The sequence below is a fragment of the Corvus kubaryi genome, unplaced genomic scaffold, assembly GCF_017639235.1.
Source record: "Corvus kubaryi isolate FWS band 111438036 unplaced genomic scaffold, C.kubaryi_AGA036_p1.0 65344, whole genome shotgun sequence".
Taxonomy (NCBI): domain Eukaryota; kingdom Metazoa; phylum Chordata; class Aves; order Passeriformes; family Corvidae; genus Corvus; species Corvus kubaryi.
Genome location: NW_024581927.1, coordinates 1 through 72,089, shown reverse-complemented (window position 1 = coordinate 72,089; position 72,089 = coordinate 1). Strand labels below are relative to the sequence as shown.

The following is a 72,089-nucleotide window of genomic DNA, read 5'->3' as shown; positions in this document are numbered from 1 at the left end:
GACTTGAGAGCTGAGATAACATCTGGGTTCTTGCTAGAGGAAGGCTACTGTCATTCCTTTGGATCTCCTCATCAATGCAAAAGTACTAATATCTCCAAAAAAATTGTTTAAGAAGAGTTGGTAATTTTTCATTATCAGAGTTACAAGTTGCAATGACATGTTTTAAAGTTACTTCTCTTTGCATCTAGTTTATTACTAACACACAAAATTAAAAGACAAAACATTTGATGTGCAGGAAAAATAATGCAGTAACTGAAATGATCACAAGGTTTGAAGAACAACATCATGGCATAGAAGAAAATTACAGAGAGACAGGGATGGGGCAGTAGGAAGCAGAGTAACAGAATGCACACATGCACACGATCTTTGAAGGCACAGAGAGAAATCTTACCACAATAAATCACATCTTTCAACACTCAACTATTTCACATGGAAAAAAAAAATCAACTGTTTTGTTTCAAGAAATAAAAGAGACCCCTCTTCCTCTCCACAAACCTTCTGGATGCTGCAGAGACAACAGCCTGGATGGATGCTGGCAGAAAGTTGAGACTGAGAGCTTTCTGCTCTCAATTTATAGCCATGGGTGGTAGAAGAGCCACTCTTAAAATTTTGATTTACTGACTGCTGATTAGATAAAGTTAGCAAGAAAAACTATTCTGCTGCTGCTGCTAACTATGCAGTAGCTGCTGTGGTACTGTAACTTTAAATGCCAGTCAAGGGCACTCAGAGCTTCACACAGAAAATCTCTGAAATGAGTAACTGCTTTAACCAGAAAGCTGAGATAATAAGCACCTACCATCTGCAAAACAGTATTATCATAAATGTTTTACCATATAAGCTTGTACTCCAAATTCTCAAAGTACATAGTATTTCCTTACTTTATGTGTTAACTGACATGTGCTGTCCCAATGTTAACATTAATCAGTTTCCAAAGCACAATGCTTTCAAAGGAGAATCATATTTGAAGCAACTGACCTCTCTGACTTGTCTTTAAAAACAGTAAGACATTTCATGTCATAGAAAGTATTAAATACAGGTTTTATTTAGACTACACTCCTAATTGTATTTATTTGCATTAGCTGCTAAAGCATATCCTGTTTTAAGAACCAAAAAGAGAACATTCTCACCAGCTTTTCTGCTTCCGTATTCATCTCTCTCAATTGTTTGATGTGTTCCTTCTTGATCATAAGGATTTTCGATAACCTGGTCTAAAACAAAGGAACTATTTTTAGAAAGAATAGGTCCTTAAGCAGTTTTGAAATGCCATAGAACTTCAAGATAAAAAACCATACCTGTTTCTTTCATAATTTAAAAACTTATTTCTCAGCTGTTGATCAAGTTAAGATGCAGAAATAAAAATTAATTAAAATTAAATGATAGACTTTCCAGAGATTTTTAAAGCATTTTCAAGTGCCCTAAATTGATGAGCGCTAAAATCCATCAGCTGAAATTCCCTATAGGAAGACCAATATAATTTATGGCCAGCTAGAGGCTGAAGAACCTTTTTTTTTTTACAGGCTGAAGGAGAGCAAAGGCTGTTACGGTCATGATACTACAATTAGTATCACTCACCTTACTACATCTTTTTTTCCACACAGTTCTCACCTGTGCCCTCGACTGAGCACGAGCCCTTTGTGTAAACTCCTGCAGTAAAACCCGGTATAGAGATTGGATCTGTTATACAGAACAACTCCAGGCTTTCCATTTCCCTCTTTTGTAATGGGAATACCCTGTGTCTCCTGCCCTGGGGACCTAGCAGGCTGAAGTGGAAATCACTGGGAGCATTCTCAACACACACATCACTCCTAAAACTATTCATACTCTAGGGCCCTGAGAGAAATCCTAGCTTCACTTCAACCAGCAACACTTTTATTACTGGAATAAACAGAGCAAAATTTTCAGGTCTTATGAATTCCAGAGGGGTTAACTCCATCTTAGTAGTGAAATATGTGACTGGGAGAAATAGGAACTCCTAGTTCAACATACATCTGATTTATATATAATCCCTTTTGTGATTTTTAAGTTCAGTCTTAATTCAGCCAGGTTGCTTGCTCTCAGAAATTCTAATCAGAAAATTGTTCCAGGATCTCTTTCAGCTAATGAGGAATATTCTGGGAATTTCCATGCTAAATGCATTCTTTTTCACTTCATAGCAATTTGTTCCATATTGCCAAACAGCCAAACCTGTTTCTCAGCTAAATATAGTGTTCTCTCCTTGTATTTATCCCTGTTTATTCAGAGACAATAGAAGCATCTCGTCCCCACTGTTTTTCCACTGGACTAACTGCAACTTGACCCTTTCCAGACTATTTCCATAAAGGGATCTTCATCTCTTAAACTTTTGTGACCCTTTTTGTATCTTTTTTCCATTCACTGGCATCTTTCCTGTGTTTGAGCACAGGAAGCCTGTAACAGTATTCTGAATGACACATCTGTAAACTAAACCTGTAAAATGGCATCAATACTTCTCTCTTTCTACTCCAAATATTCTGCCAGATGCATCTTATGAGCTGATGGTGAGCCATGGTCAGAGGCATGTTGCAGAGGCAACACTGCATGGGTTATCAGCCTCCCAGTTCCAGCTGCTCATTTCTGTCCTTGTGCTGTCCCCCAGTGCCTGTGCTGAGTCAGCACTTGCATTTTTGCCCTTTGCATTTTGCATGAAGAACCCAATCACAGAAGAGATAATGATAAAGAAATAAATTTAGAAGGGACAAGAATGAAAAGGTTTAAAATTGTTACTTGTGAGCTGGATTCTCTCTCTGATCTAGTTTCTAACACACCACACAAGTGTTCATGTTGCCAATAAAACACCTGGGAGGAAGAAAAGCACTGTACACCATCTGCCACTGCTGCCAAAAAGTTACCTGTCAAGCTCTGCTGTCATCACTATCCAGCAGTGGCCTAACACATTCTTCTCCTTCATGAAGTTGATGAGTCCCCAAATCAATGCAGAATATATAATTCGTTCCCTGAATTTTCAAGGCATTTGATTCTTAACTTCTACTTTGACATGCAGACATATATGACGATGCACAGTGCTAGCTCTCCATTTGATGAGCTTGGATTTTCTATTATATTCTTCCTATTCCAAGATACATTCCAGGGATCAGGATAATCTGATTCTAACAAAACTGTGACTTTCATGGAATCTGTCATGCCCACCAACTTTCTCTCAAGGGTACACTTTTTTACATAGACCTCCATTTTCATTTGCCAGTATCATCAGTGAATGCTATAATTCAGTCTAGCCCTATTTGTCATGAGAAATTCTTGCCTAACAGCTCTATTTTCAGCATAACTCATCCTGTTTACTGTTGTAATTTATATTTCTCAATAAACTGGAAACAAGTTTTTAGTACAATGCTTTTTCACACTAAAAGAAATGAAGGAAAAACTCAATGAGAATGTCTAGATTTTCACTTCTGATTTCATTTGTTAGACATAAAATGAGCCTTTCAAAATGAAATGTAGGATAACTTACTATGGAATATTTTCAAAATTTTCATAAGGAGAAAACAGTCAAAAATCGAGTACCCATTTTCAGATTGTTCCTCCTGCATTTAAGTCGGGAAGATGCCTGCTTTCCTCACATGCAGACACCAGGTCAGTGCTGTGCCCGTGCTGCATCACCACACTCCCTCTACCGGGCATGCAGCGACCCTGCCAACATCTGCTTTGTCCTACAGTGCTGCCTTCTAATCGAATTTTTTACCCCAAAACACAGAAGGAAGCAGGGAGGAAGGAAAATAAAAAAGCTGTAGCTCAGTGCTTGAAAAAACACCCTCTACATTTTAATACCGACTAGAATGTAAGAATGCAATCTATCGATTTTGACCTGCCACACAGCATGTGAAATATTTAAGGCTGCATTACATAATGAATTAAGCATGAAAGGGTTTTTTAAATTTATGACTCATTTATTGCTGGCTTTATTCTTAATATCATGTTAATTTTTGAGCCAGTCTTTTTCTAATACCTGTTAGTCCACAGTCTCAGATGTCAAAATGTAACAAGTAGTAATTAATAAAAAGATTTAAAAAAACTAAGTGTAGAACAATGATTAAAATACTTATTACAAGTCCTGATGTTTGCAACTGAAAGTTATAGGTAAAGAGAATAACCCCTAACATTTCCTTGTCATTCTCTGCATGTGGTTTTGGATACACTTCCTCTTCTTCCAAATTAATTTCAGAAAAGGGAAATAAGGGTCTGGGTTGAAACCTTATTCAAGGTGTGTTCTGTATTTTCTGTTTTGTCCAAAATTCTTCCCATAAAATTTTTTCTTTGTGGTCTTATAAATAACTGCCTGGCAATAGTTTTCCAGAAAGTTTTCTTGGAATCAATTGTTTTTTGACCATTTACTTCCTGAATAACCATTAAATCAAAAAAGGGCTTTGATTTTTTTAAGTACCAGTGTATCAGAAAAGCTAGAACATCCTGAGCAGTGACCTTTAACATAGAAATACATCTGTACTGGTGAATACAGCACAATCAATAATCAGCATTCACCACTCTCATGTATTTCACAGCACCAAATTCCAGTACCTCCTCAAACTTCTAATTAAAAAATTGATTCTTAAAAATAATGCTTCAACTCCTTCCATAAATGCTTAAGCCCTGTGATTCTTTGTTGTTGCTCAATAGACAAACGCCAAAAATCTGTGGATTGATTTTGTTCAAAGTATTTTGAAAATCTTCAAGCAAAAATACATATTTATGTGGTATCTTTGTAAAATGCCACCATTTGTAATACAAGCAAGAGGCCTATACTTGCAAAACTTAGATTTCCTTATACTGAGCAGTAATATACAACCAAACATGACTGACAAATCACATGTTTTCATATTTAAAATACAGAAACAGTATCATAAACAGGTCACTAAGTAGTTGTAAAGCTCAACACACCTTAGTTATCTAGTTTCACTGATCATACTCTGTGACTCATATAGGAGAACAGCAGCAGATACTGTTTAGCTGCATGAAGACTGTATCTTTTGTGTATTCAATTTTACCATAATTCATGTTATAGCAACTATGTCTATTTTAAATTTTCTTAGTAAGCTAGATGCCAAGCCACCATTTTCAAAATGAGCTTCATACAAGTTTCCTCTAAAAAAAGCTGAATAGATGATTCTGTCAAATAAAATGCATTATGTTGAATGGCCCAAATGTGAGTGTCATGTGAGCTACAGACACAAATTTATTCTTTTGACCAATTACACAGACTTTAAAATCTGAGCATTCAGTAATATTATTTCTCAGTTCTTAATATTTTAAACATGAATCATTCCAATCTCCTTTGGCATGTTCAAAACTGCTTTCCTTGTTAAAGGCTTCAATCACTGATCTTAAGCTAAGCCAACATGGGCAATTACACTCTTCCATCATTCTGGAAAATGCTTCAGTGTGTTTTAATATTCAGTGAAGCTCAGCTTCCTAACATTACTTGTCTGTGCTCTTCTGAACTGGTGTACAAAAAACACTGAGGAATTATTTCATAAAGGTGAAGACAAAAAAGTGTTTTCTATGTAGTTATGCTATCTATAACATGAAGGTTTGCTTGCATGGAAATGAGAGCTGCTTTTCTTCTCCAAGAGGGTAGGACATTATATAACATAGAATATGTATAATAATGCATATAGGCAAATGTTCTTTGGACAATGAAAGTATATTTTAAATAAATAAAAAAGTCTTAAGGTTTGCATGTAGAAATAATACTTTTTTAAGACAAAATGGTAGAGCTGGGAAAATAAGACACTTTCGAAGACCTCTGTGGTCTGAAAAGCACAATATTTCAAAGGTTATAAACAAGTGTGAAAATTAAGAAGGGAAGAATAAAAAACAAATATTAACATCTCTTCAAAAGTTAATTTGGATATTACCATATCTGTCATAAACTAACAGAAGGCCATTCAACTGCAGAAGAATTGGCAGAATAAACACAAAAGGACAATAAAGAACAAAACTAAGAGCTGCAGTCAACACTTACCACTTGAATGAGGAATTCTACTGGAAAGCCTCCTAGTGTTTCACTATCTGTGCCTGAAATTTTGTTTTTCCATGAAGATTGTCCTAATAAAGGATCACTGTCCTATAAAGGATAAAACATTTCAATTAATAGCTTCTTTTTAGAGGGCTTTGCTAAAATCTTGATCTTGCTAAGTAACCTCGGAAAATTAATCTCAAAAACTGTTTAAGGTAACAGCTTCAACATGTATTAAAAATACTTCAGTGATTAATACCACATGAAAAAACGTAACTTACTGTGATTGGAGACTGGAGCGAAGGTGTGTATGGCAATCGGGGAGGAGTCATGAAGAAGCGCGAAGGCCGCTGTTTCTGTCCAAAGGCAGCAATTGGCATGGTTTCATGAGGCTCATTACTCTGCCAGACAGGGAAAGGAAGGCTATACTTCAGTGTCTGATTAATTTTTACCCTTTTGGAACACATAATTTATTTCTGGAATCTGGACTAGCCGTGCCCATCCACGCCCCAACCCAACAGCATGAAAAGATTAACATTTTGCTTTTGGTTTAGGCAGGAGCTTCAAAATCCTAATGTATTGCTGGAGTTTTCAAAGTGTTCTGGCATCCCAGCAAATAAAACCTGCATGAAGATTTCCAAAAATACTTTTGGCAGACAAACTACTGTACAGGAGTTCAGCAGAGGCTCCAAACTCAGACAATGGCAGAGACTAGAGGAATTACGTAGATCCAACACCACATAAGATACAAAAGAAAGTGAGGTCCTCCAGAAATCTTGCAGTCTAGGCTGGACTGTCTGGCAGGAACAAAGCCTAGGAGCTGGGAAATAATCTTCAGTTGTTTGACCAAAAAAAAAAATCCTCCCAGGTAGGTTCATTAGCACAAGAAATTTCAAAATCAAGTTCAATCAACTCATAATACTTGTTTGCAACTTCCATAGGCCTTTCCTGGCTTTACCACATTACAAAGGGCCAAGGTCTCTTAAACAATTTCTGCAAATCCTGGCAGAATCTCATTGCAGATTTTTCTTTGGGATCTTATACTACTCATTGTATTTCTTCATATTGAACTCAGGCTATTATAACAGCCTATAATAGTTGGTCTATTATAGGTTGGTCTAAATTATTCCACCCTGAACCATTATGCTTTAATCATAGAGGGTTATCCTGTTCTGTAAAACCATAAGCAGTAAAAGTTCATTATCCTGGAACTTCCCATGCATCAGTTACGCTTGTTTCCACTTTATGACAATACCACCTGGGTGTAGTATGTTCTATTTTCTTATTTTTAATTAAAGCATATCATTGTGGAATTTTTTATTTAATTTTCTTATTACAGCTACTTTTAGAATGTGTCATTAATACTTACAAGAACTTCATAATCTGGGACTGTGTGTGTTCCAAGACCTGCCCTGTCAAAAGTCACTCTGTAGGTAGCATTAAGAGTGTCTACAGCATCTATCTGTCCAGTGAACAGACCATCATGGACACCTCGCAAACGTGCTTAAAAAAACAACACAAGAACCAAGAAACCAAATATTGCAATGCTATGATACAAATAACAAAACCAGATTTATTACATCTTTTGCAAGCAATTCTTTATATGTATACTTAAAGCCCACAGATTAAATGGAAAAAAAAAAAAGCAAACTCAGAAAAAAAAAGTATGTAATAGAAATATTACCGAATTTTTACAAAATTTAAGTTTGCAGGTCAAATATTTCCCAAATCTAATCCTTAGCACTACACTTTTGTCCATGTAACTCCCTTTATTTCATACCCAATACCTTCTGACAGACAGATTTTGCAGGCAAAAATCAATTTCCAGATGATTTTGCACAGCATTTCTCTCTGAACACCTCCTCTGATGACTGTGTATTTAGCAAAAGACAGTGCGAAAGGCAGCTCAAGGATACAGGTTTAGAAGAGTGAGGAGAGGCAGTGTGCTGCACACCTGCTCCTCAGCAAGAACTAAGGGCAGTGCTGTTGAACACAAAAAATGCAACAAACAGTAGTGGCCTGAATAGGACATGCTGAAGTGAAAAGCACCTGGACCAAAATCAGACAGTAGGGAGGAATTAAAAATTTCAAAAAACTAGACAAAACCTGTGGAATGTTTTCAACAACATTCCCTCCTCAGTTATGGTTAAGCTTTTTTAGTAAGGCAATGTCATGTTTAGCATACATGTCTAACTACAATGCAATATCAATTGTATATCTGTTTCAAAACAGTTTTATATTTATGGATGAAGCTCAAGTTTTATATTAGGTCAGATTTTAAACTCAGACAACACTCAATATTTTGAAAATAAGCATCTCTCTCTCTCTCCAAAATTTGTTAGATATACTAGACATGTAAAAAACCCTACAATTTGAACAGCAGAAATAATAAGCCATACTAAGTTTGCACCTCAAAACCTTATCACTGTTTTAAAAATACTACCTAATCTTCACAAGCACCTTCTCAATGAACTAACAAAAAACCATATAATTTTTGATGTTTTACATTTATAATAATTATGTGCTTTAAGTGTATTATGACTTACTAAAATCTTTGCAAAACACACTTGGCTGCTTTTTTGTTTATTTTTAAGAAATCACCTGTGACTTTTGTTCCTATTACAAGCGGTAATGGAATATCTTCTGGAAGATCTTTGAACTGTGAAAGATCCGCAACTTTCCGCTGCTGCAAGAGTCTGATTTTCTGCCGTTTCTGTTTTAATGCTGACCTCTCTTCCTCAAAGAATGCAGAGGAACACCTACAATATAATTAGATAAAATTATACTGAAATTCATCACTGAAAACATATATACGTGAAGGCACATCAAATAAATTGGCACAGTTTGAAAAATCAGGGAGAGAAAATGAAAAGGTTTGGGGTGATGTGCTCAAGAGAAAAAAAATTCCGTTTAACGCATTTAGACAATCTTACTCCTCAAAATTCCCACTCTTAAGATAAGAGTCTATTTTAAAATAATACTCAGGAACACTAGCTGTTGCACTAGCATATCCAAAGAGTACAACTTTTGAGGACTTTTCTTATGAGGATCCACCTGGTGCCAGAACAAAGCTAAAGCTGGCCCCAGCCTACTCAGGATGCCAGTTCAATGCACGTGAGAGAGAGTCCTGTGAGAGCCCTGGCTGCCAGCACTTACTGATACACAGGAGATCCCTTTCACGTGTGCTTATGAGCTCAATTAAACTAACTTAGTGTGAAAGGGCACCAGACTCAGCACATAAAAGGGCACTTCTCTCTCTAATCTCCTTGCACCTGTGCAGAGCACAGCTCAGCCCCAAAATCTTCATTATGCAGATGAACTGTTCCGAGAAGTACAGATTTGTTTGATCTTGGGCTACTGTGTAAAATTGGATCATCTGTAGTAGTCCCCCTCCCCATTTTGGGGGGTAGGTCACTCTTAAAATGCAATCTAAAAGATAGAAGGCTCATTCCCAAAGTGCTTACTTTTTACTAATTTTCACTTCTAACCTACTGAATAGGCAAGATTCATGAGGGAGATACTGAAAGCAAAAAGACTGTAAGGACTCAATCCTCTCTCTCATTCCTTACTAAAAAAAGTTTCTTCATTCTTGTATCAATGAAAGAAGTAATTAAAAAAGGTGCACAAATGCTATTTTAAGTCTGTCTGATTGCAGAAAGTTATTTATCAAATAATTTGCCACCTTTGTTAATTGCTTTACTGCAGTCAAATGCAAATTAAACATTTTCTGTGGAACTCATTCTGTTATATATTGATTACTGATCAATAAGAAGTTCTATTTTATGAAGTTATTTTAGAAGACACTGTCAACTCTGCTGCTGGTTCCCTCTTCTACGCTACAAATTATTTTCTGATTTAAATTCCTTCAAGATGTTCCTCAGTCATCTCTCACTCAGTACTAAGCAGTCAGCTCCTTTTTCCAAGTCTGCGTCTACTACTCTCTTATTATATGCAGAAACAAACATTCTTATGCTTTCTTCTGTATACCCCTCACTGGGAGAGTTCCACCAAGCCCTTTCACTTTTCTCCACAATTTCTCTTCATGGCATTATGTACAAGAAGGCTGTAAGCACTAAGCTGCCAGGATGCCGAGACCATTTTCTTTCACACTGACCAGCAGTTTCACACTCTATATGCACAGATCATTTGCCTTTTATCTGTGTTTTCTAAGTTTTATGGGGCATACGCCACCTGTTTTGTCCCGGTGTTAACATAATGAGATCCTCGTCCTAAGCAAGACATGGGAAAAAAACAGAAGCAAGAATGAACTGAAGCTGTGAGGTACTTTTGTCACGTAATGCAGTAATGCACTGCACCGAAGGTTCCCATATGAGGCTTCCAATCACTATCACCACAAAAATCACCACTAGTCTTTGTATAGCCTAGCAATTCTGTTGTAGATTGAGGCTGCAGGTGTGTGTCCCACTCACCAGTTCACCACCGAAGAGCAGAATGTGTTTACCCACAATTATGTATTATTCCAGTGGTCCTCATTAGGAATTTAAAGCATCTGGAAAGGGATATGGCAGAGATAGAAAGGGATGGTGGTTGGGACACTTACGCAGAGCTTCCTTGGATATTGTCATTTATTGATGCTATTGACTTCATATGTACTACTGGGAGGAACAGGTGTGAAATAATGTTTGCAGTGGGCTGTGAATATCAAGTTGCAAAATGCAGGTCAGACCTTTTCAACTCCATTGAGGAGAAGGGTGGCTAACCACAGCAAGACAACAAAATAGGGAAAAAAGAAAAAAGAAACAAAGCAATATAGACTTCATATTAGTCCTTCTAATCCTGTCCAGGGTCTTGCATCAGGAATGGCAAATATCACCTGATGTTTTTTGACTCATGCTCTTAGAAATGCCAATTCAAATGCTGACATACTAATCACTGACCTTCGAAGGTCCCTACAACAGCAACTACTGCTTTACTGACAGCTCGGATGGTCTTAAAGTCTCTGTCCCAAATGCTGTAACTATGGATGCAGAAGGTATTTGAAATGTATTTCTGGCTTCTGTTAAAGGAAACCTCCAACCCAACGTTCCCCAAATGCATTTAAAAAGATTATCCCATCTTCATGCCTCCTATGAAAAAATGAAGATTAAAACTATGGTACAGATCAAAATTGCAATCTCATTAGTTTTCTGTAGAGACTTCTTAAGATGCTGAACATTCTTCTCAGTTTCTACGTTGCTCATGAGAATTTGAATCACAGAGGAATCACCACCATCGTGTAGTGGTAGGACAAGCATATCTAAGCTTAATTCATATCCACTGCTATTCCACAAGCCCAATTAAGTTCACACAGAGTACACAAACTATTACCTCTTCCTTTTCTTGGAGCATATCTTTCCCCACAGTCTACTGGAATCTTACAAGCTTTGCAGGCTCTCATGAAGAATACTGCTGTGCCAATCAAACACACTGTTGATGTGTGATAGGACATTTAAGGTAGCAGCAGACATAAGAGAATACTACAATATATTTAAACAAAAAAAAAGATGACAACCACGTGCAGAACTATCACTCAGAGACATTATTATCCTCTGTCATCAACACTGCGGGTGCAAAATGTCTTAATTATTTTTTTTAATCTCTCATGGGGAGATATCAGTGTTGACATGGTATTATAGCTTATCTCCATACGACGAGGACAGACAGGAGAAATTTCCAACACAATGGCAAAATAAAAATAATCTTTGCTCTAGAAGTAGATTAAAATTGTCTTGAAAAAGCATTTAAATTATTTAGAATACTTCAAAGTCTTTTAAAACTAAGGCCAAAGACTACTTCTGACATCTTGAAGACTACCAGTGATTTTAAAAAAAAATTAATTAAGAAATAAAAAGCAAACAGGAATGCTTATTTTATTTTGCTATAAAGCAGTAACTCAAAGTTTTTGTTAACAAACAATCAGACTCTTTATGAAGTCAAACGTTTCTACTTCAAAATTCAGATAAAACAATTTCCTGCCCATTTAGACCTTTGGTTCCTTTGGCATGAATGTCTTTTTTAAAAAAAGAACTCTATGATAGCTGAACAAAAACCCCCAAATGAAATCCCAAACCACTCTCCCCATGGCAAAAAAAAAAAAAAAAGGGCAAAAAACCAACCCAAAGAACCCCTGAAAACTGAAAGGAAGTTTGCAACCCACCAGGTTGGATGGGGTTTTGCAATCTGATCTAGACAAGGTTCCCTGCCCAGTGCATCCCCTGACCCCAACTCCCATTGGAACCAGACAATCCTTAAGGTCTCTTCCAACCCAAACCATTCTAAGACTCTGAAGTTTTATCAATGGTCCACCAGACTGCTGAATGAGGCAAGCTGATCTTTTAGAGAGGTAACCACTTTTGGCAAAAGTCAAACGAGAAACTGATGACTTAACCTCCAAATACACCATTTCTCTCTCAGTGGGAAGCATGACAACAAAGGAATGAAAAGCTATCTAAGTTAAGCTCAAATTACATGAACATCTTCCTAAGAGGAGCTGTTTTCAAGCTGGCTCTGCTGCCTTCCCTTGACTGACGGTTTTTACTTATGTTGTTTGCAGGTACAGAAGGTGAAATGGTCTCCATCATGCAAAATATAATCTGACTCAGCAATCTATGAAGAAATGGATTCAGTGCTTTAGTATTTGCATTTACAGAAATAAAAGGCTGATTTATTTATGAAACACTACTTACACAATGACAGGGTGGTTGAGTTTGGAAGGACCTCTGAAGGTTATCTCCTCCAACCCCTCCAGCAGAATCACCTCCAGGAGGCTTCCCAGGACCATGTCCAGAGAACCTTTGAATACATCTAAGGATGGAGATTCTACCACCTCACTTGTGCCCACTCCCTCTTTTCCTGTCTCCAGATAATGCTGGAAAAAAACCTGGCCCTATCTTCTCTCTGTCTTCCCTTCAAATAGTTATGCACAAAAATGAGATCCTCCCTTAGCCTTCTCTAGGTTAAATTGTGTAGGTTTTGTGAAAAGGCTGAGCTGAATCAGAGGGTTTAAGAATTAAAAATTCTAAATTAGAAAAAAACCCTATGTCCTTCATTAAATTCTGGCTACTTCTCTAAGATGGACAATATTTTATGGGTGACTCTATCTCTTCTCTGTTTTGATAGCTAATCTAGGAAAAACTGAAGATCTAGAAAATGATTTAAAAACAATAATAAACTAAATGAGGTGAAAATGTGCACTTGTTTTCCTCATGAAGAGCTAGTTATAGACTTAAAAAAAACCCCCATAGTGAAAAATTGGCCAGTTCTCCCAGGCCAGGAAGCACTGCAGTATAGAAGATACAATAACAACTTCAACACATCCTAGCTTGGACACCCAGTTATCAGGAGTGGGAAGAGAACATTTCAAGCATGGACTCATGAGAACTACATGGACACATGCATTTAAGGAATAGGGAGTGTGGGGGAAGAGAGGTGCTCAGAGAACACCTAATAAAATGAGTTTTACTACTCTTAAGATATTGTTTTGTTCTACTATTTGAATGCAAAATTATTTTAAAATAAACAATTCCAGTAACATCAAAATTACATGTAGGTATTAGCTGAAAGAAAAGAAAGATAAAATTACCTCCGTGGTTTTCCCATTAATCGCCTGATTTTCCCCCATTCTACTCTTGTCAACTTTCTGGTTTTCAAAGTTGGAAAAGATTCTTTCAGGCATATACAGAAGTCATTATCTCCTTCAAATAGTGGCCTGTTGAAACATAATTAGTCCTATGTTAACCACACTTGGTAAACTTTTGTCACGAGATTTCAAAAAACATCCGTCATAAGAAGTACACTGAAAAAATAGTATAAATTAGTCACATAAATGAGACACTCCTATTCAAAGAACAATTTTAACCTGAAATAAATTCAGGCAAAAACAAAATCAGGAAGTTTCCAGGACTATTGTTCTTTGAACCTTACTATCACTGACATTTAAAAATGTTCCTCTCTCTAGTCACTACAGAGAAACACACATAATTCATCCTGCTCTGTAATGTATATAAAGGCACCAAATGGAACTTCAGCAGAGCCAGCTCAGTGTCAGGGGGATACTGCAACACACTGAAGGAAACCAGAGAGTGAAATACTGAGAATAAAGGGAAGGACAATGTGGTACTGAGAAACAGACAGACAGTACCTTTTTTCATCAATTCATTCAATCGTAACTCAGATTCTCAACAGAGGGTTCCAAAATACAGGAAATTGAACCAACTCATCATTCTCTACAGCTGTACAGGTGAGACTTCTATTGTATGACCCCATGGTGAAGCAGAGGATCAGTATGAGAGAAGTGACAGTTCAGAGAACAGACCTACACAACTCAGGAATTTCTCTCTGATGCTGTGACCCATCTCTATCTCTGTTCTATGACTGCCTTTTTCTTTGTAGTACCACATCCTTCTTAGGCTCAGGAGACAAGGGAGCAGCAACAGATATGCCATCTAACAGAAGGTTAATCATTAAAGACTACGTGCAACTGAAAAGATCCCTCCTGGCGAGAACAAAAGGATAACTGCATCCTGGATAAAGCTGCTTCTTTCCACCCTCTGCAGGGCACTGGGGTTTGGAGAAGAATATACCCAAGCACAGAACAAAGAGGGTCTTGGAAGCAACACTGCTTTCAACTGAGTGTCTGGGGTGGCAGGAGAGGGGAAAGATGCACAGATATGAGGAGACTCGGGCAAGAATGGAAGAGAACAGTTTTGCAGCCAGAGGATCTGCAACTGTGGCATGAAGTGAAAGGAAAACACAAAGAATGATCAATGAGGCTCAGGAAACAGACAAGGAAGAGCATACGAGAGTTTCATTTTATCCGTATTTACTATTGCTAACATAAGATATCTGTATAAAGAACAACTATTTTGCTTGGGTTTTTTGGGGTTTTTTTTGAGAAAGATAACCTGTATTGGATTGTTCTTACTAACACTTGTCCTTAAGGAGGCAAACTCTAAACCCACAGCATCCACAAGCTTAGAAGCTCTGGAAAATGATGTAAGCAAGTTACAGCTGCACCTGCTCAGGGCCTGTGATCACTGTAGTAGTAAGTAGCACTTCAGAAGTCTCTGCATGTCCAAAATCAATGGGACTTCACAAAAAACAGTCCTCTGCAGCAGTGTACAGAGAATCCAAATGAAACAGCTTCAGTAATCTAATAACTGCAGATGACAGTTGTAGAAATAAAAATATTTCAAAAACTTACAGCAGACACAGCATTTTATTTGACTATTTCAATTTTGGATGCAATAACTTAACTAAAATATTCAGAGACTTGTACAGTGAGCCATATTTTGTTGACAACTCTACAATTTAAACTTTTTTAAGCTTCTCATTAAGTCTGAATTGTATCACTCCAAACAAGAGAGATCAAAGTTTTTCTTCCAAAGATATACCGTCTCTTAGTAAACCATATTATAATATCTTAACGTGATCGTATCTTATGAGCATTACAAGCTGTTTTTAATTTGCAAGGCAAGGTTTTGGCAGAGGAGGGCTGCAGGGGTGGCTTCTTCGAGAAGCTGCTGGAAGCAGCTGGAAGCTTCTCCTATATCCAGCAGAACCAGCTGTGGACCCACCCTTGGCCAAGGCTGAACCACTCGGCGATGGTGGTCGAGCCTCTGCAATAACATAGTTAGGAAGGGGAAAAAAACCCTGTGCAATTGCAGCAGGACAGAGAAGTAAGAGCAGCTGAGAGAAACAGCTCTGCAGACACCAAACCAAGGTCGGGGAAGGAGTGCTCCAGGCACCAGAGCAGACACTCCTCATGGAGCCATGGTGAAGCAGCTGTGCCCCTGCAGCCCATGGAGGGCCCCATGCTGGAGCAGGTGGGTGCCCAAAGGAGGCTGTGAACCCATGGGAAGCCCACACTGGGGCAGGCTCCTGGCAGGACCTGTGGACCCATGGAGAAGAGCCCATACTGGAGCAGGTTTTCTGGCAGGACTTGTAACTCCGTGGGGGACCCACACTGAAGCAGTCTATTCCTGAAGGAGTTCATCTCCTGGAAGGGCCCCACACTGGAGCAGTTTCTGAAGAACTGCAGCCCATGGGAAGGACTCACGTTGGAGAAATTTGTAAAGGACTGGCTCCCATGCGAGTGTGAGGATTCCTCCCCCCCAGAGGAGGAGGGAGCAGCAGAGACTGTGTGTGATGAGTTTACCAGAACTCCCATTCCCTGTCTCCCTGTGCTTATGGGGTGTAGGATGTAGAGAACAGAGAACTGGGAATAAAGCTTGAGAAGAAGGGAGGTGTGGAGGGAAGGTGTTTTTAAGATTTGGTTTTATTTCTCATTACCCTACTCTGATTTCATTGGTAATAAATTAAACTAATTTCCCAAAATCAAGTCTGTTTTGCCCATGAGAGTAACTGGTGTGGTCTCTCCCTGTGCTTATCTCAGCCTTTGACCCTCTTGTTACGTTTTCTGTCCCATGTCCAGATGAGAGTGGCTTTGATGAGCACCTGGTGTCTGGCCAAGGTCAACCCACCACAACTGCATACACTGATAACTATCAAAGAGGTTTTCAGAATTACCTGCTAAACTCAAATTCTAGTCTACTGACAGACCTAAAGTTTCACAGACAATTCTTTAAGAATAAACTAAAAATTCTTGGACTGTTGTAAAAATCATCATTAAAAATGTACCACAATAAAATTACTCCTAGAAATAAGTAGGGTTTGGGCTTTTTGTTTTGTTCATTTTTTCTTTCAAGTAAGGGGGGGGAAAGGCATGAAAAGACTACTTCTTTCAAAGGAATTAAATCCTAGAGATGATGAATTGAAAACTAACTAAAATGGACATCTAATTTTTCCACTTCTGATGAATATATGCCAAAATGTTTTTCTATTGCTATGACTGCCTTCCTAGTTAAGGAAAAAAGCTACAGCAATTGTGATTAAAATAGGAAGGAAAAACAGTAATTATTTTGTTTGTGCATTCTGCAAAATAATGCTTGTTAATTCTGAAGCCATTCTTTAGAATATTAAATAGTCGTGTTTCATCTGTTAGTCAACCAGAGTAGATTTTAAGACTCCATTCATCAATAATGTTCTTTACATTTAAGAAATTAAATTGGTTCTTTTAAACAATTCACACCACTGTGCTAGTGGCATTAAGAGAACAAGTGCCAAAAACTCCAAGGCACAAACTGCAGAAACAGTCTAGGAAATACATTAGGAGATCCAAGAAAGATGCTGATATCTGGACAACAGTGGAACAGACACAGCCTGAAGCCCTGTTAGTGATCACAATAAAAACAGGATGATGGGGAAAAAATATTTCATACCAACATTTACACCTTTTAGAAAAGCAGCACTTTATGAAGAAGCAGTGTCCTTCCTATCTCCTCTGTATAACACTGATCCAAGGGTTCAGAAAAGTCTAAGTGTTCTGATTACTTCCTGCTTCAGATGCTAAGAGCATTATGAATAAAATCTGGTATCTGGTAGAGGCAGAGGTGATAAAAAGAAAATTATATCCATGAAGGAAAGCTTTCCATAGAAGACTTTCTAAAGTTGCTAGTTGCAAACAACAAAGAGCACATATGTCGCTCAGTGGAAAGAAGAAAAAACCTACCACCAATAAACAAAATAGTTTTCAGTTACTAATAATTTAAGAATGAACTTTGGAGTACCTAACCAATGTATGGAACTACACAGCTCAATTTCAGAAAATTACTTGTTTCTATACTAATAAGAGGCAATTATACAAAGCAAACATACTTATCTATATTTGAATAGAACCATTCGTATATGCACCACTTGTGAGCTTTGGGCAGTTTGAGCAGGTTACGAAGCCGTAAACCAATCTTCTGTGATACTTTCTTTTCTGGTGTGGACATTGTTGTACTAAACTTCTATGTAGTAAAAAAAAGAAACAGTTAAACACAGTCTAGTATTTGTCAGTATTCAAATAAAATAGATTTTTCTGATTAAATTCTGCACATATTGTTTCATGACAATTTTTTTCTTACAGATCTATAACAGCCCTTACTGCATTATATCAGCAACGCAATCAAACAGAACAGACTGCAAATTTTAACAGGATCAATACAATTATCTCCATACAAAGCTCTTTTAACAGAAATATTTTCCAGCACTGAAAATCACATTATTGGTAACAACAGCATGGCACTAAAATACGTACACACTCCAAAACTCTGAGGCCCCACTGACTGTCTCAGGTGAGCATAATTTGTGCTGCAGCTCAGATGCCAGCAACAGCACCTGCCTCATTTGCACTAGAGCTTCTACTCTTGCTTACTCTTCTTAAGCTGAGGATGAAGCCAGCAGAGGAATGTAATAACCAAAGCTTTGAACAGTGTCTCTGCTTAGAAAACTGCAAGAGAAACTAGCATGGACAGAAGCAATTAAGTTTTAACTACATTTGACAGCTATTTGATAAATCAGAGAAAAGACACTGTCTTAAACTGCTTGCATAATACAGAGACCCATGTTTAAACAAGACTATAAATAAAAAAATAATTCTGTAATTTTGTTCCAAGGATGGCTGTCTTAATAGACAGAAAGAAAAACGTTTCTACAAAAAATAACAGCTTTTTCAGACTATTAAACTGGGTCCCCATACCATCATCAACGGTTATCCTTCCCCAACCATTCAAAGTATTTTGGACTTTAGTAGCAGCAATAACAGGATAAAGCATAAGGTAGGCACCTTGCTGGCTCCTGCTGCGCTAGATACAAGTCCCCTTTCTGCCACGGGAACTCCAGGAAACAAAGCCTAGCGGGACAGCAAGATCTGTGAACTACAACAGCTGCAGTCCCTCACAAATATTTATCTATCAATCATTGGACCTCCTGAATCAGACATTTAAGCACAAAACAACTGGGCTTAGAACATTACCAAGTGTTTGTACTCTTAAGAAATCATGGTAATGAAGAGAAATGTCATGGTTCTCAGCTCTGGCAAAACGGACCCAGCTAAATGGTGAGTGCCAAGCTTTTCACATCAGACACTGCACAGCACAGCTCAAGAAGGCAAATCAGACCAGTATTCAAATAGTACTTTTTCAATGAAGTAAATTCAGGCTCATATGGTGATGGCACAGAGAAGTGATGCGGATGACAAAGGTACTACAGAGACAATTCACTAAGAGATGTTGCCCTTTCTATCATAGCAAATAAAGGCTGACAAATTACAGCTGCTCTTTCGTGCTGTATCAAGGAGTTGACAATCAAGGGGAGGATACAAACAAACTCTTTGAACTGAGGACTTCAGCATTACAGAATCAAGAAGGTAAAGCTGACCATGAACACAGGCTACAAATCTAGAGCAAGTGCCTAACTTGTTGGGATACATTAAATTCTATAGCAGCCTTCTCCATTATGTCATCAGTGCAGGAAACTTAGGCAGTTTTAAACTGAAGCTGAATAAATTTATGCTGTCTACAGGAGATGATTGTTTGCAGGAGCATGATGGGAAATTAGTCTGGAATTCTTTCTAGCTCTGGGTGCTCATGACCAGGATCACAAAGGAAAGGTACTCCCACAAACAAACTGAAGAAACCAGCTGTAAGGATTGAATTGTGGTTTACTTCTAGCAACAGTTTTCCTCAGAAGATTCAAACCAAAAATGCAACTTGGAAAGCAAATATATTCCAATTTTCAACTAAAACAGATAGGCTTGTTCCCCTTTTTGGTAAAAATATCTCCATACACGTATGTAGGTACCTGTGGAACAATTGCAACCTTCTGATTTCTTTTGGGTGACCTTGTGTTTATTTGTCTGTCATCTTCTTCACTGAAGAGTCGACTTCGCTTTGAATTTCTGAAGGGCTGTAAGAAACAAAATTAGGAATGAATTACAAGAAAAAACCCCGATTTCTCTGATCATGCAGAGAATACACAGTGAGAGGAATGAAATGCCTCTTCTCTTGCCACCTGCTGGTTTTCAGGCACACAGTCCACAATCAGCAGTGCCTCCTAGCACTTAGAGATCTAAGGACAGAGAAGAAGGAGTTCAAGATTCCAGGCTTTTCCAATTCTAACTATAACCATTACTATAGTGCTGGCCCAGTTTTACAGAAGTATTTAGAGCCTAACTCCCACTTGTTTCCATTAGAGTTAGGTGTCTAAACATTCGTGTATCCTAGCTTGCCTTGTTATAAGTAGTACATCTGTTAAACAATTTGTTTTGAACTTTGGATCAAAAAAAGGTTTATTCAAACACTGTATTTGTTTTGTATGTTCTCAGCTGCACAGAATTTTAGCAAGAATTTTCTAATAAAGTGATGTGTGTTGGTTTTTTAACTCACTGGAAGTATCTGCATAGCAAAATGCTAAGCTTGAGTCTGAAGAAACTAAATCTTGAATAAGTTATGTGACAATCTCAAAAAAAAGAATTTAGAATTTATGCTAAGTGAAATTTACTTGTGTACTGCTATAGCTCAGAATTAGAAGGATGACTAAAACCAAGAAATGATATTGCAAATGTGTCATGAAAAAAATTCATTTAGTTATTCCTCAACATCTGACCTTATGACAAAAGACTCCTGCTTTCAGTGAGGACAAAAGAGCAACCTGTGACTGGCTGCCAGTGCTGAGGGGAAGCAGCTTTTCCTTTTCCTTCCATGAAGGTTCTGTGGCCCAGCACAGGAGCCAGCCATGACTGAAATGGGGCTCTTTTACAGAACCCCAAGACCACACCCCTCATACTTCTTACAAAGGTGATGAGCAAAGGCAGAATAAATGCAGATTTGACTTCTTTCAGTGCAATGATGAAAATGCTACGAATTGATACAGGTATGAGATCTGTAACACTCACAACATGAAGAATACCAATGACAAATATGAGCCCTTCATAGTAGTCAGAGACAAAACAAACCAACACTGTTAAATAAAATTAACAAGCATTTACACTTAAGAAAGATATTTAATACATTTGTGACTGGTTAACTGCTTGAAAAGAGATTTTCTATTAAATTAATCAGTGGTAGCTAAAGATCTGTCTGCCCCATGCCATCTGAACACGGGGCTTTCCCAGGAAATGTGCCTCTCTTACTCCAAAGTATATCTATTTTATAAAAAGAACTACACAAGTGTATTTAAGTAACAGAAGTGCTCTGTATGTGATAGACATCTAAGCATATGCAGCACACAGAAGAAATCACTCATTCCTGGTAGATGTTACAAACTGGGAAAGACACACACTGGACAGAGGAACTGTATATTGACAAGGTAACCAAATCATCATGATCCAGACCAAGCAAACTGTTTTACAACCCTCAACAGAAACTGCCAAATTCTGCTCCAAAGAACTATCCAAAATGAGGCTATGCCTCACACCAGAGCAAAATAACAAGTGTTGCAAAGAGGCATCATCCACGGTAGCTAAACAGGTCAGGCATTTTTGGAAAGATTTTTTCAACCACGTGTACAACATGTCATCAAAACTTTCAGCATTCAGTAAACTCAAACTACTCCATCACATCTCAGCAACATGGGTCACTGCCAAGATGTCAGACTATGCTCTGATCTTTCCCCCAGCTTTCTACAGAATACTGAGCTACATTCGGAGCTTGACAGTGTATTTTTACATCCTACAGCCACCATACCTAAAGATTGACTAAGCTTTTATAGAGATGTTACAGCCAGTCACTTTGGGTCTTTAGCACATGTGATCTTCTAAGTTAGCAGTAAAGCTTGCTTCTGTGAGATGATGGGCATTCCTGGGAAGCAGCTGAAAACTGTGACATGAACTGCAGGAACTAAGGTCTTCACAAAGTTCTGGTCTCTGTCTAGAACTGCATTTTGTAGACCTTGTGTTCTCCAGCATAAACACACAGCAACATGTGTGTATATGTGCATCTGTATGAATCCTACCATAATAAATACCAAGGAGAAGATCACAGAACAAGAAACAAACAGTTAAGCAAAACCAAACGACAAGAGTGAAATGGTCAACCCCAACACCAGACATCCCATTGGAAGCTGCAGGCTCATTTCATCTCCCCATCCCAAGGTTGTTCTTTAATGCAAGGCCTCCTATGAAAGTTCTCAGAATACACAAATTTCACTGCGAGTCCCTTACTTTTATTAAAATCTGCCCCCCAGAAGGCACAATGATGGAAGTGTATTATGGCATTTTCCCTTCCTTTCCTCTGTGCATCAGTTCTCAGCCCTAATTAGAAGTGAGATATTTCATGACATACAAAAATAGTTGACCAAAACTGGTGATTCCTAAGCTCAAGGTGGCAGATACAGTACAAATACTTCACACAGCACTTACTTTACAAAAAAACAAAGAGGAAATTATTCTGACCTATCTTGAACGAGGTCAGCAATTTAATTTGTTTGATTATTCATTTATAAAATGTGTTTTCATCTCATATGCAAACTGTGCAAAGTGCTTGTGAAGGACATAGTTTCACATTTGGACATTACAAAACTATAAATCTCAGCCTTTTTTTCTGATCCTTGCATTTGTTTCACTGTATGATACTTTACTAATCCTGAAGCTTTTTATTGCTTCTTACCATTTCCACTGCAGAACCAGCATTCTTGCTTTTCCAAATGTGTGTTTTCTGCAGAGAATTATATTTTTCATTCCACGAACTGGATAAACTTCCCTCTGTTGTGAAGAAAATACATCATTAATATACATATATGTATGCGTATGTTTTAACATAACTACTGTCCAAAAGCAAATATAACATCATTGACTACTGAAATATTTTTTTACTTGCAACATCTTTGAATTCAGTAACAAACAGATTTTAGATTTCAGTATTTTTATTAAATTGTTCTTAACACTAATTAAAAAAAAACTGAAGGAGGTTTTCAGTACAAGGAGAAACATAAACATATTTTTCACTTGTGACAATGTCTATGTTTCTTGAAACCTCCTTTGCTGGAATCAGTTACCTCCACTGTCAGACTGACACACATCAACAGTGGTACTACGGCTGTAACTGAAACCTGAACAAAACAAAGCCCTACAGGACACAGACACCTTCTAGTTCTAGACAATTATTAAGTGGGTGTACACTAAGTAAATAAAATTTTATGGCAACAAATCTGCATTAGTTACAACATATTCAACAGACCATGCCTTCTTCCTTGTGTAACAAAAGCCTTGTAATACATAAAGAAGCTTTAATTACTGGGCAAATTAGAAGTATTGAAAATTTGTATGAATGTTCATGAAGATAATTTCAAAGAAAAAACATTAGCAGCAGGTTTTTTATTTAGCCCACAACTTGCTGACAGAGAATACAATGAAATTGTGAAATGCCTTCCTAATGTAAATTTTGTCATGTACAGTTCTCACTAAGAATCTCTCCTGTATCTCATCCCCAAGAGATGAAAGATTACCCCTATCTTCTCATCAAACTTGATGCCTAGGCAGTACTTTTGAAGAAAAAACACATTTCAGGAATTTCACCCAGAAGAGCAATGTCTAAATACACCACAATATATGTAGTTTCAACTGCCAAGGATTATTATTCTACAGAATTACAAACACCTACAATAAACCCAATCATATTTCAACAAAAACCCCTGTGATTTTCTTGAACTTTCTGAAGCCAGAAACTAAGTACACCTGAAAGTCAGATGGGGTACAAGTAAATAACATATTAATTTCTTACCTTTTAAGCTCACAAGTGCTTTTGCTGAAGAACCTGCAATAGATCAAAAAGTCCACATAAATCACAAGCTATTTCAAACCATACAACCTATGCAGAGTCTACTCATTCTTAATTAATTCTCAGGCAGAAAGTGGAATTTACTATTAAAATCTTTCACAGCTGAATGAGTGAACCCAGCACACCCTTCATAGCACTAAGCATAGCATTATATGCTTATTACCAATAAATCTTGAAAGCATATTCACATTTTGTTTTTTTCCTTTAGGTTCACACCTACAAAACAACTTCAGATGTTAAATGTTTATGTTTAACACAGCAAATTCTGAACAAGCTTTATGTCCAAACTACATTCTCCCATGTGGCTGCTTGTTTGATGCAGTTGCAAATGTATTTTACAACTGACAAGAAAACTAATGAACACCCTTTTTTTTCTTTTTTTTAATGACTTCTACCAGTCAAAATCCTTCATTGCTCAGGATTTCCAGGAAAGGAGTAGCTTATGCTCAAAAGGAAGACGATGGATAGCTAGTTGCCCCCTGGTGGTACCTCTTTATTCAGAAAGGCAGCAGATTCAGATCTCATAAATGCAGACAGGATTGTTACTTGGCTCAAACTGTTCAAACAGTGTAATAAACACATCAAAACTTCACTGCTCCCCTGCCACTGCATCTGTAGAACCTCTGCAATGCTCCTGGGCCAGGAAAAACAAAACTGGGCCTGACTACACTGGGCCTTCATCTTCGGGAATTTTCAAATGTGTTTCTAAGAATGAGCTGTTTGAAGCAACTGTATTAGCATAGAGGAAGATATTTCTGCATGACAGTGCCTCCCCAGATTCATGACTTTCTCTCAAATCAACTTTATCTTTCCAGTTATGTTCCTGGGTGACAACCACTTTTCCCTCTCACTTTCTCTGCTCTCAGCTTCATCTTCTCTTTGAAACTGCTGCTCCAAGAACTTTCTGACTCCAAAGGTCCTGAAACTCATTGAGGCTGCCTTTTACCTAGCTCCTTATCCCACTAACTTCACATTGCCAGAAGTACTTGCCTCTAAGAGAATACATTCCAGAGAGTATCACAGAGTCAAAAGAATTACTGTCCCTTTCTGGGGTACTGAGCATTTTGGATTGGGCTGGGCCATTGAAGAGAATACAGGTGCAGCAACAGCAATAAAACCCCTAACCTCCTATGTTTTCACCATAGTATTTTGTTTGCTGCCATCTGTTAAAAAACCAAATTTCAATTAAAATAAAAAAGGAAAAGGCAACAAAGTTTCTTTTTCCCTAAAAGATTAAAAAAAGAGTTTAAGATACGAAACAGAACTAGCTTTGACTCACTGGGGTTTAGAGAGCCTCCACCCCAGTATCTCCCAAGATGTTCAAACCTACAACAGCTACTACATTTGGGATTACATGTCAAAACCACGGTGACACACCTGGGCTATACTGTCACCCCTCCTGAACGTTTCTTTTCTGATGTATCACCTTTGTTGGGTTGGAGACCTGTCAGTGACTGGTACAGGAACACGATTCTACGATGATCTGTTTCACAGGGAACTCAGCTCCTGAAACTAAGCTGTATATTAAAGGTACCACAATTTTTTTTAACATTTTATACTAAAAATCCAATACCATATATTGCTTGCATAAATACATGGGTAGCCTGCTATCAGCCAAGAATGAACAGCTCTGAATGATAACATTAAGAACAGTGAAGAACTACTGTGTCCCTCAAAGTTACATAAGGGATGGTGGGAAATGTGTGCAGGGGTAAGTACACGCAGTTTAAGAACACGTCACTGGGGATGGAGAGGCAGGAGCAGGGCCATCAGGACTGTCAAATGGAGGAGACGCTGCCTTTCCAGAAGGGATCACTATTCTGAAAGATCTCAGGAACTTCATCTGAACATATAATAATTTTCCTCTTTTTCCCACTATCTTTGATGAGAACCAAGTTCAATCAACCCAGTCCAGGGTGAGCATTAACACTGTTAACGACAACAGAAGAGAAACACTCAGGAAGGGGCAGCAAAGCTTTATCTGGGTGGTGTCAATCTCACAGCTGAAGGGCCTGAGATGCTTTGCTAATCTCTAAGGGTTTTGCTTCACCCCTGAGGGTGATGATGGGCCAGCAGAAGGTTACTGAGCTACTTCCTAGCTTTACAAGATTAGCACTCCAAAACAGAATTAGTTGCCAAGGAGTTTTCCACATGGGATAGTTAATCTTCCATAAATGCATGTTAGAATAGGGCTGCTCATTTGTTTTCACTTGACCTGTAATTAATATATCCAGGGCATCCTTATTTAGGAATGCAAGTGTCCAAATAAAATATTCCTGATCTATGGAAGTTCAAAAGTTAAACAAAGTGCAGAAAATTGACACCAACACTTCTGTAGCTTAAAGCCTTAGAATACATGTAGGATACCAAAATGACAATGGACATGTCCATAAGCTTCATTTTACCTCAGAGGTAAACAATATGACACAATATGGCTTTTCTTATCAAGTTCTTCTATATTGATTTTAGGGGCTACCTGCAACAACACCAAACTCCAAGGAATATGGTAAATTTCCCTACTTTTTTCCATTTAGTTGGGCAATACTACCAGGGCCACAAAACCAGAAACTAGGATGATGATCTAAGCAACAATGTGTTACAATAAAAAACAACCAACATTTAATACAGATAGAAGCATTTCAAAAACTACAAAAGCTGCAAAGTGATGCAGGCTAGGTTAAGTTTATTAAAACCATACAAAACTTTACTTAAAATAATGATTAGACTTATACCATCCTCACACTAAATGCCAGTAATCTTGTATACTCCCGTTCTGAGTAACAAATATATAATCACAGACAGTCTTTTTAACCTGTGTTTTAATTATAAACAGAGATTAAAGTAGAATACACACACACACTTGAATGTAAATACCTATTAAGACAATGACACAGATTCCATTTCCAGAAACACTTAAAAAACAAACAAGCAGAAAGGAAGAAATAAGGCCTATGAATCATACAGGTTATTACAACCAAAATCTACTTCCAGCTCCTCCAGGTTCAGAGGATTTTGGAGGTGACTTTCTTCATACTGAGAGTAAAAAAACCCTTAACCTAGGGAGGAAGTACAGGCAGCTCAGCACAGCAGTGGCTCAGGAATTAGGAGGCCTGCTTTCAGGAGGCTACACTGGCACACTGTTCCAGTGCAAACTGTAAACTACCTTAGCCATGTCCTAGTATCCTACTGAGTACTGATCTGCATATGTTGTTAGTAAATTAATTACCTGAACACAGTGTTCACACTTGACTAAGTCTGTGAAATTAGGAAAAGATTCAGCAGAGATCTAGGAGATAAATTTCAAGATCTAAAGATGTGCCTTATTGTGAGAAAGTTAAGACACTCCAAACTTGTTCTTCCCAAAGAAGGTCAAGATCTGCACTGATCAAAGTATCTACAAAGGAAGATAATTCAGATGGGTAAATAGCTCTGCAGCCCTTTTTTTTTTTTTTTTTTTTTCAGGAAAGGCATAACTAGACTTATTTTGTGAAAGATTACATTGGATAATTCAGGTCAGCAATGAATGCACAGTTTAACAGATTTTATGTAACTATACCAAGAAAAGGCATGTTGAGCTCCCTGTAACTCAAAATCTTAAACCAAGTTCAATATATTTTTAAAGAGAAAACTGTAGCTAAAAAGGAACCTTGAAACTGATGCACAGAAATTCCAAACACAAGTATACCAGCATGCTTAATGAAGAATCTAAGATGATTATAATGGCCTTTCCTGGCTCTGAAAAAAACCAAACCCCAATGAGTCCGTAAAATACGTGCACCACAGATGTGCAATAAAAATAAACGCGTTCTAGATTATGAGGTATTAAATAGTAACGTAACAGGAAGCTCATCAGTAACTAAGAGTCAGCAATAAGTGTATCTATGTGTTTTGTAACACTTGCAGGAAATGATTTTCAGGAAGGCCAGATAAAACCAAATTGATAAAAAGCCACCAAGGTTAAAATCACCCCAGGTCTGCCAAGCCTGGCATGACAAGGGCCCTGATGTTTTCACGCCTGGCTGGCTGCAGCAGCGGCCAGCATGGGTCCCTGTGCATGGACAGCTCTGCCAGTCCTGAACTGCTGCTCCCTCTGAGCACACAGTCACCCCGAATCCTTCCTGTAGCCCCAGCCTCCTGCTCCCACCTCATGGGAGGACATACAGAGCACTGCAATAAAGAGAACTTTAAAAACTTCCTCCATCTGCTCTAGAAACCATATGAACCCTCCAAAAAGTATTGAAGTATTTCTGATGTGGAGATAGGCTTTGAGGCGTGGGAGAAAAGCGCAAAAGCTTTTACCCTTTTCGAAAACAAAAGACAGGTTTAAGTTTAAAACCAAGCACCTGCTGCCTCTCCTCATTTGAAAACACTGTAACTGAACAAAAGAGGAGGAGTTTGACCACAATTCAATATGGGCAGCTGTGAATGACCTGAAGAACATTCTCAGTATTAAGATGAAGTAAAGCAGTTTAAATGCAGCTTCTCAACTGCTGATTTGAAAATCTAAACAGGAATGCACACAAGTATATTATGTTTGTGAAAGTGTCTTCAGTTTTTTTAACAATGAATTTATAACAGCTGATAATCTTGAAAATAAATGTTACAAGGAACCACAGGGATGTTCTATAGCTACTGATTTCACTATTGTGTGGGCATAAAGGGGCATATCTAAACCAAATAGAAAATTCTAGGATCCAGATCAGCAATTACATGATGTAAAGCCTTTCCTCTCCAGATCATTATGCTATTTTGTCTAAATTTGCACAGGTGAGCAGTTATTTTAACATTGGTTGCATGACTACCTCAAAAACCTATGTAATTAATCTACATTGCTGGCACTAAAAATGATGTCACAGAAGAAACTCATGGAGAAGAAGGGAGAAACATGAGCCTTTATTATAGACTGAGTCATTAATCCTCCAAGAGATCATTCATCTAAACAAGCACGACAAGTTGTTTCAGCAGAGGAAGCATCTCAAACAATTGGCCACTGAAAGGAAACCTTATTCAGGAAAATTCTGAAAGTAAAAAACACACATCAGAGGGAAAAGTGGCTTTGGGGAGTTTTTAAAGCTTCCCCCAAATTTTGGGCTCGTTGAAGAGGCAAGCAAACAAATAAATAAACACTAACTTTTCACTTCAAGCATGTCAGTATTTCCCTCATGTTAAGAGCCCACTAATAACCTGGCATACGTGTATTTCCAAATCCTAATTTAACTACTGAATGGAAGTAGGTTTTCCAGCCATGTGAACCCTTCTACAGGACTTTTGTAGACAATAACCACAATAACAAAGCCCTCTTTTTGAAACTGTGTTCTCATAATGGACAATACGCTGATATCATGGTAACATAAAATTTGAAAGGTAGGCAGTACAAATAATCCCAAAAATTATTAGTTGTCAGTACTGCATAGCAGCCACAAAACTAACCCTGAGCCTTCTCCCAAATACTGCAATCTCACACAGTTCTGCTGGGGTGTTTTGCCTCAAACATCCAGGCCACAGCAGTACTGGGCTCACGGCCCCTTGGGGCTGGAAAATGGAGGTGCCAGCGGTGTGCCACGTCCCCCTGCAGCTGTCTAGGAAAGCAGCAGAGGACCCACGAACCACAGCAAAAGGTTGTGCTGAGTGACACTTTCTGCTTGAAGTGCTGCCCTTATGCTGCAGCCTGCCCCCATGTGATAAAAACCCATGCAGAAAGATCCTTATCCACTTTCCCTTCTGCCTGCCCTAAAACAAAAGCCCCTATGAACAGTACCAACCATGTCTACCAATACATGGTATTTGGCAAAACACTGATTTCAGAATTTGTATTGTAAAAGTTGAACGCTGACACCCATCACCCCTACAGTCCGCCTTCCTTCTCGATTCACCTGCCACTTGTTGGAGTTTGCCTACACAGAGCAACACCGCACTCCAGCGCTTGGCTGCTGGCAGCGGCCCTGTGCCCATGGTCCCTGAGTTACCAAAGCACCCGCCTGTCAGAAATGGCATCTCCATGGCAGGTTCCAGCATCCTCCTCCCTCAGACCGGCTTGTGCCAAAGGATGCACCAAGATGTGGCTTTGCCGGTGCTGTTCTCTGCAGAGCTCTGCCTCCAGCAGGACCAGGACAATCTTTAGTCACACCTGCACGTGCTGCCTGTTTTAGCAGAGCCTCAGCAGAAAGTTCATTTCACATCAGAGCCTCCCCTCAGCTTCACTGCACAAGCTTTAGAACCACACAGCCCACAAATCACATTGCTATTACCAGTAGCAGGAGACAGGGCAGCATTATGTATGCTCCAATACAATCTACTGTTTCCCTCTTCTGAGACAGAGAGAAAAAGCCATCTGGTCTGCAGCAGTAAGGCTGCCCACCACTTACCTCCACTGCAAAGTTACCAGGAGATAAGAAGAGGGAAAAAAAGGCACTGACTAAAATTAGTCACTCATTGGGCACCAACCCAACAGTCTGCAGAAACAAATTTTTTGTCTTCAAAATACAAATCAAACTATTAGTATTTGAAGCACTTCTGCAATTGGGACCTTTAATATTCTGGACTTTTTCAGCAAAAGGATTTGCCATAGATTTGTTCTTTTTTTCACCTGCATCCCAAATTAATATATGCCTCTTCCCTGGCAGCACAGGAAAGGCCTCAAACTACAAGAAATGCACATAAACGTATGCACCATTTCAGGCTGTCAGTGTGAACCCTCTTACTGTTTTATATGGACGGAATTCCAGCTTTAGAGAGGAACAGCATAGTAACTTTATCAGATAAAACAAGCACATATCACAAGAGAGAACCATGTGCATTACATTCACCTCACTCCTGGGTTAAGGAACAGTCACTGCCCAGCTGCATTACAGAACCTGCCAGAGGGCAAGTAGGTGCTATTAGAATACCCTGGGACAAATTCCACTTCATCAGACATCCAATCTGAAAGTAAAACTGTGTAGTTCTTACCATACAGCAAAATGTCAGTTTTCTTGTCACCCAGCTATGGTGTGTTTACCTATAATTCTTTTTATGTGAAAACTCAGTTATGGTCTACTACTTTACTATAAACTAAGTTGGAGAAAATTCACAGGGGTGATACATAAATTGCAAAGTCTCTTAATCATGAACTATTGCAACTTTTTTAGGAACTTATTTTTATACCATAAGGAATATTCCAAAACCAATTTTGCAATGCTTACTGTTATTATCCTTTATATATTAAGCTGCAGACTGAGAGCTGCATGAAGTCAGTGTTAAATTAGTCAGGACTAAGTTTACATCTTCATTTTAAGTATAGGACTGGAAATGAAAGAACTATGTGTGGCAGTAATTAGCATAATTTGAAAACATCCAGATCACCAAAACTGGATAGGAGAGGAATGGAACCACAAGGCAAACACTCATTGAAACATTCACAGTTCTAGCAGCTCAGCAATGCTACAGAAAACATGAAGCTCCCTATCTGATGGAAAACACCCCCAACCTGCACCAAACTTAGGTAAATACAAACCTTAAGGTCAAGATCAGCACAGCAGAAGCTTACTACCTTCACAACCAACCACACTGTCTGCTTCACATGCCAAACAGAGACTGTAACACTGGCACTGCTGGCAAGGGTCTCCACCATAGCCCAACCCTAAGGGAAACTGAGTCACACACTCTACTATGGTATCTGCTACCATGAAGTGCCAGACCTGTCAAACCTTCCTGATGTCACCGCAGGCAATATAAAGGAGACAGAGAAGAAAAAGTTATTTTTCATACTTCACATTAACTTCTTGAAACACACAGTACTTTCTCTGGAAAATGGGCAAGGCGAATGGAGGAACAGTAACTTAAACATCATCCATTCTAGTGAACAGGGAAAGTTCATTTAATAAGCAATAAACCGCTGCTAATTATTAATTACAGTCATGTCAATTGGTCCATGACTTGTATTAATCAGTCTCTAAATGCAGCACAGCGTCCACTGTGCGACTGAGCTGCACCAAGTCGGGAGTGTCAGCTTTATCCATAATTTATGACGATCCTCCATAAATCTGTTCAGTTAACATAATGACACTGGCCATGTGGGCACATTAACCAATTTTTCTCCTGACAGTTGTTGGAGCTGTAACAAAGAGCCACACTGAGTAGCCAGAGAGTCTTTGGATACAGAAAGAGTTGGTATCTTGATGAACTTGCCCGGTGCTGGACAAAACAGTGTCACCAAAAGATGTCTACCCCATGCTGTGCACATCTATTGAAACTAGTAAATGCCCTAGTTTTAGCTTGGCAGGAGTTCACAGTTTGTAAGAGGACATATCAAGATGGAATCTAGACACATTTTACATTGAATAATGTAAATGTTACAATGAATGTAACATTCAAGTACTTTGTGCATGAATCCACATATACAGCAACACATGTCTGGTTTTTATCTACACTAAGTTTTTATCTAATCCTTGTGCTCATTGAAAACAACACCCACACAAGCCCTATGGAGATCCCAGAAATCACCGAGGTTAAAAAAGACCCGAGACCATCGAGTCCAACCTTTAACAAAACACCATCACATCAACTAGACCATGGCATTGAGTGCCACATCCAGTCTTTCCTTAAACACCTCCATGGACAGTGACTCCACCACCTCCCTGGGCAGTCCATTCCAATGCCCAATCACCCCTCCAGTGAAGAAATTCCTCCTAACATTCAATCTAAACTTCCCCTGATGAATCTTGAGATTATGCCCTCTCATTTGTTGCCTGGGAGAAGAGGCCAATCCCGACCTGGCTACACTCTCCTTTCAGGAAGCTGTAGAGTGTGATAAGGTCACTCCTGAGCCTCCCCTTCTCCAGGCTAACCACCTGCAGCCCCCTTAGCTGCTCTTCAAAAGACTCATGCTCCAGTCCCTTCCCCAGCTCTATTGCCTTTTTCTGGACATGCTCCAGCACCTCCATGTCCTCCTAGCAGTGAGGGGCCCAGAACTGGACACAGCACTCGAGGTGCAGATATACAGATCTGTATGCATGAGAACACATGTTTACATACTGTCTTCCTGTACAGCCAGGTTTCTGCTGCCGACACACAACACAGGGTCTCTGAGCTCTTCCCTGCGCATTTATCAGTGCCCCCCAGGCACCGTGTGTGCACGCCCTGACCCCCAGCCCTGCGGAGCTGCTCACACCGTGCACAGTACGGGATACGAATACACGAGCCCTCCTTGCCCCCACGGGCGACAGCCGGGTCCGGAGCGCCGGGCAGCTCACCCCTTCCCCAGGACAGGACGCTCCTTCCCCCGCACTGCCCCGACCCCCGCGGGCAGGGCGGGCTGTCACTGCGCCCCGCCCGGCCCCCGGTCCCCGCCCCGCCCGCCCGGCAGGTGCCGCCCGGGCGGGGCGGGGGGCCCAGCCCCGGCACCCCCGAGGGCAGCGGGGGTCGCACCCTCGGGCCGGAGCTCCCCGCCCGCCGCTCGGGCCGGGGCCTCGCCGGGGCGTGGCGGCGGCAGCGGCGGCAGCGGCGGCGGCGGGGGGGTGGGGGGGGGGCCGGGCCGGCCCGGTTGCCAGGGAAGAGGCGCGGGCTCCGGCCCCGCACAGCGCCCGCGGCGGGAGGGAGGGAGCGAATAAAGGAGGCGGGCGGACGGCGGGGCGCGGCGCGGGTGTCACGACGGGACGACGGGGCGGCGGGAGCGGGGGCACCGGTCCCTACTCACTCTCGTCAGGCAGCTGATCCAGCTCCGCCATCTTGAACGAGCCGCGCCGCTTTTTCAAAGGCTGCCTGGCGCGGGGCATTCTGGGGGAGGAGACGGGCGCGGGCGCGCGCGCGGGGCGGGGCCTCCTCCCGCGCGCCGTGAGGGGCCGGGCGGCGGGGCTGGCGCGGCGCTGCCGCGGGCAGGAGCGGGAACAGCGCCGTCACGGGAACCGAGCGGGACCGCACAGCCACGGTTAAAGAGCTGGAGTGGACATTATACTCGTTCCAGTCTCGTTCCAATCCCCTGCCACTGGCCGGGCACCTTCCACTAGCCCGGGTTGCACAGAGCCCCCCTCCAAACTGGCTTTGAACACCTCCAGGGCTGGGCTAGCCACAGCTGCTCTGGGCAACCCGTCCCAGTGTCTCACCACCCTCCCAGTAAAGACTTTGTTCCTAATATCTAATCTATTTCCCCCTCTTTCAGTTTGTACCCATTACTCCTTGTCCTATCACTACTACAGCTCCTGACAGAGTCCCTCTCCAGCTTCCTTAGAGCTCCCCTTCAGGTACTGGAAGGTTGCTATGAGGTCTCCAGGCCTGAAGAGCCCCAACCTTCTCAGCCTGTCATCGTAGGGTAGGTGCTCCAGTCCTCTTATCACTGCCATGGTCCTCCTCTGGACTTGCTCCAACAGCTCCCTGTCCTTATGATGTGGGATGAGGGGGAATGGGTGACTGGCAATTCAGGGTGGGGGGGAAGGGGTGGAAGTGTTGGCTGTCACAAAGGGTCACCCCAAAGTAGCTGTGCTAGCTTTAAGTCTTTAAACAATCCCATTATATTATATCCATCCTCCTTCATTAAATAACAGCCTTTTGCTAAACTGTGCCTATTTTCCCTGTCGTCGCTTTTGACAAACAACTGCAAAGGTGAGGCTTCAGGAGGAGTAAGGGATCACAACAATCCCACCACAGCCAGCCCTGGCCCCGCTGTTACAGTCCATGGCACTCCTCCCAGGAGGCAGCTGAAATGCTCACCGAGCCCAAGGCCTGAAGGTCAAGGTCTCGCTTGTTCTCACCCAGTGCCAGGGAAAGCCAACAAACCCCTGACAGTGGGTGGTTGTTGCCTAACAAACTCCTTGTCTTGTCCTACCCTCCACCATCTGACCCCTGAAAGTTTTCTTCAAGCAGCAGCAGTGGGTTTTTTGGTGTAGTTTTCTTAGATCTCTGGACCACAGTGAATTTTAAAGCTTCTGCATCAAGAAATGTAAGCATGGAGATACTATCATGAACCACAAGCACATTAATTGCTCATGGACCAGACTCTTTACATAGGTTTGGCTTTGATAACGGTATCTACTACTACTTATACCAAACAAAATTCCCTTTTTATATATATAAATAAATATGAAATTGCACATTGAGCTTCAAAATAAATAGTGTATCTTAGTCAAGGCTAAGTTTGTGTCACATCTTAAACATATTGCCAAGAGCACAGTGCACAGTAATGCAAAATGCTATGCCTGGTTGTATGCAACTCTTTGAAAGCACCTAGGTGAAACCAAAGATTCTGCAAAATACAGAATATGCATATCTTGGGACATGGAATAGAGTTTAATTTGTGTTTTTAATTTGCTAATGAACTCAGATGACTAGGCACTCTAGCAGGTTGAGAGGGGCAGGATATAGGTCATGTTATTAAACAATTTTAAATACACAAATAAATAAAATCAATGCTGCCCTTGTGCTCAAGGGGAAAAAAGCCAGTTTCTAAGTGAAGAAACAAACTGAGTGAAATGCTTTAGAAATTCTCCTCAGGGCTTTCTATGTACATTGTAGCAGAGCTAAAAAAAGAGAAAAAAATAAAAAAAAAAAAAAAAGAAAAAAGAAAATACAAAGCCTAGCTTGCACTTCCAGCCCCCTTTTCAGGTCATTTTGAAAGGCTGTTTAAACAGCCTTCCCTCCCCATAGCCCCCAAAGGGCCTAAGACACTTCAGTCAGAGCTTTCCATACTGCACAGCTCCAAAGAAAGCTGCTATGGTAGACAGATATAAAGCACTGTAGGCACAACTAAAGAAACTAATAACAAAACACAACTAAGCAGTAATCTGTGCTATTTCAAACACCAACTTCTCCCCCCCCAAAACATTAAACCCTGCACAGTTTTCCCCTTTTATTAAAACATCTCCACCACCCAAAAGGCCTGACATGGACCAGGCCTTCCAGGCCCAGTTAAACAACGTGTTAATGACACTAATATTTCTCTGTATTTCAGCTACAGTCCCCTTGTTCCAAGGGCTGTATGTTAATGCTCAGCTAAGACTGGCGACACTGAGACTTCCACAGTTGACAGAAGACACTGATCACCAGCGAGGTTTTTGCTGCTGTGCTTTGTAAACCTTGTCATCAGCTCTGGCTGCACTGAAAGCAGTGCTGCCCAGAGCCACTCTGATGCTACAGCTTTCCCTGAGCAAGGGCTTTGCAGGGGAGGGATGAGAAGTTTTCTACAACACGATCACATTTTGCAACAGTCCTCAAGAGTGAATTTCTACAAGGGAAAGAGGAAAAAGGAATCAAAGAAACTCAATGCCTTTCAGGGAGTCTTTGTAAACTGTGATAAAACTGGATAAAACTAGATGAAAAAGGTAAGAGAGATTTGCCCCCTCCCAAATGTCTGTTGCCAATCATCTCACAAATTAACAGGTGTAAAGGAAGAATTCAGCTCCCAACAGCATGATGATGATTATTCCTTCATTTCATTCCAACAGCTGCATTTGAAAAATATTTAACAGAAGCCAGTAGCACTCACCGTGTTGAAAGGGTAACAATCAACACTTATTACGATTCCTGGATAAAGGACCTTTTACATCTTGGCCTTCAATGAATGCTGCAGTATCTCTGTGTTCTGGTTTTTCGTTTGTCCTGTGCTCGCTGTTTCCAAGTCACACAAACATGACCCCATTGGACAAACCCCAGCCAGGGCCATTTGTCAGTGTGCACACAAATACACAACATTTTCAGTGCATCCCTTTACCATTCTGGCAAATTTGCAGTTTGCACTTGGGCAACACGGAAATGACACAACTCTTCTGACAGACAGGCAGGGTGACTGAAAACATGCGTGCTCGCTGCCAACAACGTGCCCTAGATGCTGCTGACTCACCTGCCTGACACGGCTGGAGGGAGGTCTCTAAACTGGCTGCACTGCTGCCATTTGCTCTCACCAGGGTCACGTTAGGCAACTGCTCCTAATGGTGTGTGCCAAAATACTGCAGAGAGCACTCCACACTCCCATTGCTGCTCAGTTGCTGCAGATGATATTAAGAAATGGGCTACACCACCTACTGACCAATGCATTCAGAGTCCTGTCAGCATGGAGCAGGTAGTGCTGCGTCCAGGGGGCGGGAGACAGCTACGCTGTCATTTTCTCATCTCCCCTAACCAGGCCCTGGCAGTAGGAAGAAAAGCACAGACAGCTGGCAGAAGAGTGTGCTCTTTAGCCACTGAAGCACCCTCTTGTGAAGTCTGAGTCCTGCTGCATTAATCACATTATGAAATTAGACTTTGTAACGAGGGGGCAAGGGAAGCAGTAGTTTCCCCTTTGAGCTGTTGGGAAGTCATTCTTTCTTCTCACCCTGCCTGTCCCTGTGTATCTCACTTCTGTGGAAGTGACCTGCAAGGCCCACAGGCCCACATGCTACCTTCACACCAGAGCAAATGAAAATCATCACAGCAACGTGGCTGGGACCTACATCTGCATTTCTTCTCACAGGTGCCACTTCATCTCCAAAATGACAATTTCTGGAGAAGGAGCCTGGCATTAACTTGAAAGTCAAAGCACACACAAGCACACATCTTGTTCAGATACATGTACTCCACAACAGCAGAAACTATTTTTATGGGCATAACAGGAGCCTAAGTATAATGGACTAAGTTAGGGGGCTCAACACATACATAAAAGCAATTCAGGCAAAACACTAAGTGGGATATAAATTGGCTACAATAACATTTCAGCAGACAATTATGTCATTATATTCCCAAAATTCACAGTGAGGTCTGTAACAGTCTTCCAGAAAGCAAGCTGAAGCAGAGACCTCAGTAGTTACAAACACTACAGGCCTCATTTAAGAACAGGAGTACAATTATTTATGGTATTGAGAAACTTTGTGTGTCCAGAGGTCTTTTTTGTATAGAAATTATTTGTTTGGGGGTTCCCCCCTCCCCGCCTTTCCTCTGATTAGAAACTGAAGGGGGACAGGGGCAGAATGTCATCATTTTATGGCCTAAATACTAGGTTGGTTGTGCTCTAATTTTTTTTCTCAGCCACTTCTTTCCTGCATGAATTCAGGCAAGTCACTAAGAATTTACACTGACTGCCAACCAGTAAGCCTACGCTGGCTTCCTTCAGTTAACTGCATGGACTGTCTTAATGTTTGTGAGCTGCTGTACAACAGGGCCTGCAGCCATGCTAAATAAAGATAAAATGGTTAAATATTTATAAAATGCTGCTTTTGGTAGTTTAACATTTAGATCAGAAGCCATTCCTCAACATGCCCCCCCTGAAAAAAGCAGAGGATGTCATGGGACCTAATGTCTTGACAACTCACTCCTTTCAAGTGCTTTTGACAGAAATGGGGCTACCTATTCATCCAGCTCTGCTGTGTGCTCGTATTCCCAAAGCAGTGCCTTCAGTGGTTGTCACCGTGCTGCTCTTCCCAGCCTGGCCCCAGGGAGAGGCTGTCCATCCGCTGGGTCCGGCGGCACCAGTGCCCGCTTCCAGGAGAGTGGATCTGCTCCACGGTCAGACAAGCTGGCAGCAGAAGCAGTGCCTGAATTCACATCAGATTTCACAGCAGGACGGTCATGGGGCTCTCCTACAGCCCCCAAAGGGCACCTGCTGCCTCTTCAGAAAGGCCTGTATCTTTTCCTGCCATATTTGCGAGGTTAGGGACAGCTTGGGATGTACGTGCTTGTGCTGCAATTATAACTGAGCACTACATACACAGCACAAAGCACTCCTGCTGCTGCTTGGGTTGGAGCAACAGGGAACTTTCAGCCACCTCTAGTACAGGCGACAGAGGGAGCATCAAAATCAGCTGCCTTCTACTCCTGGTCCCAAACGGAACTGTTAACTGCTTCTTTTGAGGGGGAAAAATAATTATCTATCTCATAACTAAATGGAACATGTTCTCACGTTCTCTTTCAGAGACTGACAAGATCATACTTAAGAGCCTGACCAAAAGGGTTTTTTGGAAGCAAAACAATGATTAGCCACCGGTTAAGCTACTTAAGAGGCAGAAGACAGGCCACTTTCCTTACCTCCTCTTAAAATCCATTATCACCAACCTCAATCAGTTTTTTCTGTTGAGCTGTCCTCAAGCCATACAACTTACCCAGTGCTTCCACATTTCCTTCTCTCCCTGACAGCAGCTTTGTTTTCCATCTATCACTCTTCATCCTCCTCTCCTTCAAGGGCCCTGGAAAGACCTGCACCATTAGCAACCACTTTGGCTTCAAACTCCTTCTACAACAGGCCCTGGGACACAACAACATTTTAGGAAATGGGTCTGCTGTTTCCACACAGGCTGCTAGAGAGTGAAGTCAGAACCATCAGAATGGACTTGAGCTGTCCCTTTCTTGGGAATTAGCCATCACTTTCCCTAAAGCCTCAGGGAAATCAGTAATTTTTGAAGAGAACGATCCGATGTTGTTCTATGGTTAAGTGCTCCCATACTGCTCAATGACTGATGGAAAGTGAGAAGTAACAAGCATCATGAAACATTGAAATTATCAGTTTGTATTGCTGTTTTGAGACAGGGATTTCAAGACCACCGACAGTGTAGCAACAGACCTCACCCCAGGTCTTGATGAACGAAGCTTGAGCCCAAACTCAACTTAGAGCTTTGTTAGGATGTGAGTCTACAACAACCAACTTACATCATGTTGAAGATAGGTATTTAAAGGAGGTTTATTTGGGCTAATACTAAATTCAAACAGCCACAAGCTCATTTTCCATGTTTACCACAGCAACTGTTGACAGATGAAGTCTCAGTGGAAAGTCCAAATTTTAATTTCACCATAACTTCCTGAAACATGACTACAGATTTCAATATTTGGCATTCGATCTTCAAGAGAGATACCATGTCTAAGAATACTCTACCAAATACATTTAAATTATGACTCAAAACCAAAACAATTTGGAAGTTTTGAAACATAAAGCTGTTAGTATGAAATTAGCTTTTATTCTTTTTTACCTCAAAATAAATGCACATTTATTGTTTATTCAAGTGAAAACTGAAAAAGAGTTTCTTAAACAAGGGGGGACCTTAACAGAGCAAGTATCACAAACATGCTCAAGTTTCTTCTCCTGCTCTTGCCCAGCTCTGTTTGGCTAAGAACACCAGATTAATTTCTTTTTTTCTTTCTTGTCAGTTTGGTCAATTAAAAGAAACACTTAAAGCACCAGAATTAGAAGCGGTATAAAACAAAACCAGGTACTCGTTCTCATCAGAATTCAGGTCCATGTATTGCCACACTTTTATATAAAAACTTTCACTAAGTGTTGTACTAAATAGGATTTAGTAATCTCTTCTGCAGTTTAGCTCTTGATATCTTGGTAAGAGAAGTCAACGCATAAGCATGTCAGAAGTCAAAGCTATAGTGTAACTACAGTATAACTCTAACAGGGCTTCTAAATACTGTTCACCAGAGTGATGTCTTATAGTTGAATTTCAGTTTCAACAGGTACTTCAGATTTACCTGAGCAACATCATACACAATATATCTGGGAAGAATGTCAAGGAATAATTAACGTAGTTGATATTAATAACACAGAAAAACCTCAAAACACAGCAAAACTTTACCTTTGAACTTATGTTACCATACAGATGCCTGTGTGATTAACCAGTTCTCAAACAACAAAATTTTAAATCTGACTTTTCCTTGAATCCGAAAATGTTTTATACAATAGTTAGGAACAAGCAATTAAGTCATTTAGAGAATGTGCAGCAGGAATCCTGAGTGACAGGCAGGTGAACCAACTTAAGTAAGGGGCGGTGCCTCCTGAAAATTATTTTTTGTCAGAGCAACATACATCTCTCTTTCTATCTAAGCAGAGAAGCCATGTAGCCTAGATGAGAGCTGCAGTTTCAGACCCAGCACTTACAATTATAATTGCAGTTCTGTTGCTACTTTCCAGCACAAAGTCATTAATGCCCTCTTAATTTCCCCCTAGAAAACCCAAACTGGAATCACAGAGAAGAGCTCTGTAACGGTTGGCAGTGTTTGCACATTCTTATTTTTCCAGAGACAGTCCCAGCTCACCTATTTGTTTTGGAATGTGTTAGGCCACAAAACTTACCTCTAACCCTGAAGTGTAAAACAAAATAAATACACATCATGTTACCTCAACCAGCTAATATCAACTATACTGTAGTTCATCATCTGACAGATGCTGTATTTAAGAAAACTCAAGATAAAACCAGTATTGCCATGAGTTGTGTTGCCAATACTGCTTGTAGGAGGAAAACAGCTCACCAAGGCCAAAGGCAGTTTCTACAAACCCACAGATTTAATTACTGGGTTACCTGCTTCACTGGCAGTGAAGAGAGTGAGCTGGGACTTTAGACATCACTTATTTGTATTCTTATGACCTCTTGTGGATTTAAAGCACTAATTGATTTGGAAGCACTTCTGCCTAGAAAGAGACTTACTGGCTGTATCTCTGATGGGCATTTGGGGCTTACCTCAACACTTGCAGAGGTTTGGGAAATACAAAAGATGTGTTGAGAGAGCGCAAGACCACAGAGCTGGCTGCCCCATCTCCTGCTGGCCAAGCTGGCCTGCCACAGCGCCATGAAGAAGAAACCAGACTGGAGTGATGTGAAACCACAGGCTGCATTCCCCTCCCCTGTCCCTGGGCAAGACACTACAGGGCAGTGTTGCCTGGCCACTCCAATAGCTTTGGTATGGAGTCCTGTTGGGGAACAGCTATTGGTACGTGCATTGTTTCCTTTTTTTGCAGAATGACAATTTAAGTGCAACAACTGTAAAATCATCCCCCTTGCAGAAGAGATTGTCTGCAAATACTCCCCAAAGCAGATCTAAAACAAACAAAACACAGTGAGGCAAAACTCCCAACTGGCCTTAGTGAGGTCCTGCAAACGTAGCAACATTCAAACACCGTGTGCAGCCAACGTAACAGCAAAGGATACTCATTATACAGAAGACAGGTATCATTAATTCCTGTGGAGATCCCATTCCCTAAGGGAACCTCTACACCACCAAGGGTGGTAGTGGCTGTGGGATCAGGCGCCGTTTTGCCCAAGCCTAGAAAGGGAAAACAACATTAGTTGCAAATCTAGAAGGCAAACACAGACTTTGCACAAATAGAAAATGACCCAGCCAGCCAAATACTACATCACATATACTGAAGTATCTTCAAAATAACACAAAGAATACAGTCTGTTTATTCAATTCAGCATCACCATCTTTATGGCAGTTGTACTCTGCTACCTTAAAAATGAGAATTTTACTTTCAGCTGTTAATTGTCTAATCTGTATGATCAAAGGTAAACCAGAAGAGATTTGTAGCTCTCATATCCTACCTCCATTAATGAAAACATGCACATCACAGGATTTTCAGACAAGTACAACAAACCAAGTCTTATTCTCGTTAACATTTTCAATATAAATCTGATTTGACATCCAGAAGCACGTAAGTAGTATGTATTGAAACAGGTGCTAAATCATATTTTATTCTATTTTAGGCAACTGATTTTTTAAGCCTCTCAAAATGAATAGTTTAAGAAAAGCCACTCATTACTGAAGATACTGTTCTTCACTCTCCCATCTTGGTAGAGAAGACAGTCACAATTACCATTTCTTTTGCTTGAATTAGACATCTAAGTCTTTTATCTTCTTTTTCAATATATGACACTTTTTGCAGATAGAAGTGTAACGAGAGCACTTGTTCCATCTGAACTTTTATTCTTAGCTTCTCCCTTCTGTCCAAGCTTCTAAGCCACTTTGAAAGCTAAACAATTATTCTTCTGGTATATTCATCTTTCTTCTAAAATACACAGTATTGTTACAATGAAAGCAAGTAAGAAGTCGGAGAATGCACTTTGTATTTTCTCCAGTGTAACATCAAATGAAAGTTTCCTCCTGAACTTCAGGCACCATCAGTCTTAACACTCAGAGTGTATTAACTTCAATCTTAGAACACCACATACACATCCTGATGCAACTAAAGGGCAACATTATGCAACTTCATAAAGGAAGTACAGCTAAGAAGTGACTATAGTTTTCTTCGCTAAGCAGAGAGCTACAGCCCCATCTGCCATCAATTACAGATTACCAACGAGAACTACTAATGCTTACCTTTGACACTGTGTTTTCCCTTGGGCAATTTTGTGATGTGGGAGGCATTCTTTAGCTCATACCTGGACAGCACAAAGAACACACAATAGCACTTTACATTCATCTTAAACTATTCTGTTGGAAAAAAAAAAATCTTTTTTTATATATAAAAATATATATATTATTATAAAAATTATAAAATTTTTCAGGCTTCAGTTTATGATGAGTTAAAGTAAAGTTAATCTAAATTCTAGTCTTCTGGAACTCAACAGCCCTTATTTGTCTCGGTTACTAACTTTAATGATGTTGGCATTTTGTACAAGATTCAGCTAGACCTGCAACAATGGCTCTTATTTTAAGAAAAAACAAATCTTGTTTCTGAAGAAAAAACACATGCTTTTTCTTCACACTGAAGAGAAGGCTTGCAATCTTAGCATCACCCTCTATGAGGATGTATTAAGCACATTTGGCAAATACTCTTCCTAAGTTACTTACATATTTCCAAGGGCAACTTCTCCCAGTAGTACTAAACCGATGGGATCAGCTTGAGATGTGTGACAGTAGTTAGCACTCTTGGATACCATGTCTGCAAAATAGATGCCCTTCCCGAACATGTAGCCGGTCTGCAAGCAGGAATTAAATAAATAAATAAATAAATAAATAAAATGGGGGCAATAACACAAAGGCAGCATTGAATCCACCTGGCTGGGCTCCCAGGAGAGCAAAGCTGCAACTCAAGCTCTCGTGGACACCAGTGTGCAACCCACTCGGGGGACACAATGTTGTCTGAATGCTGGCAGGTAACACAGGGCCCTCCCCACACAGAAATTCCCTTATTTAAGTTGTCCCTGCCTGTGGCCATCTCTGGGCACAGGGGTGTTGGCAGCCAGAGAATCTGTTTCACCTACCACAGGAGCTTCAGGCGGAGCTATCCGCAGACCCTGCGAGAGGATGCCGGCGAAGTTGGTGGTGCGGGAGCCGTGCCACAGCAGCTGGCGGTTGTGGAGCTGCTTGAAGGGCTTGTAACGCTGGCTCTCTCCCTCACGCTCAATCCTGAAGATCTTCAGTTCAGAAGCGGACAGGAGGAAAAGAATAACTAAGCAAATAAACCGTTACCTTCATGCAACTCATCAGAGGGGAGAAAAAAAAATATCATCCGATCCGCAATGTACATTGATCTGCTAGGGAAATTGATCAGGATGGGTTTTAGTACTTGCAATTTGCTGTGCCATGCTAGCAAAAAAGAGGTAGCGGCAATCACACAAGTACTTGGTATTGATTACTTCTCCACCTTTTCTTCTGCATTTTCATGAGGCTCTATTTTTCTGAAAAAATCATTCAATGAACTAAGGCTCAATTTCAGATGATTACTCCTCCACCTTCCTTTTGAAGCAAATTAAATTAAAATAAATATACACGAAAGCAAAAACACCTCATTAAGCTTAGATTCATCTCTGCTTAGACTTTTGCTATTCTAATTAAAAGGAAATGTTCTATCAAATCATCCCCCAACAGAGGAAACTGGGTAAGCTACTCAAAAAATATAAGGCAATTGCAAACAAGCAAGTCAACTTAGGATAGTCCATCCTCCCAAAGATAAAGCCCAGTACTGCCCAGCTTACATCCACAACTTTGAGGTCATATGCGTTGTGCGTAGCAGCATGAGTGTTCTTCACATATTGTTTGATAATCTTGGCTTCTTCTGAATCTTTGTCAACAACCTGCAAAGAGGCAAATGAGAAGTTTCCTCAGCACACAAAGTAGCAGCCATCTTACAACATGACAACATCCACCCTATGCTTTCAACTGCCCCCTTTAAACCTCCTCCACCATTTAGGTGGAAATACATTCCTAGCTAGAATGTCTGAGAAAATGCTGGAAACTGAGATGATTTTCGATTCCACTACTCAAAGAAGGGTCAGCCAAGGACTGAGTCCAGTCAAGCTTTCAACACCTCCAAGAATAGAGCCTCTGTGGCCTCTCTGGGCAACCTCTTCCAGTGTTTGACCACTGCTAGAGTAAAGAAATTAAAAAACCCAAACCAAACAACATCAACAACAAAAGCTTTCTCTTTTGTTTAAACACAAATGCCTATATTTCAATTTGTGCCCATTGCCTCTTGTCACTGAAGCCACTGAGGAAAGTTTGCCTCTGTCTTCTTTCCTTCCTTCTCCCATCAGGTATTCCTAGATATTGATACAATATCCCTTGAGCTTTCTTTTCTCCAGATCAAAACAGCTCAGCTCTTTCTGCATCTCCTTGAACACATGCTCCAGTTCCTTAACCCATCTCGGTGCCAATACATCTGTCCAGTTACAGCTGAGGTGATTTGTTTTGGTCCAAACTAACAAGACATCAGCTTATATTCACAGCCACTCTTTGCCTTTTATTTCATTTACCTTAATATCTGTTTTAAGCTTTTCATAGTTGATGTCAATTGGGTCTTTATCTCCATCTTCATTTCCACCTCTGAGAAGGCTGTAAGCAACCTCAATATCAAGTAAGTTGTCCAACATCTGCACTTTAGCCTGAAGGATTTAAATAGGTTATGTTATGTTACTTAGGCCTTTGACATGTTCAGAGTAAGTCTGGGATACCCCAAATTTAAAAAGTTTATGACAATCACAGGCCACATGGTGCCATCTAATAACACAACAGTACTGTCTTTAAATACATATATGATGCCTGAAGACCTAAGGCATCATATATACACCCCAAAATATATTAAAATATACACACAGATATATACACGTAACATCTCTATCTTCTAATACCTTATGCATATACTTATTTACCCAGATAAATGCACATAAACAAACAAAAAGAATCTGAAGAAAAATGAAGTTTAACCTCATGAAAGCATGAGGTTAAACTTGTTTTTCTTCAGAATATCTTTTTGTTTGTAAGGTTTGAACAGTTACTTTAACCTTGTGCTTTTATGAAGTTAAATAAGTGTTAAAACCTCACATATTCTCTATGCTAGATGTCTGACATCAAGACCTGTTGCCTGCCAACAACACACAGTTTCCAGTCAATACCTGAATGTATTCCAAGTTATTTAGGAGAGGTGGCTTCTTCATCCCAAAGTCATGAGGAATCAGAGTATAGAAGCGGTTGGAGAGGTCCAAAATCTGGGATTCTGAACCACTGTCAGAAACTGCCTAGACAAGACAACAAGCACCAAAGAAAATTACTAAGACTAAGTCTCCATAGCAATAAAAACACACAAGATACTTAAGGACTAACACAGGAGCAGCAATACAAACAGTGCTCGTGCTGAAACTCTCACAGGACTAAAAAGAGCAATTCTGTTCAAGTGTCTTGCATGCAGCAACCCACAGCATTTGCACAGAAATACACAGAATTGTGTATGAGAAAAATTCAATTGGGATTATGTTTCTGGAGTGCAAAATAAAGTCTTCAGGATCTGTAAGTGGTGCATATCCCTGTCAAGGTTCTGGTCTATTCTAACAACTGAAGAACCTCCTGTATCTATGTTTTGCCAGGGAGCCCTTGGCGAAAACAATGGGTTAGGCTGGTACATTTTTGCAATCTGTACAGGTAATACTATGTAGTGATTCTGGAATGGTTCAGATCACAATGTGTAAATACAGCAACGTTATCAAACCAGACCCTTTCCTGTGTCAACCTTTATTCTCATCCTCTGACAGACTTCTCTGGGCTGGAAACACCAGCTCACTACTAGATGAAGGCACCAGCTTCATTTGCTCAACTGCCACTTATGTTTGGTGCAGCCTAAAGGCTGAGCTATAAAAACATGAAAGACCCAAGTACTGCCCACACTGGTACAACAGTGAAGAGAACTAACTGGTTACCCATGGAAGCCACATCCTCTTCTCCAGAGAGAAAGAGAGAGAAAGCACAGATCTTTATATGCACAGCTCAGCATTCACCCCACTCTGAGCCCAGATCAATTCCCTGAATTGTTCTGAATTCCCTTTTTGCTCTAACATCTCTTTCATGCTCACCTGCTGAACCTCATTCAGGATGGAGTATGCACTCTGGATCTGTCGCTTGCTCAGTTTTCCCAGTGGCATCTTCTGCAAGTCAATCTGATAAAGATATAAGTATTAAACCCAAATTTCGCTACATTTAAACCACTGCAGCATTCCCTCTCTGGTTTCTAGAGAACTAGTTTTTCCATGCTAATAGGACTGACCACACAAAGAATGGAAACATTTTAGACTCTGTGGATTGAGGAATTACATCAGAAGGACACACCATTGAGAAGACATCCTATAACCAAAGGAATACTGCAATAGGAAGCCAAGCACACATGCTAGGGCAACACAAAAATAGGACATTAAGTGTCTGGCATGAAGTTTAATATTAACCTCATGTCAGATGCATTCCTTGAACACATAAGTAACCATAGACTTAAGGCTGGCAAAGAAGCAAACTGAATGAAGTAATTCTTGTTCATAAGATCACCTGTGTCTCTAGGTACAATCCAGACACCCTCTCCCAACTTTACCCTACAATTATCAACGGTCAAATGCAAAGAGGCTGTGAGGTGCTTCATATTCATTTATGAAAAATGAGCCAAAACCCCTCAACTAAGTTAAAGCAATGGTCTTGGTTGCCCGCATTTATCCACTGATTTAATTTAGATGTTGGTTTTCTTTGTGTATTGATGGATCTTGGGAGAGTGCTGGAAATCCCTACATTGTTAAAGGACAATCTGAATGCAAAAACGTTAAATAAAAATCAAGCCCAGTGGAGTATTTTAGAAAGATTATACTTACACCCTCTAGACTCTTGACAGTACTCACCACACACTCTTGCAGGTCAAACTAGTTTTTACTGAAGTTGATGGATTTAAGATTTAGCTCATGGACAGAAGATCCTATGAAACCATGACTGTCACACACTGTCTGGCTAAGTCCCACATTATTTATCCACTATGGATCTAGGAAACCCAGCTGTATGCAAATCTTCTCTGCAAGATGAACTCAGAAGGCTCTTCTAAGCCACAGACACTGGAATGAAAGACCTGAAGTGATTTTGCAGAGATTTCCATCTTGTACTGGGCTTAGGAACTTTCACCTTCAGTGACAGCTAAGCATACCTAAAGCCAGATACCAAGAAAAGCCAAGATAGGCTGCAAGAGGGAAGACAGGCTTCAAAACTGATCTTGACTTGGGGACATGAGAGGCACAAAGCCAAGATTAATACTCTAACAAAAACCAATCTGCAATAGATTTATAGCTCCCAAACTTTCGGGGCCAATACTCTCTTGCTGAGTACCACCTGTACCAATCTGTATTATGTCATTATTAGCTGAAAAATCATGCAGGACACATAAAAGTAAAATGAGCCACTTAACTTGGATGTGCCGAATATAATAACCTATAATAATTGTAATACCTATAATAATTGTAAGTTATATAAACTTGTAAACTAACACATATAATAACTAACACACAAACACTAACACTTAAAAAATAAAACATCCCCCAGTCACGTGATTTAGGAGCACAATTCCGACAGAGCCCACAAACAGCCAAAGGCTGGAATCTCCTATGACTCACGGGAGGTAGACAGAGTCCTGCAGAGCTAAGCTCTGGTTTAAAGCTAAACTGCACCCAAAGCTTTATCATTAGATGTGCCAAAAGAGCACAGCAGCCAAAGGGCTGGGCCTAAAACAACAGCACTGAAATGACTGCTAGGTGCACTGAGGGCAATGGGAAGAATTAGCTCTGCATCACAGATGTGTGCACCAGGATCATCACAAGACGCAAGGGAGATGTTTGCCTTCCACCCAGGCAAGGGAGGGCACAGCACTAGAGTAGACTCAGTCCTCTAACAAGCCATTTCATCTAAAACAATGACATAGGTAATTGTAATAAACTCCTGTATGCTTGGTGAGGTGAAATTCTTGAAAGCTAAGTTAGAAGCAGGAAGATAAATACATCAGATAAATCCATTGTCATGCAATGGAAAGACTAAGAATTTGCTACAGTTCTGGCAAAGCAAGAGGTGCCTGGATGGAACAAAATACTTATGATCAGGCTGATTAAAGGAACTAAACAGTCATTTCTGGAGGACACATAGAAACCACTAATCAGAAAAAATATTATTTCCTCTAACAGAAAACAGCTGTTCAGCAGCATCAGTACAGGAAGATAAATCTAATAGGAGGACTGGCCCATCTGGAGTCTCAGTTCTGCTATAGATCTGCAGATGGTGTGAATTAACATAGTTTCAAGAGAGTTCTGCAAAACCAAATGACATGAGATGATGATCAGTTCAGAGTCTTTAGCCAGTTACAAAAAAATTATTCATATTTTACAAGACTTTGATTTAAAACACCACTGAAGATATAGGAGAACATAATTAACCCAAGGTACTATAAAATGCTGGGCAAGCCATGAAAGCTTTCAGGTAAACTGCAGAAAATGGTGCAAAGCTGTTCCGAGAGGTACATACACCAAATAATGATACAGAGAGCAAAGAGCAGCAACTTAAATATGAAGTCTTTGGGCAGGATAACTAAGCTGGCTGAAAAAAACTGAAATTTGTTATTTAGAATTAGTTTGAATGGCTGCCTTAAAACAAAACAGCAGGATCTCTGCACACCAGTAAAACAGTGCAAGGAGAGACAGATCATGCTACCAAACCACTTTCTGAAGGCTTGATAGAAGGATTGATGAAGAAGTACGGAGGAAAGAAGAACGGATGAAAATAGAGTTTTATTAGAACAAATGAGAAATACAACTGAAACAATCTCAAGTCCACCCTGTGCAGAAGAGGATCTGGACTTTGATGAGACACTTCCATTAGTGCATGTATCAACTGGCAGCATTTCTCTAGTCTGAATTGCATCTCATTTGCTACCTAAATCCATGGTATTTGTGCACTTCCCAGCCCCGAAATGTGGCTCCCTGCTTAGAAAAAAGGAGTGTCACCAGTGTCACATGACCACCACACTGGTTATCTGTATTAATACTTTAGGAGCATTCAGCAAACAGCAGTCACTATGCACGTGTGACTGGAGAAAAACGCAAACAAACAAAACCACAGAATGATTACTGATCCCAGGACTGGCACACAATTCCCTCATAGGCTTGTTAAATTGAAGACATTGATAGACAAAGAATGCACCTGTGTTTTAAGAACTGCATGTGCCATTACTAAGTTACTACTTCCAGGGCTTGGTATATTCCAGACAGGCTCTTGCCTTTTTTTTAAGACAGATCTAAAACTCACACTTGACTTTTGGGAAGTATGAAGCACCCTGGATTACAAAGAACTTGCTTCTGTTTGTGCATGATGGAAGGTTAGAAGGGAGAAACGTGAATGTGTGTAGTCACCTCAAATTCCACCATTGCTTTCTTCATGCTCTCCACATCAAAGATCATCTTAATAAGATCTTGGATTGGCTTAGCAAGTTTTGATTTTGTCCCAGCACCTACTGTCAGTTTCCTGACAGCTTCTTCATCCTGAAAGGTAAAAATAGTATCAGAATTAGCAAAATCACAAAGGATAAAAGTAACAGGCTGGCTGCCATGGCAACAACTCAAAACCAATTTAGTGTGTGCATACTATGACTAGCCTGAAGTTCATGGGGAGCGTGGGACACTGCTCTGACATTCTGGAACAAAGTGGGCTTAAAAAAACCACCTATTCAGTAATTTGGCAGATGTTATTTCAAGAGATGGCACTGTAAAAAGCAAGCAGAAGGAAGAATGAAGGGAATAGGAACTCTCTTTGCATCTCTGCTTCACCTCAAGCAAGTATTATTTACTTTTTCTGCAAGCTTTCTGCTGCATAGAGACTTTCATATGAAAAAATGACTGTTTACTTTGCTGCTTTTATGACAAAATAGATGTAATAACTAGTTTCACCAAGTTTTTGTAATAAAAACTGTTGTAGATGTGTACGGGAATCATCAATTAGCCATAATACCATCCCAATGCCTTCATGGAGAGAGCCTTACATGAATAAATCAGCCAGGTGCTTTGAGTAACACTGTATATTACACTGAAACAGACACTTTGCCACTGCAATATTCAAATTTCCAGAATTTAAGCCAAGCTTCGAGTGCTTTGCACTGGAAGATGACATCCATTAATCTGGCCACAGGAAAACACAATGTCTTGAAAATATGTTCTCTAGCAACCTTATAGCTATTAACAGCATTCAACTATTTAGTCTGAAAATAGTTCAGGTTACAGGTATGCCTTTAAATAAACACACAAACCCCCACTGGAAAGAAGGAAGAGGATTCTTATTTAGCTTAGCTGTCTAAATAGCCAAATCTTACTGGCAGTGAATAATTTCTCTTTCTCAGCCTGCTCAATATGTGCATTAAGTGAAATGCTGCACAGGAGTTGCTTCAGCATTTGGGAGGATTTTGGAGGCAGTAGACAGATGAGTAGAATCTATTTTAAATTTTAAAAAAAATACATTTTCAGACAGAATGTATGTGAACTGACTGCTGAATTAAATTCAGATTAATATCCTTAAAATTACAGAGCAAACAGGAACAAGCATTGAAGGAACATCAGATCTGATAACAGAAAAATCCTTAGTTTCCCAGCAGGTCTATTTTAATGGATGGTACTCCCTGATCTACAGCTCTCTCTTGTAGCAGAGAAAAGATGCAACAGCTGCACTTCATTCCCCTGGTTTGTTAAGTGCAAGTGATCCAAGAGTAAGCACAGAACAGCAACAGCGAGGAATCTCAACAATGCTCCACCTGGGAGTGGGGCATTTCAGGGTTACCTGTCCGTAATCTATTTCCAGTGGGTAGAATTTTTTGGGATATTTAGTGAAGTTCTTTGAATGCCAAGAATTGCCAGTTTTCTCTTCATACAAATTCAGGAACTGTTCGATGGCATCTTCTTTTGATGGCATCTGCTCCAGCTTGTTACTGCCGATTACAGTGCCCACACGGCCCCAGGATCTGAACACCCAGTATCTGGAGAAATGGAATGGGAGAAAAGAACAGGCATCAGCTACTCCAGTGCTATCAGCCATTGGCATACCATTAATTTTATGGAACACACTCACTTATCTGTGATTGTGGGAAATCAACAGAGGAGTCACCATATGTCCTAGAACTGGCATAAAAATGCCTAGTGTTAACACACCAGAACTACATCCCTGAGGATAAATGGGCGCCCAGCAGGAAAAAAGAGGCTAACATCTCTTCAATCTCAATGTTTTGCAAATACAAATCTTCAGACTATTGGGGTCATATATTTGAAAAACAAAGACAATGCATCTTTAAGCCTTGGGCCCCAGAGTTCAGCATTTTAGAGAAACCAGAAGTAAATCAAGTATTTGTTTGTACTACTGACACCGCCTTGGGGGAGCTTCTGCAGTATTTATGGGGATACAATCAATCAACCTTTCCAATATGCCACATATGAAATGCAGGCACTGAAATCCCTCCACGTACTGAATCCCACACTTGATACAACCTCATACACGAGGCAGCAACAAAAGCTTATTACAAACATGGTAAAGTGCAATAAATCTGGAGCTGAACCACGGTCCTTGTTACCCTGGATTTCTGTGTCATTTATGTGCTTGGCAGGGGCAGTTTCATTTTAAAGAACCCTCTCAATCTCTTCATCTAATTAGCAATGCAACCACTGGACAGCTCTGCCATGCACCCAATGAGACTGGAAAGCTAAACACACGATCAGCTCCTGACTATTTCATGCATTTTGTTATGCTTCAGGGCACACAATTCAGGATTACACTGTGGTAAAACAGCCAGAATCTGGTTTTGTTTCCCAAGGTTACAGCTCTGCAATTAGAAGACAAAATTAACTTAGAGAATATGGGGGAAAAAACCCCACCTTAGGTTTTGTCAACACGACAAAGAATGTCTCCATGCAGATCAGATTTCTCCATGGGTGGCTTGTTTGGTAGGTTTGGAGAAGTTCTTTTAGTTTTTTGGGGTTTTTTGTTTGTGTTGTAGTGGGGTTTTTTTCAAGTAACTATACCAATCTGTTATCTCCCCAAAGACATTTTACTCATACTTGGCTTTTGGAGTGTCAAAAATCCAGTATTTATTAGAAAAAAGTGAACAAAAGTATTTTGAGGGAAAACTAAACTCACCTGTTCTCTCTGTCATCCTCTAGCAGCTGCAGTTTATAATAGGAATTTGTTCCTTTCACAATATCTACTAGTCCCAGGGTTGCACTGAAAATTTTCCCACCTTTTTCAAAGACATGAGCAGAATCCTCCAAACCTGCAGAGGAGAAACAAATTAGAACACAGAGGAGGAGGTTACTGTTTTAGCTCTCCTTCCTGCATTTGCACTCATCCAAGTGTTTCACGCAGCAGTGTGATTTAACAAAAATACTGCAAAACAGTGACCACACAGCTCATTCAAAACTACTTGGAGCATGTTTTCCTTTTAATGAATTGTGAGCACACACCTTTAGATAAACTGGAGTGAACATCAACCCGAACTAGAGGGCAAAAAATTGTAGCCTTTGATAGAGGATGATATAAAATCTAAGATCAAAGACGGTGTGACCAGCAGAAGGAATCCTCAGGAGAGATGCAGCTCTGCAGGCGTCCCATTAGCAAATGGACCGAAAACCAAAGGCTGGCCTTGGATGCAGTACAAATTGTCAGAACATCCATGCACCACAGGTTTGGAGAGCAGCATCAGTAGATGCTCATGCCAAACCTGTGTCCTCTGCTGGCTGGGCCTTTATTCACTCCACTGACAGGAGATCCTAAAGCTGAACAAGGTGCATGCCTTAGTTTAAGTGGTCCTTCTGAAAGCTGCACTAGAAAATCCTGGAATATCCAGCACCAGATGCCAATCAATATGCTTCCTTTGACAGCAATGAAGAAAGTTTAAAAATTCATGCTCCTTTATGGAACCCTCATCCTTTCACAGAAAAAAACATTTTGCAAACCATCACGCATCCTGAAGACTGTGGGTGGTGCAGGCACAGGCACTGTTATCACTCACCAGAATCAGGGTCTACTGCTGCTCCACCCTTCACTGTTAACTTCATTTTCTTTTCAGACTTGCTAGGTCCTGCAGTGAAAGACAGTTAATTTTTTTCTTAGGTGAGCAACACAGTCTGACTTGAATCAACCTTTAAAATCCTCAATTTGCATAATTATCACCCTAAGGTGAATCAGATTCCTGGTATATGAGCACACGGACTTCAACGGCTTTTTTTTACCTAGTTCTAGCAGCCAAATCACAGCCCCCACCCCAGCAAGTAAATGAGAAATTAGATTTCCCCAGATTCTCTCTATTTCTTTTCTCCTGGCCCCAAGGGGTGGACTGTATAATTTTTTCACCTGCACTGCAGATAAACACAACCACAAATGTGAAATTGGGATTTAAAAACCTCACAGGAATGTTTGGATTCCCTGGGGATGCTACTGTGGTGAGACAGCCTGGCAATAACACACCCAACTGTATGACAGAAACCTCCACTTGGAGGACACAGAGAAGAGGTTCTGAAGGGAAGTGAGCAAATGTGATGGTTTTGTTCACCATCTAGGGTTAATAATGCAAGCTATCAATGGCACTGGTGAGCAATGCCACCAGTATTTTTCCTCCTGTTAAAAAGACTTGACGCTCTGGACCTCAGTATTTTCTCACTTTCCAACACCTCCTGGGTAGAGTCTGTCATTTTTGGTGTCCCAGTAGCTCCCTGGAGCTGCAACACTGAGCCAGACTGGCGGAGAAGCTGATGTGTTACAAGGAAGAGACTGGACTGATGGCAGGGAGCCTGGGCAGACTGAAGTGGGGGAAACAAGAGCCAGCTCAGGAGACAGTTTCATGTTTACTTAAAGCTAGTCTTGCCCTGATGTCCATTATATAACCTTACCGCGAGAAAAAGTGCAGAAAATTCAATAAAAGAGTAAGGACAGACTATACCCAGGTTTGCTTTGTGCATGCACAGTTCTGAACAGGTCTGTGGAGAAACAACTGCTTTGTTCCTCACCTTGTTCTTCTTTGACCTTCCCAGTGCTCTTTGTACTCGGGGGCTTGCTGCTCTTCCCATCCACAGCCATTTCCTCGTGCTCCATTTTCACCTCTGCACCCCAAGGTGAAAGCGCATGGAGAGATACAAGCTCCTGGAAGGCCTTGCTGGAAGATTTCACATCCTGAAGAAACGCCTCCGAGACCACACGGACTTTGGCCTCCTTCACTTCTTCCATCTTCTTGCTCATTTTCTCCACATCCTCTGCAGAGGCAGGATAGGAAAAGGAGAAAAAAATACATCAGTGAGGTTTTAGACCTCAGCCTCTCCCTCTGGCCATGATTCAGGGCTCTGTAACACTTTGTGAAAGCACAGTTCCACTACATTTCGTATTCACCATGTTCTTTGGAGAGCCAAGTCCCTCCTTGGTTCAAAGCTGCAGCTTGGGCTAGAGCAGGAACACACCTGTTTTACCTGGCTGGTCCAGCTCTCCCGTTCGCAGAGCTTGGCTGGAGCTGGACTTTCTGATGGATGGGAGCAGATCTCCCACCTCAGCGGTCAGTGTGCACAACTCCAACACAGAACAAGAGCAGGCTCTAAGCTGCCAGCAGAGCAAACAAGTTGCCCTCAGGCACCCACAGTCAGCTCTGGGGTTTCTCCAAGGCAAGCATGGACACAGCCCCCAGCACCCCTCATCCCAACAAAGGTGGCTTGCACACCACCATGGTCTGCACACAAACTCCAGCTGCCACTGACCCAAGAGAGCCTTAAGGCACAGTCTGCCGGGTTAACTCGCTGGGTAAGCAAAACTCAAACAGCACACATCTGTCTTTACTTTTCCAAGCACACTCAGGCCATGTGTGCACATAAAACTCTCCCCCTAATCCAAACACTGATCCCCAGACAGCTCTGAGGACAAGTGTCCTCTGTAATCTGCTCAGCTCTGAAGCAGAGCCACCAGTAACCGAGGCACGGCTGCTCACTCTGTGTACTGATGCACAGGGTGGCCTTGTTAGCTGTTGTTGTCATCTTTCCTCCCAGGTCCTCCACAATGCTCTTCACCTCCTCCTTGTTCTTTGACAGCTTCCCAACAACCAGGATCTTCATGTTGGTCAGCGGTTTGTCTAAAGGTTTGGAAATGACACGTTAGCAACAGGCACAGAGTCCCCTGGACAAACAGCAAGCACAGAGGGACGGCATCCTCCCCTCTCTGTACAATTGGCTCAGCTGGCAGGGAGATGAGGGGCCAAGCAGGTCTGACCTGTGCTAAGCAAGCAGGAGGGTGTTCCCCTTCCCAGAGGAAAGGCAACAAAGCTCTGCAGCTGCCAACAAACAGAAGGGATATAAGACAGGGAAATGGTATGTAGGCATATTTGCCCTTTTCTTGGTTTGTTAAGTAAAAAGAAAAAGAATCAGTCTGTTTTCAGCACTGTGCTACTAAGGACTGTGCTCTGCTTTCCTTTTCTTTTGATGCCTGGATAGCATGGGAGAAACTCACTGCCACATGAAAGCTCCTGCCTTTTCAAAAGGAAATCTTTTTTTGAGAGGCTGCAGAGAGAATCATCTCTCAAGCAACACTGTCCCAGTCTTGATCTTATGGAGAATACAAGGTTCTATCATGCAAACCCCATAACAAGTCAGAAGCAAACTAGTAACCATCTGAGGCTCCATCATATTGTGTTAACATTGCAATTCAGGTTGGTTCAGGACATGGCAAGTGTCCGAGAGTATATATGCACTGCTAAAAGATAAATGCTATCAACTCTGATTGACCAGCCAAGGGTTGTGCTTCCTCTTCTCCCCTCAACTCAGATTAGTTGGGTTGTTAGCAAACAAAGCAACCTGGCTTTAAATCTAGTCAGCCTTTTGAGGTTCCTTTCGGAGGACTCGGGCTGGAATCAATTTGCTAATCAGCAACAAGACCTGGGTTACTTTGTCTTCATCGCTAAAATAATACGATCTGGCTAAAGTTAACTGCAGAATTAGTCCCACCTTTTTAACCAAGTAACAAATAATGCTCTGCACCTGAAACTATGGCCAGAACTAGAAAGGCTGAATAAGAAAGAAGCCAGCATAGTTCTTAGCAGACAGACTTTATCACCAAAGCATGCAACTCATTCCAGCAACCTACAGGGAGTTTCTTAAGTCCAACTTTTTGCCAGTTTGTGTGCTCGCATATTTCCCATAAAGGTAGTCAGTGATTGGTAAAGCTAAATCTCAGTAATAATTTAGAAACAAAACAAACCCCTGAATAACCCTCTTGCCCTTAAAACCTAAAAATATGTGGAGTATCTGGCATTATGGACATCCCTGGATGGTCCCCAAGAAACCAAGCAAGGCAGCATTTTGAAGCAGGTCTCCTCTGAGATACAATTTGCAACATCAGCCATTACCTTTCTGATTCTGCATACACATCATTTCCTCACCATCAAGAAACACCCAAAATGATCTGTGAGCAAACAACAGGACCTCAAGCCCATGACCACACGCAACCCAGCATATCAGGGCCTGCCTGTGCTAGGAAGATGAAGCACACAAGACACTTTTTTACCAGGAGAGCTCTGCTTGCTTGAGGGCAGGAGAACAGTGGGACTGTTCAGGGTGGCACGTCTGGCTGGGAATGGCAGCCTAAACATCATCCTGAACTCCACCAATTCATGCCCAGCCAGACACCTACCTCTGGGTGTAGACACGGTCTCTGACAAAGGAGCAGATGCAGAGGGAGGAGGTGCTGAGCTCACGGTCACAGCATCTGGAGGGAAGATCCTGTCCTGCTTCTTACATTTAAATTTCTTCAGGTAAGGAATCTCCCGAAACTCCTGTGGGATGGAAGCACAACCAGAGTTTAAAACCAATAAATATTATTATAAAATTTAAAGGATGAATCGAGCACTAGCCAGATGTTGGTATTTACTGCACATCTTGGAAATGATTTTTGAGATATTCACACTAAGCTGGACAAAACCTCACTTTACTGAGAAAACAAAGCTGGAAGAGGGTAAATGATGAGTTTCGAATGAAATCAGCAACATCTCTTTCAATTTAGTGCTGCTGGAAAAAATATGGTTTATTTATGCATTAGCTGCCTGCTCCTGGAGGGATGTGGCTGTGACAGGACTTGCCGCTGTCACAGCTGCTCAGCAGTGCAGCACACTCTGCTCTCTGGCATCCAGCACTGACTGCTGCTTGTTCAATCAGCTCAGAAATGTGCTTCAGAACATCAAATATGCAGTGAACACCCACCTTTGGGATTACCCAGTCTTTCCTGTTGGGAGTCTGTGTTTTAGCAACGCACTTGGTCCAGGCAGTGATATCTCCTGAACAGTAATAAGCATCACTCTTGAACACAAACTGCCCCTTGCACTCCTCGCAGGGCAGCAGAGCTCCAAACGCCATCCCATCTGCTACTCGGTCCAAGATCTAAAGCAACAAAGAACACAGAGCAGGTCATGGCAGGAGGAGGCTGGAAGCACACGCACTGTGCTACCCTGGGCTGCACAAGAACACAGCTGCCAGGCTGCTGGCACGCAGACAGACATTTCCAGCACATCACGCACACTCTGAGCATAAACCAAGCCTTCACCCGCACTGATGGATATATGATGCCTCAGAGGCATGGCACAAGGTTTCTCCTGCTCACACCCCTGGCTCAGTCTCTCCTCTCGAGGAGGAGGGAGGTGATTCTCCCCTTCTGCTCCGCTTTCATGAGACCCCACCTGGAAAACTGCGTCCAGATCTGGGGCTCCCACCAGAACAAGGACATGGACCCGCAGATGTAAGGCCAGAGGAGGGCCACAAAAATGACCAGAGGGTTTGAGCATCTCTCCTGTGAAGACAAGCTGAGAGATTGTGCAGCCTGGAGAAAAGAAGGACCTTTCAGAACCTAAACAGGGTCTACAAGAGAGCAGTGAGGTTACTTTTTACACGGCCATGTAGTGACAGGACAATGGCTTTAAACTGAAAGAAGGTACATTTAGATTGGATATTAGGAATAAATTCATCATTCTGAGAGTGGTGAGGCCCTGGAACAGGTTGCCCAGAGGATTCTCCATCCTTAGAAGTGTTCAAGACTGGGTTGGATGGCGCTTTGAGCAACCTGATCTAGGGGGTAGTATCCCTGCCCAATCCCTGGCAGGGGGACTGGAAAGAGATGATCTTTGGAGTCCTTTCCAATCTAACCCATTCTATAATCCTGTGGTTCAGAACATACCTACCACACAGCACCTGACCAGGCTGCCATGCCAGAACAGCCAGGGAGAAGACCAGCTACTGCATCTGAGCACATGAGTAGGTGGGTGGGAATGTAGGCTCAGACAAGTCCAGGTTTTCTGGCCTAAGAGTATTCCATGATGATTTTGAGTCTAGACACTTCCCACACCCCAGCCCACACTCCTTTAAAGAGTCTTGATAAATACAAATACTTAAAGCAGTATGTGGCTCTGAAACAGAGCAGAGTTTCACAAGTTACATAGACCGAAACGGACTCTTTTTAGAAAAGAAACTGGGAAAGAATTTGTACAGTTTTTGCTTCATTTTGCATAATTTAACAGTTGAGGGAGGGAATGTGCAGTGCCTTAACTAACCTGCTCATGAAGAGCCAGCACCAAAAAAATATATGGACCACTTTGAGAATAGCAGAATAAAAGCACTACACCACGACTACGGTGCTGAATTCAGCATCACTCACCACCACACCGCCCTTCACAAGCAAGTGTAACAGCAGTACCAGAGTCCTGGGAGAGAAGGACTGGGCTTTGCACCAAATCTCTTTCTTAAGTGTTATGTTAGGAACATTCTTCAGACTCATGGACCTTGCAGCACTATTGGGTCAGGTCAGCTTCACCGATTCCAAGACCCTGCACACACGCAGAGCAACTACAACCAACTCACAGCATTCTCCCCGGAGGGGACCTCCTGCTTGTTGGCGATCAGCAGCTCTTTCAGGTCATTAGTGGAGCAGACCTTCCTCAGCTCATCCTTGATGCCCCAGATCAGCTCTGTCTGCTCCTGTTGACATAACCCAGCAGCTTAGAAAGCAATTGATTGCAAGTAGCTAAGAACATTCCTAAAACTACAGTATGTACACAAGGTTTTAGCAAATCCATGTTATCTTAAACACAGATTGCGAGATTAAGAGCTCCAAGAACCAGTAACTTTACCAAAAGGGAGAGTCACACACTTTACCAAACACCTAAAACAGATCCTTAAAATCACATCCTTCAAATATCGCTGCCCTTACTTAGAAAGCTCTCAACATTCTTTGCAAATTTCACCTACCCAGCTGACACTGAGAACAGTGGGGATGTAGCTGCATTTGAGCCTTGCATCAAAAACAAAAATCAGAAATGCTGGTTGCCACTGTACTTTTAAGATAACTAAGCATTAGAGGAATTTCTACCAGAACAGACACCTGCAGCAGTGCACAGGAGCGTGCACATTCTTTTGGGCCTTTCTATAAAACTTGAAAGGGTTAGGAAGCAAAGAAGCATCCTAAAATATCTCAGATGGTTTCTGAATATTATCCACTGGCTACAGTTAAAATGTAGTCTACCCTGGAAGAAGTGGTTGATGGGTTAAATGGTCTAATTTTCAGTGATAATGACCATGCTTGATGAAATGCTGTTAAAAAAGTCAACCCAAAGCTAACCGTAATCCACAAAATGCCTCGATCTGTCCTAAACATCTCCCCTGCAGCAGCAAAACCTTAAAAACATCTCATCTGGGATTTTTGAAAATTAAGGTGCTGCCAACGCAACAAAAGAGAAAACTTTTGTTCAAAGCCAGACATGCTGTTTCTCTACAGCTCCATTAAGATTTCAACTGCAGCAAAAGCAGCTTGTTAGTTTTTTTTCTTGGGAACTTTCAATAAATTCAAAATTCCTGAAGCTCTACTGGGAATTCTTCCCACAATATTCTAGAAAGTGAAAGGTAGAAAGCTGTGATCTATCACAATTTGTACCCGAGAACTGAACACATCTCCCCAGAGGGTGAAAAAGATTTGATTTTTCAGTAATCTAGTTGCACACTTTATCTCTGTTTAATTTTTACAATGAGCTATTTATTGTTTTCCAAGCTTTTCTGCAACAGTGCTCGGGCTCCAAGCTCCAGCCACCACAGCCACATGACACAGGAAGGAGCACAGAACCAGCCTCTCAGAAGAAAGGCATTTAACCTAATCTATTTAAATCCAATAAGCACAAGTCCTAGAGAACACCCTTCCTGTCTTTTGAGAGAAAGGGGCAGGGTGAACTGCCTTCAGCAAAGCCTCAGTGACACGGCACCTCCTGTGCCAGGACACAAGGAGCGTCTGTGCTGCAACTGCTCTCTCTGGGTACAAGGTACTGCCTTCTCTAGAGGCTACAGCTCTTCAGTGAGTGCCTGACACTGCACTCTTCCAACAAAGCAGTTCTTAGGTTGTGAGCAGCTAAAACTCACCTTCAGCTGTTTTTCCTGCTTTGATTCTTTCTCTTTTTCTTTTTTCTGCTTCTTTTTCGCAGTCACATTTCCATCCACCTCTTCTCCTTTCCTCTTTCTAATAGAGAAAAACAAAACAAAACCACACACACATGAAAGGAAGTTATTGCAATGGCTGTCCAGCAGTTACCAGAGCTCAGATTACTGACTGCCGCTATCTGCAGAGACTTGAATATCCTCAGTGTTGGCAGGCAAACCCATTTTTCAAATTCCTCAGTGCTAGATTATAGACATGCACTTGGCTCTGCAATGTGAGCTGCCTCAATCAGGTCAGTTACACTTAAGAGGTTTTCCACGGGGTAACCATAGGTGTGGGAGAAGAGCACGTGAAAGACTGCAACATTCTCAGGCATATTCATCTACACCTGTATTAGTTACACCAAAGGCATACCTAAGGATCCCTGAACAGCTCTCCAAACGTGGGGAGGTGTAGCAATGCAGGTTAAAAGACCACAGTGCCTTTCAGCTGAATCAACAGCTTGACCAGCTTAGACAGCCCATACCGAATTAAAGGACAGCAAACATGGTAACTTTAAGGAGCTAACACACTGGGAAACTAGGTATTTCCCATCTAGTTTCTCTTCAGCCTGGAATTAAGTCAGGCCTCTGAAATCAAACAGGTGCAAGTTTCTGCTTGGAAAATGCTTCCAGGCTCACAATGGTTTTGTGATGTACTGTTGGGAGTTGCGTGTGTGTAAATTTATTGCTATTTGCTAGGCCTTAGAGCTGAAGGGAGAAGTTACAGAAAACACTACTCAAGAAAGACTGGAAAAAGAAAGCCAAATGAAAACTGGGGGATTTTGGCAGACTTCAATATGACAAGGGACCTCTGAAAAAGATAATTTACATTTCCAGAGGCATGTCATCCCCTTTGTCTGCCTGGAGTGTGTGTTCTCCTTGTGAGGACACCAAGGGAAATTTTGCCCCAGCTGAGGTAGGACAGGCCTGCAACTCGAGGCAGAGCATGAACACAGCTTGGATCTCACACTCCATTTTGATAGAGCTGCTTTCAGTTACAAAACATCAGCCAGGTTTCTTTTTAAGAAAGCCTCTCTCAGCTTTGTAAGCTGTGGCTGATGGTTAAGTCATGAAGTTGGCATGCTCGATTGCTCTCCTACTTGCAATTTTAAACAGTTCACTTTCTAGGATTTTGCTCCCATTAAGACTAACTCTGTATGACAGCTATAAAGACGCTGCAGGAGGATGTCAAGAGGCACTCTCCTCCCAGAGACTCCTGCATGAGACCTGTAAGTTCTAGTAACTCTCCTGGCCCTAAAATTGGGCTTACTGCTCATTTTATTTGCAGTGGCCACAACAGCCCATCATTAGCACCTCTGACCAAACTATAGTTCAGAGCACTTTGAGGGGCTGGTTTTGCACAAGAGCTCATCTTCCAGCTGTGCCCCTGCCAGGTGCCATCAGTGAGCAGGGGCTATGCTGTACATCTCCCTGCCCCGTGGAAACAGACACACTGTGCTGCCAGCAGCTGCTTGAGAAAAACTCCATCCTGTGTTCTAAATCATGCAAGTGGCAACCAAGGTGGCAGGACTGACTCCAGCATGCACAGAGCAGTGCCTCCAAAAGTCCTTAGGCTAAGCACGTCCTCTCTCCTCCTTGGCTGCAGCCCCTGCAGGGAGCAAGACCAGAGCATCCACTGAGCCCCACCAAGAAGGCAGTGATCTTCTCAAGTTTTAACAGAGCCAGGGGTACACAACAGAATCTGTAAAACACTGATCCGCCTGAGTACAAAGCGTTCTGCTTCACCTTCCCGAACCAGGGGTTTAATGAGGCAAGTGCTTAGGAAGGGTGCCCAGCCCCGCATATCTGCAGAGTCGGCTGACAGTCAGGCTGCCTCCAGCAAGCCAGCACTCACTCCCACAACGTAACTTGTCTCCTGGTCTCCAAAAGGAGAAAATCCAGCCCAGCAGCCGCTGGAAGGTGATCACTCTGCTGAGAGGCCCTGTGGCCCAGGGAAAGCGTCCAAATTCCAGCAGCGACTCACACTTTTGGCAGCTTCTCCTCCCAGTCAAGGGGACAGCAGTTGCTCTGGAAGACAGAGTGATTACTGTACCTGCTCCAGCCACTGGAACAAACCACGGAGTGGGAGGGATCATCCCAGCTGCAGGGAGGCATAAAGCTGTTGGTCACCACCTTCTCTTTTGTGCCTGGCTATGCCCAAGGCTAAAGCAAACACTAATCATCTTATGTCTCCTGGAGAAGGGAATGGCAAAGCTGAATTCATCCTGCATCTTCCCAGAACAGCACATTTTAGAACAATCAGTAAAATACACCCTGACTGACACATATCAAGAAGACACACACAAGGGTCTTCCATCCTTGAGCCCCAACACTGTGTGCTGCTCACAGCCGTGGGGTGCTACTGTGCACACCTTTTCTCCTGCTGGGGAAGGGACAGTCTTACACCTCTGACAGGCACAGCTCAATAGCTTGCCTGGAAGGACTGGTACTTCCCTGGCAATGCAAACCACTTCTCACCTTCATGGAGAACACACAAGATTTATTCCAACTTCAGAGAAGATGAAGAGGGAAGTCAACTGTCCCAACTCTAGCGTGGCCCTTCCTGACCATCTACTCTATTTTTCATGTTCCCCTCTTCCCCTCCCTACAATGAAAAGGTGGAAAGGACAGTCACAGCAACCCTGGATAAAGCAAGCAGCCCACGAAGGGAGGAACAAGAACTCCCCTTTTCACCTCCCTGTAAAGCACTGCCAGACCTGAGCACTTAGCATTTGCCTCAGGCAACCTCTGCAGCTAATCCAGTGCTGCACAACATCTCCAGAGTGACACTTTGCTCCTGTCCTGGGCAGCAATTCCATCTAAACAAGTGAGGCAGAAAATACAGGAAGTATTACAGCTCAGAGCAGGAGGGCAAAACACACACTACCAAAGAAATACTGTCAAAAAGAGCTCACAAGCTGCTACTGCATTTCCTACACCAGCATACAGGCACTCACTCCACAGAGAAGCCACAGGCAAGGACACAAGAGCCTCTTTTCCCAGGTCTGCAGAGTGCTGCAGACAGGACAGCCCATAGCCCAAGGGAGGGCTGCATGTCTCACCCAGAACTGGTGAGGAAAGGAGCCACAACCCTTGCAGTAAATCTTCCCATATTTGGCCTTCACAAGGATTTTCCAACTTATTCTTGGTAGCCCTGCTCGGCACCTCACCTCTCCCATCTGGAAAAGGCACGTCACAATGCCACTCTTACACAAAGGCCTCACAGGGCAGTCCCAAAACCTGAGATTCTCCTCGGAGTATGGGCTGGACATGCAGTAGCAGCACCTGAATTTGGATGTGTCACATCTGAGTTGCACAGACTTCTGAGTCGAAATATAATTTGAACACAGCACAATTAGAAATATCTTTAAAGATCATTTTGAGAATCTCACTTGCAACAGACACTAACATAATTTCTGCAAGTGGCTGTAAGTTCTGTTGTTAATTTCTGTTATCTCATCGAATGCACAAGGTGAATTATCTGAGGTAACTGCATCTCATTCAAGTTTCTGGAGTGCTCTTTTGGCTTCTCCATAACTCCTGTGCTTTCTTGGCAGCCAAATCACCAGATAGTTAGCACACCACACCTCTCCACTCATGCTGTTATTTACACTCTCGCTCATGCAGTTTGTTTGATAGACGGCTATTTTTCCAATTGACCCTTACCACCCTTGGCTCAAGCACACAGCCCAAACAGCACACGGTAGTGGAGCATAAGAGCCAGGCAGCAACTTCACAGTTGAGGGGCTTGTTCAGGCAGTGCTCAGAAAGCAGGAAAGATGAGACATCCTGCTGCTTTTCTGGTGTGAGATCCTGGTTCACATTACTCTACATCACCAGCGTAAGCTTTTTTTCCACTGCAATTCTAGGCTTTTATTTACACAGTGACTTGGCGAACTACTTTGTGGCCTTCCTTTACAAAGCCTTCATATTTTGCATCCCAGAAATGGGCCAGAAAAGCAGAGTCAGGACAGACAAGAGAAGCACTTACACAGTCAAATCTCTAGAGCTTTGCTGAGGACATGGGAGAAAACTACAAATAACCCTATTAAACTCACTGTTCTAGGACAAAGCAGAACTCGCATCTCAGCACAAAAAGCAAAGGACTACTTGAAAAGCTCTAAGTGCATTAAAATACTGCACTTCTGCTTACACCAAGCAATGCACACAGAGGTAAAATCCCTGCATGGAAAGACAGCAGGCTGCCCAACAGATGCACACAGATCCTCTTGGTCTCTGCCAGTTCAGCTGAGTGAGATGAACAGAATAGAACCTGGCAGGGCTCTGGCCAAAGCCCCCATCCTGTGGCACTGCAGGACCCTCCCCACATCACTGCCAAATGCTTCTAGAGCAGTGGCTTGCCAAGCAACTGCACACCATACACATCAGCTGCACATCTGAAGGACCAATACTGACAGAGACTGCACAGATTTGACATGGCCACACATTTGACACGGCTTCTCGGAACAAACATCAGACTCACTGGACATTTTCACGGTGACTCCTTGCAAAAGCAAAGCTGAATTCAGTCTAAAATGTACACAGAGAAGCCCAATGTTTTCCAATTACAAGATCTTTCTTATTTGTAGGATCCAGATATACCCTATGTTCCTTCCTCCCCAGGGACAATGCAACACTGGTTTGTGTTACGAAGGTTTGTGTTTGACTCTAGGCAAAGTCATTTCAAGAACAAGTAACAAAAGCCTTCATTAACAAAGAAAGATTCACAAAGCTAACAAGTCACCTGGAAACACTTCTCTGTCAGTAAATCTCAATGCAAGACAATGAAATTTCAGACACACTATAACAGATTCAGCAAACGAAAGCATCCAAGTGTAAGCACTACATGGCCAATAAACACCATTATCAGATTCAGTGCCTGTCACAGATCAGCAGCTCATAGACAAGAAATGTCAAATCAATTCTCTAACAATTCTCTTGAGCAGAGAAACCATTGCTAATAACAGTATCACACAAGAAGATACAGAGCCCAGTATCCAGTTGTACTACACAGACATTATTTTATGGTTGAAAGCCCTACATCAGCCCTCCAAGTCACAGCTGCAGGTCTCTGCATTTCCTCAAGGCAGTCATGGGGGGAACTGGACTGCATGTTCCCAGGGACAGGGAACGTGTGTTGTCATCTGCCTGAGGCCACAGGAAGAACCAAACCCTCCTACGACCAATATTCTTTTAACAGAGACAACAACGTCGCTAAACATTTATCATGGATGTATTTAAAGGCAATGGCTCCTCCAGACAACACAATTTCTCACACTAACCACCTACCCTTCACTCTTGGTAGCTGGAAGCTGCTTCTTCAGAGTTTCTTTATCTTCAGCTTTCAAGATGCTGAAACCCAGCAGCTGGGTGGCCCCGTAGGCCGGGAGGAAGCCCAGCTCTGCTCGGCGGCTCACAAAGCAGTCCGGGTGGTACCAGTTATCTATCATTCCCAGCTGGGGCTTTTCGGGATGCACCATCTTCTTGGAAATCCGGATCTGGCCCTGAGGTAGATTAAAGTGACACAAGAGCAATTGTTAGGCCATTCTGGAAGGAGCAGGATGTTAACAAGTTACCTAAACATCTGTAAAACAGTAACAGTTCCTCTATCAAAGTCTGCAACTTTTGCTCAAACCCTCTCACTACAGTTCCTCTGCTTTCTTCAGCACTCTTGCTAGGTTGAAAAAGTTACCTTTTTAGGTAGTTTTCTGTTCAAAATCCACTCAAACTGGGTAATCCTGTTGTCTTTATTCCAACTTCCAGTAAGCTTTACCAAGTGAAACTCTCATGAACAAGCCTCATAAAAGCAAATCTAAAAATTAGCTTTATGTCCCTACCACCCAAACATCAACGCTAATATGATTTTACCCTGTCTTCTGCAAATTACTTTTCAGATGTCCAACAAGTAGCTGGTTTGCAGTCCATCAACAAGCAGGAAAAGCTGCAGTTAGTGGTGTTTGTCTTGCCACAGAAATGCTGGTGAGCAGCGTTCCCAGCCTGCTCTAAGACCCAAGTGAAAGGAGGGATCACCAGGCTTGAAGCCCAGGCTACCATGCCTGAGGGATGCCTTTACTGTCAGTTGTCCAGGACACAGCTGCTCCTCAGAGAAATGCAGCTCTGCAAGTGCTTTCCATATGTAGGACAGACAGGAAGCAATTATAAAAGCCACTGTTTGAATTGAAACTGGTGAGAGAAAAGATGACATGGAGAACTTTTTACCTTTTCTATCTTCTGCTCACAGCCTTTGCAAGTACTTCTGTTAGACTTGGCATATTCTGCAGCAAAGTCATTTAGGCTCTTCTCAGACTTACCACCTCCTTCCTGTTCCCCTCCTTTTCCTGGAGAACAAAGCAAATACAGAGTTCAGCTTTAATATGCATTCCCTTACTCTCTTATTCTCTGCCCCAGATTGTTAGCAGTCTGCATTAATAAATCTCTGGTGTTCCAGCCACTCATTTGTCCAGAACTTGAATACAGAGCAAGACAAGCAGTCCATGCTCAAAAGCATCCAAGAGCCACCCTAACCATGCACTGCACTGAAGGTACCATAAAAACAACACACTACAACAGCATCTGCTAACATTAAAGAACTGAAAACTAAATACACCAATCATGATAACAAGAAATATTTTTCAATGTATCTGCCAACTGACTTGGCTTTTTCCCCTCACTGATTTAACATTCTGGATGATACTGTCAGCATCCTAGCCCTGGAGTGAGGAGACACCTCAACAATTCTTCTGACATCACTAGCTGAAGGGACATGGACATCAAATCACCATAATAACAGTCCAACAGAAGAGAGCACAGTTCCAGCTGAACTCCAAACATCATGAGTAATTCCACCTACCTCCTCCAGGCCCTCCAGTTTCAATGGCTTTCTTGATTTTCTCCTGATCTTCCCACCGAAGCTCAGGGAAGCCATCAATGTCCGTGTGGGACACGATTCGAGCCCGCTTCCAGAAGCAGCTGTAATGGTGCCAGTGAGGGACTTTGCCATCAAACATGGGCGACTAGGAAAAAAGCACATTAGGCCAAGATGAAATAATTCAAGCAGAACCAAGGGGAAAAAACAAAACAAAAAACAAAGCCCAAGATAAAAAGGAGTGTCTGGGTAAACACATGTGATTTCTTTTTCTTTTTTATTTTTCTTTAGATCAAGAGATGGATACTATTTAGGACAAAGTCTAAGGAGAAAATCTAATAAGACAGACAAGCTGCTGGAGAGATATCCCACAAGGGACAGACATGGAAGGAGCATTTAGCTAGCTTAACCAGTTCATCGCCCTGCTGCTCAGACCATCTGTTTTACTGAAAAAAAAAAAAAAGGTCAGCCTCACACAGCCCTTGTGAGGCTGTGCAGCACAAGAGGCTGCTGGCCTCACTCCACAGTCCCTTTGAGAGCCACTTCTCAAGCAAACTGTCCATATCCTGGAGAATCTATGTCAGACACAAGATGAAAAGGGCAGCTCCAAGGATTGTAGCCTGAAGAAATTCCTGAGTGGCCTGTAGGATGTAGGACAAAATTCAACGGAAACACCAGAGCCCAAATAAAGTCAGAGGTCGAGAGCAGGCCACAAAGATGATCAGAGGGTTGGAGAACCTCTTCTGTGAAGACAGGCTGAGAGATTTTGAGATGTTCAGCATGGAGAAGAGAAGGCTCCAGGGATACCTTATAACACTTTCCAGTACCTGAAGTGGGCCTACAAGAAAGCTGAAGAGGGGAGTTTTCACAAGTGCTTGTAGTGATAGGGTGATGAGGGTGGTGAGGCCCTGGGAAAGGCTGCCCAGAGCCCCATCCCTGGAAGTGTTCAAGGCCAGGTTGGACGGGGCTCTGAACAACCAGGTCTAGTGGGGGGCATCCCTGCCCACAGCACGGGGTTGGAATGAGATGATCTTCAGGGTCCCTTCCAAACCAAACTATTCCATGATTCTGTGATCAGGACAGAAGCATCTCCCAAGTCCTCCTTAAAGTGCAGCTCCAGAGTGCCCTGCTGCACACCAAGCACTTGTTTTCCGAGTGCTCTTCTTGTCTAAAACTCAGACACAACAGGTACCATCCTGGCATCGCTCCAATTACCCACCAGGCAAAATAACCTTTCAGTGGTTTGGCTCCAAATAACACACACAAACAGCTGCTGTACTAATAATACTCGGTGCAGTACAATTATTATTACTGATGATACAGAACTAACGACGTAGGAAAACCTTCCATGTGTCACTCACTAACAGGAGGGAGCCAAAAACAACCGCAGAGCTCCGTGCATGAGCAGGAAGGAAAGGGCTTCGAAGACCACAGCATGGAACCAGGGGAGCTGGGAGCTCTAACTACAACCAACCATCTACCCAAACTGTAAGAGGACATTTTTACTTCCAGATGGACTCTTCCCACAAGCCAGGACTTGGATTACCCAGTTACCCTCACAGCACCACAGCAGCCACCCTGCAGTTGCTCTCAGTGTGTCTGTAAGTCACATGCAATTTTGGCACTGAAAGCTGGACCCATCTGGGCTTTTACCTAGAGTTTTCCTGGAGGACTCCTCAGGGCTGTTCCTAACACAAAAGCTTTTGGGGCTTAAGGCACTGGGGTGTACAAAAGAGAGCAGAGCTGGCTCAGTCTTTAAGACAACCATAGAAGCAGTGAGTAATCTCCTCTATACAGAGTTTTAGACTCTTTTCTCTGTGTGGAAAATGAAACCTCCAGGCAGGCTAGGCCTTGTTTACACAACTTCTCTCTGCTCACCTATCTCTAGACCATAGTTTCCTAAACAAACTAAGAAAAAAAGAGACCGATTGGCTTTCATATTGCACATTCAGATAACAGAAACCGCTCGGTTCCAGCTGGAAGCAAAAGGCAAAGCTGGTGCTGGTCCTGCAGGGCCTGGGTGCCTGCTCTGTGCCAAGCACCCAGAATCCCACTGTCATTCAGAGCTCTTCACTTGAGGAACCAAAACAAAAAGGGGGAGGGGAGGGGGTACAGCAAACACAGCCAAGGACTTGGTCTGGGCCTCCCTTTAATTTCTCCAGCACAATTTGCAGAAATGCTCGATGCACTGATGCTAGCACAGAGGCTGCTCTGCAGGGGATTTCCCCAGTAAAAAGCAAGGGGCCCGCGTGCTCTGGTGAAATTCATGCATTTACAGTGTGATGCTCAGCAGCAGGGTGTGCTCTGCTGGTACAAAAACTGGCAGTGGGCAGAGGAAAAAGCAAGCAAATTCAAGAGGTTGTGGGGGAAATAAATAAAACCACAAGTGTTTGGTGTAAGACCGGCAGTTTTCGGGAGATGTCTGGCAATGAAAAGCACTGGCTCTGTGAGGAATGTCATGGTCCCCAGGAGATCGCTCCATAAAACAAACCCTAGAGAACCAGAACACAACCCCTGGCCCCGGTGCTGAGGAAGGGCAACACGCCTCGCATCAGCCTCAACTGCTGGGCAAGACAGGAAGGGATAACAAACGTGAGGAAGCCGAGGGGCAGCAGCCGGAGCAGGGGAGGAGGAGCAGCTCCAGCGAGCGGCTGAGGGCAGCCGGGGAGACAAAAGGAGAGGCACAGGAACACGTGCGAGCAAACGCTGCAGCTTGGCACCGCACGGTCCCACATCTTTCCCAGGGGAAGGAGGCTCTGGGGAACAAAGGCAAAGGCAGGTATTTCCCCTCCGGGGCAGCAGCTTTGCCTCCAACCCCGGCAGACCTGCCAGCCCCGCCCGGCAGCCAGCAGGCCCCCGCAGCCCGGGCGAGGGGGGACCGGGCCCTTCCTCCCCCCCCCGCCCCGAACAAGCGGTGCTTCTCCCGGGGGCCCAAGCGAGGTACGTCCCCGGCTGCTCGGGCGGCCGGAGGCCACAGCACCCCTTCATCCGCAGGGCTTTGCGCTGGCGTTCGCACGCCACGTCCTTGCTCGCCTTCCGCAGATACACGCATATGCCTTTGCTTACCTTCCACAGCAACACCCCCAAACTCAGCCCGCCCCCAGCACGCTGCAGGTGCCCCCTCCCATCTGCCCTGCAGCAGCCACGGGGGATAAAGTATCCCCCTCCCAGGAGAGCGGCGATTCCCTCCGCATCCTCCCGCAGCAGGGCGGGATGCCGGGTCCGTGCACAGCTCCCAGCCCCCCAATACAGGACAGCGCTCTTCCCTTCCTTCCAAAGGAAAGCCGAGCAGTCTCTTCCCCAAAAGGCAAATAACAGCGTGAGGGCAGCGGAGAGCAAACCGTGCCCTCGCAGCCCGCTCGCCCATCGCGGTTCAGCTGTTTCACGCCTGCCATGCGGCAGCCAGCTCTGCGAGACCACCCGGGCCCGGCTCATCCTGGGGCTGCCCCAGGCCTCCCACACCTTCCGGGCCGCAGTTCCTCTGTCTCGTGCGCAAAGCGCCCACCGAGCCGGGATTCCTGGCCCCGACACCGAGCGCTGCGAGTGGCAGGCGCTTCCCGGGGCACGGAAAAGCCGAGCCGCGGAGCTCGCCTCGCCCTCCGGACGGCAACAAAGCGCTTCTGTGCGCGCCCCCGGCCCCACCATGTCACCGTACGGTGAACTTTGCACCGCTTCGCCTCCAGCCGCCCCTGCAGCCCGGGGGTGCGGGGGAAGCGGCTCCCCCCGCCCCGGGGAGCGCTGCGAGCGGGGCTGCCCCGGGCACCGGCGCTGCTGCGGACACGACAGCGAGCGAAGGCGTCTCTGCTAAAAATAGGCTGCGCTCGCCCCCGCGGCAGCGAAAGGTGCGGCCGAGCGGCTCCGGAGCACCGCGGCGGGCGGAGGGAGCGGAGCCCCGGGCTGGCCCCGCCGCCGGCGGTACCGAGCGGAGCGGCCAGCTCAGCCCGCCCCCCGCCCGCGGCGGCCCCGGCACGCGGTACCTGCACCATGAGCGCCAGGCGCAGCGAGTCCTTGGCGATGCTCTCGCCGCACTTCTTGCAGGAGGCGCGGCCGCTCTTGGCATACTCGGCCCGGTACAGCTTCTCCGCCGGCTCCGCCATCGCCGCCGCTCCCGCCGCCGCGCCCCCGCCCCGCGCCGCGCGCCCGCC

General features: G+C 42.4%; 2 protein-coding genes across 2 annotated transcripts in view; both read right to left on the bottom strand.

Moving 5' to 3' along the window:
• Positions 1-33,395, bottom strand: part of LOC121673299 (protein lin-9 homolog) — a 39,035-nt gene extending 5,640 nt beyond the window's left edge. Inside the window, exons 1-11 of the mRNA XM_042046494.1 lie at positions 33,317-33,395; positions 23,587-23,619; positions 22,474-22,568; positions 19,670-19,774; positions 17,702-17,835; positions 13,569-13,694; positions 8,588-8,745; positions 7,356-7,489; positions 6,268-6,387; positions 5,993-6,094; positions 1,128-1,208 (exon numbers count right to left, since the gene is read on the bottom strand). Of these exons, the coding sequence (XP_041902428.1) occupies positions 1,128-1,208; positions 5,993-6,094; positions 6,268-6,387; positions 7,356-7,489; positions 8,588-8,745; positions 13,569-13,694; positions 17,702-17,835; positions 19,670-19,774; positions 22,474-22,568; positions 23,587-23,619; positions 33,317-33,395 (1,167 nt within the window). The remainder of the gene's footprint in view (positions 1-1,127; positions 1,209-5,992; positions 6,095-6,267; positions 6,388-7,355; positions 7,490-8,587; positions 8,746-13,568; positions 13,695-17,701; positions 17,836-19,669; positions 19,775-22,473; positions 22,569-23,586; positions 23,620-33,316) is intronic.
• A 5,836-nt stretch (positions 33,396-39,231) lies between these two features.
• Positions 39,232-72,080, bottom strand: LOC121673298 (poly [ADP-ribose] polymerase 1). The gene is made up of 23 exons (XM_042046493.1): positions 71,922-72,080; positions 67,930-68,092; positions 67,299-67,417; positions 66,369-66,583; positions 61,023-61,119; positions 59,478-59,594; positions 57,831-58,007; positions 57,265-57,406; positions 55,571-55,711; positions 54,609-54,851; positions 53,615-53,683; positions 52,744-52,876; positions 51,397-51,592; positions 49,983-50,111; positions 46,638-46,721; positions 45,687-45,809; positions 45,048-45,176; positions 44,271-44,369; positions 43,557-43,709; positions 43,144-43,271; positions 42,670-42,731; positions 41,502-41,616; positions 39,232-40,072 (listed from the first exon to the last, which is right to left on the bottom strand). Exons 1-23 carry the CDS (start codon positions 72,039-72,041, stop codon positions 39,991-39,993), a joined length of 3,036 nt encoding a protein of 1,011 aa, XP_041902427.1. The 5' UTR covers positions 72,042-72,080; the 3' UTR covers positions 39,232-39,990.
• Positions 72,081-72,089: the final 9 nt, after the last annotated feature.

Coding starts and splice junctions, on each gene's coding strand:
- LOC121673298 (XM_042046493.1), bottom strand. CDS start 72,041: ATGGCGGAGCCGGCGGAGAAGCTGTACCGGGCCGAGTATGCCAAGAGC. Junction 55,712..57,264: donor GACCGTGTCTACACCCAGAG/GTAGGTGTCTGG, acceptor CCAAACCTTTAG/ACAAACCGCTGACCAACATG. Junction 44,370..45,047: donor AGCTTAAAACAGATATTAAG/GTAAATGAAATA, acceptor GCCTCTTTGCAG/GTTGTTGACAAAGATTCAGA.